The following is a 70,930-nucleotide window of genomic DNA, read 5'->3' as shown; positions in this document are numbered from 1 at the left end:
ACTCTCAGCTCCTGCTCAATGTTTAGATGGGACCTGTACTTGGTCTTCAGTGCAGCAACAGCAGAGAAGCCAGTCTCACAAAGATAAGATGTTGCAAAAGGAAGAAGAATGCCCATGGCCCTCTGCCCTAAGAGTGGATACTGCCTCTCTACACTCAGCCAGAATTCACTCAGTGTCTGTGATGTGAACCTCAGTCTCAATGTGGAGTCAGACGTCATATCAATGAACTGGTCCTCCTCTGCAGAGCTGAAACCAGTTGGAGCTGGTGCATTGAAAGGATCTCTCACCCAGTCATATTGGGAACTGTTTTCAGGGAAGTACTTTTTAAAGAATCCCATCAGTGATGAAATATGCTCCTTAATATATGGAATCACTGAGGTGGCATCATAGTCAGTAGTGTCAACAAATTCATGCAGGTTCTCGAATGAATCAGTATTTCCTTCATCAAGTCGCCTGCCCCACATTGCAAGCTTTCGAGTGAAAGAGCTGATCTTGTCTGTGACCTGAGGGAGGTGTTTATCTTTCCCTTGAAGCTGTAGATTTAGTTCATTTAGCTTTCCAAATATGTCACTCAGGTAGGCCAGTTTTGCCACTACATTTTTCTGTGATGTCATACTTGTGCTCCTGCTCCAAAAACATTCTTATCTGCTCTCTGAGCTCAAAAACTCGGGACAAGACTTTTCCTCATGACAGCCACCTTGCTTCACTGTGAAACAGCACAGCTTGATGTTCAGCTCCCATCTCCTCACAAATAGCAGAGAAGACTCTTGTTTTTAGTGGTCTGGTCTTTATAAAATTGACTACACCTACAATGTCAGTCATAACCTCACTTAATTCAGAGGAAAGGTGCCTTGATGCCAGTACTTCTGTGTATAACACAGTGTGTCCACTCAGCATTAGGTGAGGCCTTCTTGATGAGTGCCCGAAGTCCTTTTCTCATCCCTGCCATGGTCTGTGCACCATCACTGCAAACACCAATGCAGTTCTCCCACTTTAGCCAATTCTCAGTCAGGAAGCAGTCCAGCATTTTGAATAGCTCTTCAGCTGTGGCTCTGTCTCTGACATATTTACAAAAAAGTAGATCCTCACACAGGGAGTTTGTCATGTCAAAACGTACATAAGCGATAAACAAACAGTCTTTGTTGCTATCAGTTGCTTCATCGAACTGTAAGGCAAAACGTTTGTCTTTGAGTTTATCTACCAGCTGTTCTTTAATATCGTTAGCAATGTCATTTATACGTCTGGCGACAGTGTCATTGGACAGAGGGATAGTTTTTATTTTTGCAGCACTTGCGTCATCCAGCATGACAGAGACCATGTCTAATGCTGCAGGCAGTATCAGCTCCTCTGCTATGGAGTGGGGTTTTTTGCACTGAGCAATTTGGTACGCCACCTTATATGATGCTAACAGTGCTCGCTGGTTTACTGAAGTAGCATTCACAAAGCGGGACGATTGTTGACAATATTCGGCACGTTTTCGCTGAAAAAACTCAAGCGGCTTATCAGTGTGATTGGGGTGTAATGTCTTTAAGTGACGCCTTAATTTATTTGGCTTCATGCTGTCCGCTGCCAACATTTTTAGACACAGTAAACATACCGGTCTTTCCTCGTCTCCCACCGTAGTCACAGTGAAGCCAAGCGCGACATACGCTTCGTCATATTTCCTCGTCTTAGCTTTCGGGAGACTTACGTTTGTCTCATTATCTCCGTCTCTCTCCGCCTTTCTTTTCATCCCTGTTAAATATTTTTCCATGGTGTCTCTTAAGGGTTTGTTATCTGCACTTCATATCTCCTGCTCTGTGCTCTTGTTCGGTTAAAAAAAAAAAATACTACGCGGCAAAAAAAAGCGTGTTCCCCGGGGTCACGCGCCCCCCCTGGCATCGCTCCGAGCCCCCCCAGGGGGGCGCGCCCCACTATTTGAGAAGGACTGCTTTAATGAATGGCACTCCTTTAATGAAGTTAGATCAAAGCTGAATCCATGTCTGCAAGATCACATTATGATACACAGCAAAATACACAGGTAGGCTTTGGTACAGTAACACCATCTGCTCTAAAATTCACTGTACATAACTGCATGGTTGGTATGCAGATGCTGCATGGATGTTTTACCCATAAAACTTGAAGAATTATAATTCACCATTGAATGCGGTGGTGTTTTGTCTTACAGTAATGTTATACTACGCTGCTATTATATTTCTATGTATGTATGCAGTTCTGTCCTTGAGCTGTTCTTGTCTACTAATGTGCTGTATTATGTGTCATGTTTTGTGTGGACCCCAGGAAGAGTAGCTGCTGTTTTTGCAACAGCTAATGGGGATCCTAATAAAATACCAAATATACACAGGTTGAAACCAACAAGCTTGTCAGTTCCAATCCCAGTCACACCTTTTGTTTTCCAACTTTATCGAACATTCGTAACTAATCCCATGTCAAATCTACTGCTGTTCTAATCTAACCTTCTGACTGGCGCTGGGATAGGGAGGGTAAGGTCACAGGTGTGGAGTCTCCCTCCTGCTGGGGAGGACTAAACTACTAATCTACCTTCTGACTGTTGATGGGATAGGGTAAGGTCACAGGTTATAATCTTGCTGATGCCCAATCTCAAAACGATTTGTCAGTTTGTCATTGCGGTAAAAACACATTTCACTCATATTGTTAGTCAATGTCTTTTTTATTTTTTATTTACAAATTTGGGAGTAATAGATAACTGAATAACTCTACATGTACACCGGCACAGCAATAAAGAAAATGTAGTCTTTTGAGGAAACCCAAAACGACAAGATACTATTCCCATAGGACTCTGGTCAGATGTAGTGCACTATATGTCCTAGAGAATAGGGTTCCATTTGGGACTACGACTGTAGCTTTATATATACACACATCCTAGTGAATAGGGATCCATTTGGGACTACGACTGATTATAGCTTTATATGTTCTAGTGAATAGGGTTCTATTTCAGACTACGACTGCAGCTTTATATATAAACACATACTACCGTTCAAAAGTTTGGGGTCACTTAGAAATGTCCTTGTTTTTGAAAGAAAAACACATTTTGTCCATTAAAATAACATCAAATTGATCAGAAATACAGTGTTGACATTGTTAATGTTGTAAATGACTATTGTAGCTGGAAACGGCTGATTTTGTATGGAATATCTACATGGGCCCATTATCAGCAGCCATCACTCCTGTGTTCCAATGGCACGTTAGAGCCAGTTTGCGCTGTTCTGTGAAAGGAGTAGTACACAGTGTTGTACGAGATCCTCAGTTTCTTGGCAATTTCTCACATGGAATAGCCTTCATTTCTCAGAACAAGAATAGACTGACGAGTTTCAGAAGAAAGTTTGTTTCTGGCCATTTTGAGCCTGTAATCAAACCCACAAATGCTGATGCTCCAGATTCTCAACTAGTCTAAAGAAGGCCAGTTTTATTGCTTCTTTAATCAGGACAACAGTTTTCAGCTGTGATAACATAATTGCAAAAGGGTTTTCTTATGATCAATTAGCCTTTTAAAATGATAAGCTGGGGTTAGCTAACACAACGTGCCATTGGAACACAGGAGTGATGGTTGCTGATAATGGGCCTCTGTACGCCTTACGTAGATATTCCATTAAAAAAAGAAGGAAAAAAAGCTGTTTCCGGCTACAATAGTCATTTACAACATTAACAATGTCTACACTGTATTTCGGATCAATTTGATGTTATTTTAAAAATGGACAAAAAAAAAATGCTTTTCTTTCAAAAACAAGAACATTTCTAAGTGACCCCAAACTTTTGAACGGTAGTGTTCGTCCTAGTGAACAGGGTGGCATTTGGGACTAAGGCTGCAGATTTGTTTATACCTGGTTCTAATAGAAGTCCACAATCTGATTGTACCCACATTTTCAGACATAAGTCTACACATGGTATTAAAATGTGTCTCTTATCTGTCCGCTGTGTCCACATTGTGACCAGATTTCCTGGTCCCTACCTGAATGCAAGTTATTTGACAGGTAATAATATTTGAAACACATTGATGCTGCCTACCTGAGTTATTTGACACATTGATGCTATAAGTCAAATGGTGACACCTGTCAAGGATTTTAGAGGGTCGGAATAATTATGATGATTAAAAATGGTTCCACTGTCCAGATCCATCTGCACAATGTGTGCCTGAATACCTCCGGGGGTAGGCAGGAAGATCTGATCACAATGTGTCCTTTGATTGTTTACACCAGTCTTAAAATGTGGTCACAATCAGAATGTGGACAAGATCAGGACAAAAGGACGCATGTTAGAACCTGGTATAAAATAGATATTTAGAAACGTCCTAAATGTATAATCAAGTCAACAACATAACAATTCAGCTTGTAAATGCTAGGGGGAGGGGGCGGGAAATCTAACAAATCAGGGTCAACACATTCAAATAATTTCAAGAAATATAGCTTTGAAATTGGCACCATGTTACAACACTCAGCAACGAACAACCCATATTAATAACAATATAGAATAATGATAATGATAATAATAATATAAGCTATTAACCCTTTACACTCATACCCGTATATAGGTTGAAATTAGAACACAATGGCTGTTCAGTAACATGTTATCAATGTGGCCTAATGTACAGAAAATATAAAATCGACAGTAATATTTGGGTTCAGTCTTGTGTCAGGTGAACTGTTGTGTCCTCAACTTTTTTCTTTCAATTGCTACCATGCTGTTCATATTTAATCTGTAAGACATTTCCATTTTACCCAAGGCCTGGTGTGATTGGTTGATGGACAGGTCATTCAACCCCGAGGCCTAGGGTGATTGGTCGCTCGAGGGCTGGAGTATCTCCTACATGTGTTTTCATGTGTTTTACCAGGCACCTATGATAGGAGAACCTCTCACCACATGGATCACACCTATAGGGCTTCTCTCCTGTATGTGTTCTCATGTGTGTAGCCAGAGTATCTGACCTGGGAAACCTCTTCCCACACTGACCACAGCTGTAAGGCTTCTCCCCAGTGTGTGTAAGCTGGTGCTTCTTCAGTGCCCCGGAGCGAGCAAAGCTCTTCCCGCACTCAGAGCAGTGGTAAGGTTTTTCCCCGGTGTGCGAGCGCTGGTGTAGAGTCAGGCTTCCCGATTCGGCAAAACTCTTCCCACACTGGTCACAGACGTATGGTTTCTCTCCTGTGTGTGTCCGCTGGTGTGTTTTGAGCTGAGTCAGGGTGAGGAAGTTCTTGGGACAGTCGGCGCAGTGGTGAGTCTTCTCACCGTTGTGTGTTCTCATGTGTGCATTGTAGATGTCTAGAGAGTAGTAGCCCTTACCACACTGCGGGCAGAGGTGAGACCTCACTTTAGCATGCGTCTGTTGGTGTACTTTCAGGTGGCCCATTTGGGAGAAACTCCTCCTGCACTGGGAGCATTGGTAAGGCTTCTCTCCAGTGTGAGTCCGCTGGTGTGCTTTAAACGTGGCCCTGTGGCTGAACGTCTTCCCACAGTGCGAGCACTGGAAAGGTTTCTCTCCTGTGTGAATCCTCTCGTGGCTTTTCAAGCCTGATTGTTGGCGGAAGCGCTTCCCACACTGGAAGCAGAGGTGAGGTTTCCCTCCGGTGTGGATTCTCTGGTGAGTTCTGAGGTCTGCCGACGAGGTGAAACTCTCCTCACACTGATCGCAGCCATAATTTGTTTCTCCAGTGTGGAACCGCTGGTGTAATTTCAGACTATATTTTGACGAAAATCTTTTCTCACACAGTAAGCAGCTGTAAGGCTTCTCTTCTGTGTGGGTTCGCTTGTGCGATAACAGCTGACTTGAGGTACAAACGCTTATCCCACAGTCTGAACAGCTATTAGGCTTCTCGCCTGTGTGTCTTTGCAGGTGTACTTTAAAATGGCTTGAATAACGAAAACTCTTCCCACATTGATCACAGTTATAAGGTTTCTCTCCTGTATGGATTCTCTGGTGTTTTTTTAGTTCTGATGAAGATTTGCAACTCTTCTCACAGTCAGAGCAGCGGTGATGTTTCATCCCTGTGGGTCTCCATTCATGTTTCTCGAGGTGTTCTGATCTGGAAATACTTTTCTCTGCCTTGTCAGCACCAGGATGTTGTTGAGGCGCCCCAGAGGAACCAGGATAGTCAAGTCTCTTTCCTGTGTCAATGAAACAATTTATAAAACAGTGAATACAGTGTAAGTCTTCATCATAAACTATCAGTCCTAGAGAAATTGAATCACACAGCTGTGTTGTCAAAACAATATTGCTTCCTCCTCCAGACCACATTATTAACACACCAACACACCCCTTAACCCTCCAGACCACATTATTAACACACCCCTTAACCCTCCAGACCACATTATTAACACATCAACACACCCCTTAACCCCCAGACCACATTATTAACACACCCCTTAACCCCCCAGACCACATTATTAACACACCCCTTAACCCCCCAGACCACATTATTAACACACCCCTTAACCCCCAGACCACATTATTAACACACCCCTTAACCCTCCAGACCACATTATTAACACACCCCTTAACCCTCCAGACCACATTATTAACGCACCAACACACCCCTTAACCCTCCATACCACATTATTAACACACCCCTTAACCCCCAGACCACATTATTAACACACCCCTTAACCCCCAGACCACATTATTAACACACCCCTTAACCCCCAGACCACATTATTAACACACCCCTTAACCCTCCAGACCACATTATTAACACACCCCTTAACCCTCCATACCACATTATTAACACACCCCTTAACCCCCAGACCACATTATTAACACACCCCTTAACCCCCCAGACCACATTATTAACACACCCCTTAACCCCCAGACCACATTATTAACACACCCCTTAACCCTCCAGACCACATTATTAACACACCCCTTAACCCTCCAGACCACATTATTAACGCACCAACACACCCCTTAACCCTCCATACCACATTATTAACACACCCCTTAACCCCCAGACCACATTATTAACACACCCCTTAACCCCCAGACCACATTATTAACACACCCCTTAACCCCCAGACCACATTATTAACACACCCCTTAACCCTCCAGACCACATTATTAACACACCCCTTAACCCTCCATACCACATTATTAACACACCCCTTAACCCCCAGACCACATTATTAACACACCCCTTAACCCCCCAGACCACATTATTAACACACCCCTTAACCCCCCAGACCACATTATTAACACACCCCTTAACCCTCCAGACCACATTATTAACACACCCCTTAACCCCCAGACCACATTATTAACACACCCCTTAACCCTCCAGACCACATTATTAACACATCAGCACACCCCTTAACCCCCAGACCACATTATTAACACACCCCTTAACCCCCAGACCACATTATTAACACACCCCTTAACCCCCCAGACCACATTATTAACACACCCCTTAACCCCCCAGACCACATTATTAACACACCCCTTAACCCTCCAGACCACATTATTAACACACCCCTTAACCCCCAGACCACATTATTAACACACCCCTTAACCCCCCAGACCACATTATTAACACACCCCTTAACCCCCAGACCACATTATTAACACACCCCTTAACCCCCAGACCACATTATTAACACACCCCTTAACCCCCAGACCACATTATTAACACATCAACACACCCCTTAACTCTCCAGACCACATTATTAACACATCAACACACCCCTTAACCCTCCAGACCACATTATTAACACACCCCTTAACCCTCCAGACCACATTATTAACACACCCCTTAACCCCCAGACCACATTATTAACACACCCCTTAACCCCCAGACCACATTATTAACACACCCCTTAACCCTCCAGACCACATTATTAACACACCCCTTAACCCCCAGACCACATTATTAACACACCCCTTAACCCCCCAGACCACATTATTAACACATCAACACACCCCTTAACCATCCAGACCACATTATTAACACACCCCTTAACCCCCCAGACCACATTATTAACACACCCCTTAACCCCCCAGACCACATTATTAACACACCCCTTAACCCCCAGACCACATTATTAACACACCCCTTAACCCCCCCAGACCACATTATTAACACACCCCTTAACCCCCCAGACCACATTATTAACACACCCCTTAACCCCCAGACCACATTATTAACACACCCCTTAACCCCCCAGACCACATTATTAACACACCCCTTAACCCCCAGACCACATTATTAACACACCCCTTAACCCCCAGACCACATTATTAACACACCCCTTAACCCCCAGACCACATTATTAACACACCCCTTAACCCCCAGACCACATTATTAACACATCAACACACCCCTTAACCCTCCAGACCACATTATTAACACACCCCTTAACCCTCCAGACCACATTATTAACACACCCCTTAACCCCCAGACCACATTATTAACACACCCCTTAACCCTCCAGACCACATTATTAACACACCCCTTAACCCCCAGACCACATTATTAACACATCAACACACCACTAAATCCCCAGACCACATTATTAACACACCCCTTAACCCTCCAGACCACATTATTAACACACCCCTTAACCCCCAGACCACATTATTAACACACCCCTTAACCCTCCAGACCACATTATTAACACACCCCTTAACCCCCAGACCACATTATTAACACATCAACACACCCCTTAACCCCCAGACCACATTATTAACACACCCCTTAACCCCCCAGACCACATTATTAACACATCAACACACCCCTTAACCCTCCAGACCACATTATTAACACACCCCTTAACCCCCAGACCACATTATTAACACACCCCTTAACCCCCAGACCACATTATTAACACACCCCTTAACCCTCCAGACCACATTATTAACACACCCCTTAACCCCCAGACCACATTATTAACACATCAACACACCCCTTAACCCCCAGACCACATTATTAACACACCCCTTAACCCCCAGACCACATTATTAACACATCAACACACCACTAAAACCTCCTACTTACTTTGATCAGTCAAATCTCCCTCTTTATCTCCTCCTCTCACAGTTCCACTCAGCCCCGTTGTTTTCCTGCAGTCATCCAGCCACACAGACGCCCTCTTCAGACCCCGCAGTAAGGCGCTACCGGGAGAGGCGCAACCCAGGGACTGGAGAGAGGAAGGCGGCAAAGTAGGCTTGTCCTGGAAATCCAAAAAATAGAGACAGAAATAGAGACTAGATGAAGCAGGGAGGAAAACACTCCTGCCTGTAAAGAAGTGGTCACCATGCCGGTACCATCAGGCAAGTAAAAAAAAAAGCACATTATTTCAATTTATGTGTGCCTCGCAAGTAATACAACAACTTATCTATTTTATCATAGCTCAAGTTTTGAAATATAATATGGTCTGAGAAGAACAATATTGGCAGGCCAAACATAGCCAAAATGTTGTGATAATGTATTAAGTCTCCTGCACAGACTACAGAACTGGTTTTATTAGGTTCATGTTGCACAGGCGGACATTTTTCTTGGGCATGTTTAAAAAAATCTGAGCACTAGATCTCCGCTGGCATTTTAGCACTGAACGTGATCTTGACTCAGAAAAGGAAGGTGGGAATTTTGAAATCTCAAGTCTTTCCTTGATTCCTCAATCGGGCTATTCTGCCTCCTCAAAAAGCATTGGAGGAAAAAGTCCAAGAGGAGGAACCTCAGATATTCTCCTCCAATGTATGTAGAGTATAGAAGGAGTCTGAATCAAGAAGAATCCAAAACAGACTGTTGAGAACCAGAAACACTTTCTGACTGGGATGTACTCACACCACTCTCCCTCTGCTCTGGAGTGTGGCTCTCTGGAGATGACTCCGCCTCCAGCCTGTTGCTAGGAAACCAATCCTTGTCCTGCATGTCCCATTCCTCGCCGCAGGTTGTAGCATCGTCTTCATCAGACTGGCTGGGACTCATGGGTGCCACAGTAGATTCTTCATGTATCTTTCTGATGTCATCTTTCAGTCGGAGTAACCAAGACATTCCCTGCTCCTCCGATTTGACTGAATCTGCATTTTCCCACATTTCCTCCATGATTTTACGTCGCAATGAGCGATGGTGCTTTCCTTTAACTTGAGAGACATCTATTCCACAACGTTCACACAGGTAAAGTATATTGTCCTTAGTTAGAGTAAATAAACTCTGTTCAATTTCATCCAACAATGTTTCCTTCTCTCCACTCATGTTGTCCTGCTGTTGGGAACAACAAGAATGCAGTCAATGGCAAGACAGCAGGAAGTCCATACACTTTAGATGACCTGTAGTAGAAGAAGACAGCAGGAAGTCCATACACTTTAGATGACCTGTAGTAGAAGACAGCAGGAAGTCGATACACCTGTAATAGAAGAATGATACATTACAACACAGTATTGACAGTGTAATATGATTATTTCCGACATTTACTAGTGTTCTCTTCTCATCACCTAATGCAACTACTGTAGATCAAGGTGTAGGCTGATCCTAGATCAGCCACAAGAGGCTGCCACTATTTGTGAGATTCAGATGTTTGTTTGGAATTTTTTGATGGCTAGCAAAATGACAAGAAGAAATGCCAAGTTTGTCGACTACACAACGAAGGGACTTGTTTAATACATTTAGATTCTTCATGTCAAGGTAAGTGAGTGTCCAAGGCCCCTTTATGAGAGAGCAGTATTTCCTTAGTCTGTATGTTTATGTAATGTTTTCATTATTAATGTTAGTCTCCTAGTCCACAAGAACCGTTCGCCAGCTAACGTTATCTAGCAGCAACGTTAGCTTCCCTGGCAACGGACCCGCTAGCAGCAACTTTAGCTAGCAGCAACGTTAGCTTCCCTGGCAACGGACCCGCTAGCAGCAACGTTAGCTTCCCTGGCAACGGACCCGCTAGCAGCAACGTTAGCTTCCCTGGCAACGGACCCGCTAGCAGCAACGTTAGCTTCCCTTGCAACAGACCCGCTAGCAGCACAGCGTATGAGAAACATAGAACTGCGCAGGGAAAATGCTTTATTTTGAGCCCTTTCATTGGCAAACCCTTTGGAAACGTGTCATTTTACACAATTCAATTATAAAGGGGGTATTCATGAACTGCCGCCTGCCTACAATAGCGTATTGTGGCATCCTCTCCTGAAAACATTTCCCGGGAACTCAGAGATCTCCGTGGCTCAGTTGGTAGAGCATGGTGCTTGCAACCCGCACGAAAATTGTATCCACTCACTACTGTAAATCGCTCTGGATAAGAGCATTTGCTAAATGACAGAAATGTCAAATGTAAATCCTGAACACCCATCTCCAGTAGTTGCTTTACAAGCGTTGGAGAGATTACGTCAAGACAGGGAGGGGTTGATCTACCAGAGTTATTTAATTAAAAGACGACTGGACAATATATACAATATCAAGATTTTATGGGCATATATAGTACCAGTCAAAAGTTTGGACACACCTACTCAAAGGTTTTTCTTTATTTTTACTATTTTCTACATTGTAGATTAATAGTGAAGACATCAAAACTATGAAATAACACATATGGAATCATGTAGTAACCACCAAAAAAAGTGATAAACAAATCAAAATATTTTTGATTCTTCAAAGTATCCACCCTTTGCTGTAGCGTTAAGATTTCCCTTCGCTGGAACTAAGGGGCCTAGCCCGAACCATGAAAAACAGCCCCAGACCATTGCATTCTCCTGGCATCCGCCAAACCCAGAGTCGTCCGTCGACCTGCCAGATGGTGAAGCGTAATAAATCACTCCAGAGAACGTGTTTCCACTGCTCCAGAGTCCAATTACACCACGCCAGCCGTCGCTTGGCATTGTGATAACACATCATCACCCACAAGCGATAACGCATCATCACCCACAAGCGATAACGCATCATCACCCACAAGCGATAACGCATCATCACCCACAAGCGATAACACATCATCACCCACAAGTGATAGGCTAATATTGTCACATATCAGAATATTCTTGATGTAATGTTGTCTTTACCTATACTAAATAATATGTGTGTGAAATTTGTTTTGATTTAGAATGGACCATTATCGTGAACCTGTCTAGGAACAGGGGCAGCTGGAAAAAATACATGTCATCTATGCACTTAAATAGCGAATGGAGGATGCTTTTCCCTGTGGTTTATTTTCATACCAGCCAGGTGGGCTGTACTCCTGTTGTAAAGAGAAGCAATGTGCTTAATATTAGGAAAGTTTATAAATATAGTAGGCCTAGCCTATAGAAAGCTGATGGGCTATTAAAAAGAGGAGGATCATAATTTATTCATCATCATTTGTCACAATAAAGAAAGTTAGGCAAAAGACAAATCCACCTCTGCCGAACAAATCCTATATCTGCCGTTTCCATTACACATGTCAAATCCTATATCTGCCGTTTCCATTACACATGTCAAATCCTATATCTGCCGTTTCCATTACATGTCGCAATGATTTTGCCTAATCTCTTGCCAATTTAATGACTATGTGGCTATATTTAGGGAGATTTCAGAACCCTCCAGTTGACTTTTATTGGTAAACGGTGCTAGCGACAAATTCAACTACATTTCAGGCTGCCTTTGAAGATTTCTATGGTTTGGATAGCATTTAGGGACTTCTCCCACTCAATTCCGCCGTAAACGAGAGCTGGAGAAGCAGAAAATAACAAATGGGAGGGGGTAGAAAACGCTACGTCAGGGAACGCAGTTGTGCTGCAATAAGGCAAATTGGTTCTGTGACGTCACCACGGCAACGTTAAAACGTCATCTAGCGACTAATCAAGGACACAACAGTCCGGCACAGTTGACACGTTATAATAACCATAAAACACAGAAATGGCTCCAATAGTTTTTCCGCCATTCAGTTTTCACATGGTGAATAAAAATGAAAAGTAATTGTGTGTTGGTGTAGGCTCAACTTGGCATGACGCTTTGATAGCCGTGTAATTATCTTAGTGCAAGGTGAATTTGATCAAAATATTAGCCTCAATTTGCTCTCCAAAAGTAGCAATGCTAATTATTGATAACAGTGACTTTGTCCATTAGAGATTTGTGAGGTTATAAAACGTCACGCCAGGGTAAGACTACACAAAGTAGTTCTGTCTTCCCTGTGGCTCAGTTGGTAGAGCATGGTGTTTGCAACGCCAGCATGGTGTGTGCAACGCCAGGGTTGTGGGTTCGATTCCCACGGGGGCCAGTACCAAAAAAAAGGCCTGAAATGAGATGTATGCATTCACTACTGTAAGTCGCTCTGGATAAGAGTGTCTGCTAAATGACTAAAATGTAAAATCCCAGATGCACAAATTCAGGGTGAAAAAAAGTATTAAACCATTTCCGGGTTTTATGACTATGAGTGCCACAGTATGAGTCATAATACCCAGAAAACCTGGGAAATGGTTCCACTCATTTTTCCCCACAGGGGATTTTAGAACCACTTCAAATAAGGGTTGTGTTTTGTGTAGACTTACCCTGCGTGACGTTTTGATAACAGTGTAAATCTCTCTAGGACAAGGAGACTTATCAATATAGTCGCCTGTATTTACCCCCTAAAAATGTAACGCTAGTTAGCTGCTAATGTGGAAGGAACTATAAATGCCATGATGATCTGGGCGAGCGTGCCGAATTGATGCAAAAGTAATTATATCTGGATTAGCTAATGCTAGCTAAATGTAGTAATTACATTTCTTTAAATTGACAATTCTGTGAAATGTCTTGTGCAAGTTTTAAATTGACACAATACCTGTTAGCACAGGTGTCAGCTAGCTATGACATGAAGTTAGCTTGCAGGGACTTGTAGTCCTGCATATCTACTTTGATACGAATTATTATTTGAAACTAAGAGTAAATAGAGCAGAATATATTGATAAGTCATCTTGTCCTAAAGAGATTTACATGGTTATCAAAATGGTACGCCTACAAGAAACAAAGCCCTTATTTTAAGTGTTTCTAAAAATCCCTTATGGGAAAAGTGAATGGTGGAAAAACGTTCCTTGTTTGACCGCTAGGTTTTATGTGTATTGTGACTCATATGGTGGCACTCTAGCTAATCTTACTTAAAAATAGTTGGCAACACCCATGTCACGTCAATATTGCCGCAACCAAATCAACTGCTTGCGGCATTTCACAACGTCGTTTAAAGGCATCGACATGAAAATAAAACTGTATGGTTGATATGACCCACTCTTCTTTGCAACGGCGCATTATCTGCCTAGCTAACGTGTAAAGCTAAGTTCACCAAGGACTAGTTAGTAACAACAATGTTTGTGTGACAGTCACACTGCAGTGTTTATTTGCGCATCACAAAACTGGAATTGGTATTGTCATATGAAAACTGAAAACCCAGCTACGTCCTCCATAGGTGCACAAAAACATCCGGTTGTAGAACATAAGTTAGCCAACTTACCAGGTACCTTGTAGAAAACAGCTAACGTTATGTAGCTACCAAGCGTCTGCCCACCGTTTTTTTTCCCCCATGTGGAAAAGGTAGATAGCTAGCTACCCATATCTCTTCAGTTTCAGCTAATGATCCTTTACGTCAAAACAAAGTTAACCTGTGGATATTGTATTTTGTTGATTAAGAGGAGAATATATCGCTTGTATGCTACTACACGACCCTGTCAGGTACTATCTTTCGCAGCCACTTCCGCTTTGACTGACGTTGTTACGTTCAGTCACGCAGGCCACAGCAATCGATTATCGACATAACTATTTTGACTAAATGCATGGATGACGCTTCGTGTAACTGTAATCTTACACTTCAGGTAAAACTTGATGCATTTTTATTTGTTCACTGAAAGAAAGGAATTCCAAAGTTCATAAGATATTTGTATTTGATCTTTTTATAAAGTGATATGTATTTACTATAATCATGTATTACATTTTAATTAAAATATGGACTATTAATATAACATTGCTGAAACACTGGCTCCGTTCATGTAAAAGAGCCGGCTCATTTGGCTCGAAAACGGCTCTTCGTTCAAAATACTTAAATCAACCTAGAACCATAAGATAATTTTTTTGCTAATCTCCAATGTAAAGCGCAAAAAGTAGGCTACCATTATGTCAGATCATGAAATGCGCCTTAAAATATATATTTTTTACCTGGCCAAATTATTAGATCTCTTTTTAAAGCACTGCAAAAATCAGCTTGGTGCCCTCTCCCCACTATTTGTTTATTCACCCTCTTTATCTAAATATTTAGTAAATTATCTGCAGATAATTGTTGTTTTGAGCTCCTAAAGCAGTAGCAGCAGCATGCAAACCAGGGAGCCAAATGAACATATCTTTCACCTATGAGATTTGGTTCACGACGTTCATCAATCAATATGTTGCATGCGTCAACCAATGGTTCTGTGCTGGTCATCCACTGGAAGATTGCTGTAGAGTGGAGTCTAGTGTCCAGAAGCGACTTCAACATTCATTTTCTGGATTCAGGTTGATTTAAACATCGGTTTAAAACCGCTTAAGGATCGGACCCTTCTTACCAAACCACATGACTTTTGTTTTGGAGGTGTTCAGAACAAGGTTAAGGGTAGAGAAAGCTTATTGGACACTAAGAAAGCTTTGTTGTAGAGTGTTCAACACAAAATCCGGGGAGGGGCCAGCTGAGTATAAGACTATCATCTGCATATAAATAGATGAGAGAGCATCCTATTGCATGAGCTATGTTGTTGATGTAAATTGAGAAGAGCGTGGGGCCTAGGATTGAGCCTTGGGGTACTCCCTTGGTGACAGGCAGTGGCTGAGATGGCAGATTTTCTGACTTTATACACTACACTCTTTGAGAGAGGTAGTTAGCAAACTAGGTGAAAGACCCCTCAGAGACACCAATACTCCAATACTCCCACAAGAATGGAATGGTCTACCGTATCAAAAGCTTTGGCCAAGTCAATAAAAATAGCAGCACAACATTGCTTAGAATCAAGGGAAATTGAGGACCTTTAAGGTTGCAGTGACACATCCATAACCTGAGCAGAAACCAGATTGCATACCAGGGAGAATACTGTAGACATCAAGAAAGTCAATCAGTTGATTATTGACAAGTTTTCCCAACACTTTTGATAAACAGGGCAAAATAGAAAATTGGCCTATAACAGTTAGGATCAGCTTGATCTCCCCCTTTATATAAAGGACAAACCGTGGCTGCCTTCCAAGCAATGGGAACCTCCCCAGAAAGGAGAGACAGGTTAAAAAGGTTGGAGATAGGCTTGGCGATGATAGGGGCAGCAACCTTAAAGAAGAAAGTGTCTAAACCATCTGATCCAGATGTTTTTTTGGGTTCAAGTTTCAGGAGCCCCTTTAGCTCCTCGGACTCAGTGACTGCCTACAGGGAGAAACTTTGTAGCGGGGCAGGGGAAAAAGGAGAAGCATCGGGGATAGTCGCATTGGAAGGGGTGGGAGATAAGGACATTTTGGACGGGCAAGGAGGCATGGCTGAGTCAAATAGGAATCCTGACTTAATGAAGTGGTGATTAAAGAGCTCAGCCATGTGGTTCTTGTCAGTAACAACCACATCAACATTAAGGGACATGGGCAGCTGATCAGAGATCTTTAACTGTTTTCCAGAACTTCTTGGGGGTTAAACCCACAGTGAGAGAACTGCTCCTTAAAGTAATTAACTTTGGCCTTCCAGATAGCCTGAATGCATTTATTTCTCATTTGCCTGAACGAGAGCCAGCCAGCCTGAATATGCGTGTGCCGAGCCTTTCGCCAAATGCATTTCTTGAGGTGGAGTAACTCTGCAAGATCACGGTCGAACCAGGGGCTGAACCCGTTTTTAATTCTAATTTTCTGTATGGGGACGTGTTTGTTAACAATACCACTGAAAATATAAAAAAAGAAGGTCCAAGCATCTTCGACAGAAAAAAAAAAATAGCAAGCGTCTATGACAAATCAGGACAGGTCGTTTCACTGAGCAGCCATTACAAACACAGGTGGTGGTTTAAGCATGTCCCAGTTTAGGTCATCTAGCAGGACAAATTCAGACTTAGTGTAAGGGGCCAAGAGAGACCTTGGGGCAGGTAGGGTACAGGCTGATGCTGATGGAGGACGATAGCAGCCAGCAACAGTCAACAAAGAGCTATTTGAAAGTTTAATGCTTAAAACCAGCAAATCAAATTGTTTGGGGATAGACTTGATGGAGACAACCGAGCAGTGAAGTTGATCCTTGGTAAAGATTGCCACTCCCCCACCTTTGGAAGATCTGTCTTGACGAAAAAGGTTATAACCAGAAAGGTTATCAGTATTCAAAACACATCTCAGTAATGACCAACACATCTGGATTGGAGCTGTGAACCCACACTTTCAATTGATCCATTGTAGGTAATAAGCTTCTAGTGTTAACGTGCAGAAAAACCAGGCTTTTACGAGAGCAGAAATCCGTGAAGCAGATATCACAGCACAAGTCAGAATTGGGCCTAGCAAAGGTAGATGGGCGAGGGTGTACATGCACATTTCCAGATATCATCAACAGTAATACAATCAAGGCACAGCATAGGACAGGGAGAGCTCTGCAGTGCTGATTTATGACATCTGTATGTGCATCAGATGGCAACAAGATCATATAGTACAGCAATTTCATCAGGTAACATGAATACAAAACCAGCGAGATGTGGTAAGAATAGGATGGGAGGCCAAAAGTCTGTGTAACCAAGAGAGTGAGAGTCCTGAGTGTGGGAACAAACAGCCTGTCCCAGAGTTAGGTAAAGAAAGGTTTTAGACAAAGTATGCAGGAGTAATGAGGCAAAATGCACAAGAAAAAAATTCTATATATAACGACTTGGGGCTAGCTATTGTAAGTTCAGAGTCACTCGCCCCAACAGTGCGCGTGTGGGGGAGGGGGGGGGGGGGTACCTGTACCAGACAGGGGGAGACGGGGTATTCTTGATACGATTTTAAAGGAAACACTTTGTAGTTTGTGGAAATGTGAAATTAACGTAGGAGAATATAACACATTAATTGAACCTTTATTTAACCAGGTAGGCAAGTTGAGAACAAGTTCATTTACAATTGCGACCTGGCCAAGATAAAGCAAAGCAGTTCGACAACATACAAAAACACAGAGTTACACATGGAGTAAAACATACATACAATCAATGATACAGTAGAAAAAAAATAAGACTATATACAATGTGAGCAAATGATGTGAGATAAGGGAGGTAAAGGTCAAAAAGGCCATGGTGGCAAAGTAAATAAAGTATAGCAAGAAAAACACTGGAATGGTAGATTTGTAATTTGAAGAAAGTTCAAAGTTAAAATATAAATAATATAAATAATATGGTGCAAAGGAGCAAAATAAATAAATACAGTAGGGGAAGAGTTAGTAGTTTGGGCTAAATTATAGATGGGCTATGTACAGGTGCAGTGATCTGGGAGCTGCTCTGATAGCTGGTGCTTAAAGCTAGTGAGGGAGATAAGTGTTTACAGTTTCAGAGATTTTTGCAGTTCGTTCCAGTCATTGGCAGCAGAGAACTGGAAGGAGAGACGACCAAAGGAGGAGTTGGCTTTAGGGGTGACCAGAGAGATATACCTTCTGGAGCGCGTGCTACAGGTGGGTGCTGCTATGGTGACCATTGAGCGGAGGTAAGGGGGGACTTTACCTAGCAGGGTCTTGTAGATGACCTGGAGCCAATGTGTTTAGCGACGATTATGAAGCGAAGGCCAGCCAACAAGAGCGTACAGGTCGCAGTGGTGGGTAGTATATGGGGCTTTGGTGACAAAACGGATGGCACTGTGATAGACTGCATCCAGCTTGTTGAGTAGGGTATTGGAGGCTATTTTGTAAATGACATCGCCGAAGTCGAGGATTGGTAGGATGGTCAGTTTTACGAGGGTATGTTTGGCAGCATGAGTGAAGGATGCTTTGTTGCGAAATAGGAAGCCAATTCTAGATTTAACTTTGGATTGGAGATGATTGATGTGAGTCTGGAAGGAGAGTTTACAGTCTAACCAGACACCTAGGTATTTGTAGTTGTCCACAAATTCTAAGTCAGAACCGTCCAGAGAAGTGATGCTGGACAGGCGGGCAGGTGCAGGCAGCGATCGGTTGAAGAGCATGCATTTAGTTTTACTTGTATTTAGGAGCAGTTGGAGACCACGGAAGGAGAGTTGTATGGCATTGAAGCTCGTCTGGAGGGTTGTTAACACAGTGTCCAAAGAAGGGCCAGAAGTATACAGAATGGTGTCGTCTGCGTAGAGGTGGATCAGAGATTCACCAGCAGCAAGAGCGACATCATTGATGTATACAGAGAAAAGAGTTGGCCCAAGAATTGAACCCTGTGGTACCCCCATAGAGACTGCCAGAGGTCCAGACAGCAAGCCCTCCGATTTGACACACTGAACTCTATCAGAGAAGTAGTTGGTGAACCAGGCGACGCAATCGTTTGAGAAAACAAGGCTACTGAGTCTGCCGATGAGGATGTGGTGATTAACAGAGTCAAAAGCTTTGGCCAGGTCAATGAATATGGCAGCACAGTATTGTTTCTTATCGATGGCGGTTACGATGTCGTTTAGGACCTTGAGCGTGGCTGAGGTGCACCCATGACCAGCTCTGAAACCAGATTGCATAGCGGAGAGGGTGCGGTGGGATTCGAAATGGTCGGTAATCTGTTTGTTGACTTGGCTTTCGAAGACCTTAGAAAGGCAGGGTAGGATGGATATAGGTCTGTAGCAATTTGGGTCAAGAGTGTCACCTCCTTTGAAGAGGGGGATGACAGCAGCTGCTTTCCAATCTATGGGAATCTCAGACGACACGAAAGAGAGGTTGAACAGGCTAGTAATAGGGGTTGCAATAATTTCGGCAGATAATTTTAGAAAGAAAGGGTCCAGATTGTCAAGCCCAGCTGATTTGTAGGGGTCCAGATTTTGCAGCTCTTTCAGAACATCAGCTGAATGGATTTGGGAGAAGGAGAAATGGGGGAGGCTTGGGCGATTAGCTGTGGAGGGTGCAGTGCTGTTGAATGCAGTAAGGGTAGTTAGGTGGAAAGCATGGCCAGCCGTAGAAAAATGCTTATTGAAATTCTCAATTATAGTGGGCTTATCGGTGGTGACAGAGTTTCCTATCCTCAGTGCAGTGGACAGTTGGGAGGAGGTGTTCTTATTCTCCATGGACTTTACAATGTCCCAGAACTTTTTAGAGTTTGAGTTGCAGGAAGCAAATTTCTGTTTGAAAAAGCTAGCCTTGGCGTTTCTAACTGCCTGTGTGTATTGGTTTCTAACTTCCCTGAAAAGTTGCATATCGCGGGGGCAGGTCGATGCGAATGCACAACACCACAGGATATTTTTGTGTTGGTTAAGGGCAGTCAGGTCTGGGGAGAACCAAGGGCTATATCTGTTCCTGGTTCTAAATTTCTTGAAAGGGGCATGCTTATTTAAGATGGTGAGGAAGGCATTTAAAAAAAATAACCAGGCATCCTCTACTGACGGGATGAGGTCAATATCCTTCCAGGATACCAGGGCCAGGTCGATTAGAAAGGCTTGCTCGTTGAAATGTTTCGGGGAGCGTTTGACAGTGATGAGTGGAGGTTGTTTGACCGCTGACCCATTACTGGTGCAGGCAATGAGGCAGTGATCGCTGAGATCTTGGTTGAAAACAGCAGAGGTGTATTTAGAGGGCACGTTGGTTAGGATGATATCTATGAGGGTGCCAGTGTTTGTGGCTTTGGGGTTGTACCTGGTGGGTTCAGTAATAATTTGTGTGAGATTGAGGGCATCAAGCTTGGATTGTAGGATGGCTGGGGTGTTAAGCATGTCCCAGTTTAGGTCACCTAGTAGCACGAGCTCTGAAGATAGATGGGGGGGCAATCAGTTCACATATGGTGTCCAGAGCACAGCTAGGGGCCGAGGGGGGTATATAGCAGGCAGCAACGGTGAGAGACTTGTTTTTGGAGAGGTGGATTTTTAAAAGTAGAATTGTTTGGGTACAGACCTGGATAGCAGGACAGAACTCTTTGAACTGCAAGAGAAAGGCCAATATGTGACTTATGACTCTAGGCGCAATTTAGATTTTGGGCACTAGACAACAGCAGTGTATGTGCAAAGTTTTAGACTGATCCAATGAACCATTGCATTTCTGTTAAAAATGTTGTATTAAGTCTGCCCAAATATGCCTAATTGGTTTGATACATTTTCAAGTTCATAAATGTGCACACTCCTCAAATAATAACATGGTATTCTTTCACTGTAATAGCTACTGTAAATTGGACAGTGCCGTTAGATTAGATTAACAAGAATTTATGCTTTCTTTGAAAATGTTTGTTACTTACAACCTCATGCTAATCACATTAGCTCAACCGTCCCACGGGGGGGGGGGGGGGGGGGCTTTGTTTTACTATTGACAGTTACAGCTGATTTCGGGATTGTATATCGATTCGCTCTCCATAAATATGTCATCTGAATTGCTTAAATCAAACTTTGCCAACAGCTCCTGATATCAGTGCATAAAAACTACAATCAGTGTCCTGAATTAGTCTAGTGAGCATGTGCACCCTGCTATATCCTGTCCCGAGCTTGTTTTCCTCCTCAGGTCATAAATACTGCACCCTCAACTTCCAATTCATTTGTTAGTTATACAATCATGTAACTAAGAATTTTTCTGGAAAGAAAGTTGAAAAGGATTTATTGTTTTGTTGAATAGTCATGACTGGTTCGAGCCATCTGTCGTGTTTTATTGCTACTTAACGCAGACCTAAGATCAGTTTAAAGATCCACCGGCGTCATTGACGTAGGGGTTTAGCTGGACGTTTCTGACTGGTCTTGGAACTGTGACAACGGGCAGCCTCTCCCTACTTGACACGATGGGATGTGTAGTGATTTTGCCAACACAGCCACCAGATATGTACACAGTCTTGGACCCTTAACCTTTTTTTTTACAAAACGGATGATTGTATTTGTTGATTGAATCAGACTTCATTAATATAATGAATAATCCAGGAATGTCACAAGTTCATTGAGAAAACAGCAACTCTACAGAGCGCGGCTAAATTACTTCAGGAGACAATCTGCAGAGCTCCTCCTCCTCACAAGGAACACATTTGCCTCAGAGAATCATAAGGGCCGCCATGATGGATTTTCTGCCATTTTGAATTGAGTGAAAAACACTTAAAAAGTTACTCCTCTGCAACCGAATGACCTGATCTGTAGGAAACTTGATAATGGTGTCCCTCTATGGACAAAAGTCTCACAAGGCAATATATTCTAGGCTAGTAATTTAAAACATGGCCACTATTGACCAATAAACGTTCCCAGTGGACGTGGTCAGGCACAAATGCACATTAAAACAATTTGCGGATATTCGTATTGTAACAAAATACTAACCAATATTACTTGAGGGGAACTGTGTCGTACATATCCAGCAGCACTTCGTAGTCTGCCGCCTCCATGCAATGTACACTGTATATGGAATACAAAGTGGGCTATTTTACCCAGTCTACAGAGGGATCCTGTGATGTTTACCCAGAGTCAATACAGGGATCCTGTGATGTTTACCCAGAGTCAATACAGGGATCCTGTGATGTTTACCCAGAGTCAATACAGGGATCCTGTGATGTTTACCCAGAGTCAATACAGGGATCCTGTGATGTTTACCCAGAGTCAATACAGGGATCCTGTGATGTTTACCCAGAGTCAATACAGGGATCCTGTGATGTTTACCCAGAGTCAATACAGGGATCCTGTGATGTTTACCCAGAGTCAATACAGGGATCCTGTGATGTTTACCCAGAGTCAATACAGGGATCCTGTGATGTTTACCCAGAGTCAATACAGGGATCCTGTGATGTTTACCCAGAGTCTACAGAGGGATCATGAGAACGGATTCCTGAGAGAATGGAGGTGTGGAGGTGATTCAGTCCTCCATCTGTTTGACTTCTCTCTCTGCCTGTGGGGATTTTCTCTCCACCTGTGTTGGTTCTCGCTCTGCCTGTGCGGGTTCTCGCTCTGCCTGTGTGGGTTTTCTGATGACTCTTCATGTTTCCTGACTGAGCGAATCTCTTCCCACATATATCACATTTATAACGTTTCTCTCCAGTGTGTGTTCTCTTGTGTACAGTCAGCAGTCCTGACTGAGCGAATCTCTTCCTGCATAGAGTACAGCTGTAGGGTTTCTCTCCAGTGTGCACTCGTTGGTGCATTTTCAATTCTACTGGCTGTATAAAGCTTTTCCCACATTGATCGCAGCGGTAGGGTTTCTCTCCTGTGTGCCTACGCATGTGTACATTCAGGGATCCCATGTGTGTGAAGCTCTTCCCACATCGATCACACAGGAAAAGAGAGTTCTCTCTGGGGTGTACAAGCTGGTGCGTTCGCAACTCTCCTTTGGAAACATATCTCTTCTCACACTGTTCACAAGTGTAAGGTTTCTCTCCGGTGTGTATATGCTTGTGTTTAGTCAGGAATCCCGATGAAGCAAAGCTCTTCCCACATTGATCACAGACATATGGTTTCTCACCTGTGTGTATACGCTTGTGTATATTCAGGTTTCCCGAACTAGCAAAACTCTTTCCACACTGATCACAGACATATTGTTTCTCGCCTGTGTGTATACGCTTGTGTATATTCAGGTCTCCAGAACTAGCAAAACTCTTCCCACATTGATCACAGACATGAATACCCTCCCACATGTGTTTTCTCTGGTGGTGTCTTGCTAGGTCTTCTGAATGAGCAAAACTCCACTCACAGTGCTTACAGCTGTATATAGCACAGCTACGAGGTTTCTCTCCGGTGTGTGTTGGCTTATGTAAAGTCAGTGTTCCTGAGTTAGTAAATCTCTTCCCACATTGATCACAGACATATGGTTTCTCTCCAGTGTGCGTTAGCTTGTGTTCAGTCAGGGAATAAGCTCTCGCAAAACTCTTTTCACATTGATCACAGCGATAAGATTTCTCTCCTGTGTGTGTATGCTGGTGCCGTTTCAACTTCACTGATGTAGGGAAGCTCTTCTCACAGTCTGAGCAGTGGAACGTCACACCAGTGTGTGTTCGCTTGTGTTCAGTCAGGGAACAAGCTTGAGTAAAACTCTTCCCACATTGATCGCAGCTATAAGGTTTCTCTCCAGTGTGTGTTCGCTTGTGTATAGTCAATTGTCCTGAAGTACCGAAACGCTTTCCACATATAGGACAGCCATAGGGTTTCTCTCCTGTGTGTGTTCTCTTGTGTCTAGTCAGTGTTCCTGACATACGGAAACTCTTTCCGCATATAGGACAGACATATGGTCTCTCTCCTGAGTGTACTCTTTGGTGTCGTCGTAGGTTTCCTGACTGAGTGAAACTCTTCTCACATACGTCACAGCTATAAGTTCGCTGGATCACTTTCAACCCTGGAGCCTTCCCAGATGATAAGACCCTCCCACTGAGCAAACGACCATTTGGGTTGTCCCCTGTGAAACAAAGACATGAGTTAAGGTTCCTCACTATGTACCAAAGTACTTAACAATGAACTAGTGTTGAAGTATCTTCCCCATCCAACACAGATGAGCTGCTATACAACACTGAGTAGTTACATTTAGCAAATATGGGTCAATTAATAAATATTGACCAATCAATGAACTGTTACTGAAGCAGATTGTAGACTAATACACACACCATTGTTCTTACTTGAGGACATCGAATCTGAATCTCCATATCCCTTCTCTTCTCCTCCTACTCTCGTAGTTCCACTCAGCCCCAGTGTTTTCCTGCAGTCGACCAGCCGCACAGACAACCTCTTCAAACCCAGTAGTAATGTGCTAGCGGGAGAGGCAGGACCTGGGGACTCGGGGAGAGGGGAGGCAGGTGGGAGAGACATGTCCTGAAAACCACAAAAAGGGATCCAGTATAAATCAGGAAGGAAACACTCTCCTACAGGTCAAGGAATTTAGAATCCTCAAAAGTCTCAGCAGTATTTCCGTGATTCCTCTCATTCTCTGGACCTGAGGTCCACCTTGGACTTTCTCCTCCAATGAATTTATAACAGGAGGTCCAGAGAATGAGAGGAATCAAGGAAATACTGCTGAGACTTTCTGGGAAATACTCACATCCCTCTGCCTCTGCTCTGGGGTGTGGTTCTCTGGAGCTGGCTCCGCCTCCAGCCCGTTGCTAAGAAACCAATCCTTGTCCTGCATGTCCCATTCCTCGCCGCAGGTTGTAGCATCATCATCATCAGACTGGCTGGGACTCATGGGTGCCACAGTAGATTCTTCATGTATCTTTCTGATGTCATCTTTCAGTCGGAGTAACCAAGATATTCCCTGCTCCTCCGATTTGACTGAATCTGCATTTTCCCACATTTCCTCCATGATTTTACGTCGCAATGAGCGATGGTGCTTTCCTTTAACTTGGGAGCCATCTATTCCACAGCATTCACACAGGTAAAGTAAATTATCCTCGGATAGAGGGTGTAAACTCTGTTCGATTTCTTCCAACAATGTTTCCTTCTCGCTACTCATATTGTCCTGCTGGTGGGAACAATGACAATGCAGTCAAGGGCAAGACAGCAGGAAGTCCATACACTTTAGACGACCTGTAGTAGAAGACAGCAGGAAGTCCATACACCTGTAATAGAAGAATGATACATCACAACACAGTATTAATACACAGTATGGCTGGGTATGAGGTTTTCATCTATCAACAGGTATATATGTAGTATACCCACGATTGTGTTGGTTTGTCTTTCAGAAGAGAGCAAATGGTAGGTGCTGCCACAGCTATTGTCCCAGTTTCATTGATTTCAATACAATATTGATGTGAGTGATTAATTTGTGCGCACTATAGATTACATTAGAAAAAGCTAATAAATTTCAGTCTGGAGTGACCGCTTGGTAAATGTTGGTGCGTGAGTAGTTAAGATACTTGTATTTTGTTAAATTGTGTAGTAACAAAATACAACTAATCTGAGCACAAGAGCGACACGTGTTTGTAAGGAGTAATTTGTATGTCTTGGTCTTCAACATATCACGACTCATTTCAGCATATTGACGATGAATTTGGACATTTAAAACTGGTGTTTTGACACTTTGCTATAATTACAGGAAGCAGCAACAGTATAAAATGTCAACTTATTTTTTTCAACAGGATTCTACTTAAATCAGGTTAAAAAAAACTGCAATGATTTATTGACTTTGATGATATTAGTGAAATTGTCATCTTGAGACACCTTCTCCAGAAGAAGAAAATAAAGAAAGTTGTAGGGAGGGCGAACGCACAGGCTGCTGTGTAGCCACTATGACAACTCTTTGTAGAACTCCTGGTTAAAATGGTTCAACTCTCTAAAATGGTTAAACTCTAAAATGGTTACAGTTTCATTCAAGTACACCATCCAAAGTGTGATTAATAACTTCACCATGCTCAAAGGGATATTCAATGTCTGCTTGGGTTAGTCGAGGTAATATGTACATGTAGGTAGGAGTAAAGTGACTAATGCATAGATAATAAAACAGTGAGTAGCAGCAGCACAAAAAAAGGGGGTTAATACAAATAGTCCGGGTGGCCATTTGATGAACTGTTCAGGAGTCTTATGGCTTGGGGGTAGAAGCTGTTCAGGAGTCTTATGGCTTGGGGGTAGAAGCTGTTCAGCAGTCTTATGGCTTGGGGGTAAAAGCTGTTAAGGAGCCTTTTGGACCTAGACTTGGCGCTCCGGTACCGCTTGCCGTGCGGCAACCTCTGTAGCGCATTGCGGTCGGATGCAGGTCTCTGACCTCATCCCTATCGGCTGTCTCATCGTTGTCGGTGATCCGGCCTACCAACGTTGTGCCGTCGGCAAACTTAATGTTGGTGTTGGAGTCGTGCTTGGCCACGCAATCGTGGGTGAACAAGGAGTACAGGAGGGGACTAAGCACGCAACCCTGAGGGTCTACCATGTTGAGGATCAGCGTGGCAGATAGGTTGTTGCTTACCCTTACCACCTGTGGGTGGCCGTCAGGAAGTTCAGGATCCTGTTCCAGAGGAGGTGTTTAGTCCCAAGGTCCTTAGCAATGAGCTTTGAGGGCACTATGGTGTTCAACACTGAGCTGTACGTGTTCCTTTTGTCCAGGAGTGAAAGGGCAGTGTGGAGTGCAATAGAGATTGCGTCATCTGTGGATCTGTTGGGGCAATCCTTTCAAAGCTACAGACGTGAGTGCTACGGGTTGGTAGTCATTTAGGCAGGTTACCTTGGTGTTCTTGGGCACAGGGACTATAGTGGTCTGCTTGAAACGTGGAGGTACAGACTCGGTCAGGGACAGGTTGAAAATGTCAGTGAAGACACTTGCAGGTTTGTCAGCGCATGCTCTGCATACACGTCCTGGTAATTCGTCTGGCCCTGCGGCCTTGTGAATGTTGAACTGTTTAAAGGTCTTACTGATATTGGCTACAGAGAGCGTGATCTCACAGTCATCCGGAACAGCTGGTGCTCTCATGCATGCTTCAGTGTTGCTTGCGCACATAGAAGTCATTTAGCTCGTCTGGTAGGCCCTTGTCACTGGGCAGCTCGCAAATGAGCTTCCCTTTGTAATACGAGTGTTAGAGCCGGTGTAGTAGGATGAAATCTTAGTCCTGTATAGATGCTTTGCCTGTTTGATGGTTTGTCGGAGGGCATAGCGGGATTTCTTATAAGTGTCTGGAATAGTGTCCAGCTCCTTGAAAGCGTCAGCTCTAGCCTTTAGCTCATGCGGTTGTTCCCTGTAATCCATAGCTTCTGGTTGGGATTTGTACGTACAGTCACTATGGGGATGACGTCAACGATGCACTTATTGATGAAGCCAGTGACTGATGTGGTATACTCCTCAATGCCATCAGGTGAATCCCGGAACATATTCCAATCTGTGTTAGCAAAACAGTCCTGTAACTTTGCATATGCGTCATCTGACCACTTCTGTATTGAGCGAGTCACGGGTACTTCCTGCTTTAGTAGGATAGAATTATGGTCAGATCTGCCAAAAGGAGGGCGAGCTTTGTATACGTCTCTGTGTGGAGTAAAGGTGGTCTAGAGTTTTTTCCCCCCTCTGGTTGCACATGTGACATGCTGGTATAAATTAAGTCAAACAGATTTGAGTTTCCCTGCATTAAAGTCCCCGACCACTAGGAGCACCAATTCTGGATGAGGATTTCCTTGTTTGCTTATGGCCTTATACAGCTCATTGAGTGCAGTCTTAGTGCCAGCATCGGTTTGTGGTGGTAAATAGACAGCTACAAAAAAATGTAAATGAAAACTCTTGGTAAACAGTGTCGTCTACAGCTTATCATGAGGTACTCTATCTCAGTCGAGCAAAACCTTGAGACGTTTTTAATATCAGAGATCGCGCACCAGCTGTTATTGACAAATACACAGTCCACCACCCCTCGTCTTACTGGAGGTAGATGGTCTGTCTTGCCGATGCACGGAAAATCCAGCCAACTGTATATTATCCATGTCGTCATTCAGCCACGACTCAGTGAAGCGTAAGATATTACCGTGTTTAATGTCCCGTTGGTAGGATAGTCTCGAACAGAGCGCATCCAGTTTATTCTCCAATGATTGCACGTTCGTCAATAGGACGAATGGTAGAGGCGGTTTACCCACTCGCCGAAGGACTCTCACAAGACACCCGGATCTGTGGCCCCTGTATCGGCGTCTCCTCTTCATGCGAATGAAGGGGATTTGTGCCTGGTCCGGGCGGAACAGTAAGTCCTTTGCGTACGACTCACCTCCAGTTCGAGGTGAGTAATCGCTGTTCTGATAACTATAAGCACTTGTTAGGGTTAAACTGGCTATTTGTATGCATAACCTTTATAATATATCGGGGAAGCTATGCTACAATATTATGTATATAAACTACGGATAAATCAACTGCTGAAGACAGGAAGAACGACACCCGGCGACAGGAAGTGCGTCACTAGGCTGGGACCAGCCTGCATGCCGACGATAGGAGGAGCAAGTATAAACCACGCTCCTCCTCCCTCTGACAGGCCAGCATTGAGCGGGAACTATCTCTGTCAGAGTATAAAAGAGAGAACAATAGAATGTGACGCCCTCTTCTCTGTTTGCCCTGCGAGGTGTCACAGAGAGACCGTATATATACGTACAACACATTTACCATACACGTGTTTGCATTAATTAAAGTACAAATAAATCAGAAGTTACTATGTGCTGACTATTTTGTTCTGATACCAGAAACGAATAGACGCAGCTTTAACACACTTTATGGTCATAAGAGCTGGTGGCAGAAACAATATTCAGAAAATGTGTTAAACAAGCCGGAAGAAAAGACTACAAATGGTTAGTAGCCCATAAACGGAAGCCATCCCCTCCGGCGCCATCATTATATTTTTTTTAGGTAGTAAATTGTATCTTTAGGTTTTCAATATCACGAACTGTTCCTGCGTATTGGTTATGGAGTGATATTAGAACTGTTAATGTGTTATGACATTAGGCTATTTATCAAAATGTCTCGTGAACAGGAAGCAATGACAGCATACTTTTCAACTTACGTTTTATAACGTACTTTTTATCAAGTAAAAACTGCTGAATGATTCCAAAAGCGTGATTTATTTATTTTGATGATATTCAGATATCTCCAAAACGGGTTTGTCTTGCTTATTTTTAGCCAAATTAGGGAACTCTGAGATCTCGACTAATGACGTAATTTCAACATGGACGCAACCAAATCAACTACAAAAATCTTTGGTATTTTGGCAGGAATTCATAACGTCGTTTAAAGGCATTGACTGGAAAATAAAACCGTATGGTTGATTTGAGCTATTCAGATTTTAAAGGGAACAAACAGTATCAGGCTAATATGCGCCGACGAGTAGTTGGGCGGGAACATAACTTCCGGGTGATAGTCGCACTGCCGTGTTTGTTTGCACTTCACAAAACTCTAATTAGTAACATTGTCGTCATAAATAGCTAGACTGCAAACAGTCGTCCTTGAGTGCACTGCAACTGGCCAACTCACCAGATTCCTTGTAGAAAATCCCGGCTAGCTTGCTAACGTATTTTTTCCACGCTAGCTATATCTATTCAGTTAAGGGTAATGGTCCTTTACGACGTCCAAACAAAGTTATCCTGTGGCTGATGTATTTCGGAAATTCAGAGGAGGATACCTTGCTTAATTAAAGGCTAGTACTAGCTCGACTCGTTCAGCTTCCATATTTAGCAGGGTAGCAACTTCCGCTTTGACTGGCGTTGTTGCGTTCACAGGCCAGAGAAATCGAGTATCGATTTAGAAGAATGGGTAGGAAAAATCTACTCTCTATTCTACACTTATACAGTGCCTTCAGAAAGTATTCACACCCTTTGACTTATTTAGTTGTCTTACAGCCTGAATTAAAAATTGATTAAATATATGTTTGTCTCACCCATCTATACACAATACCACATCATGACCAAGTGAAAACATGTTTTTAGCAATTTTAGCTAATTTATTGAAAATTAAATACGGAAATATCAAATTTACATAAGTATTCACACCCCAGAGTCAATGCTTTGTAGAAGCACCTTTGGTGGTGATTACAGCTTTGAGTCGTCTTGGGTATGTGTGTATCAGCTTTGAGTTGTCTGGGTATGTCTATCAGCTTTGCACATTTGGATTTGTGGATTTTCTCCCTTTCTTCCTTGCATATCTTCTCAAGCTTTGTTAAGTTAGATGGGGCACAGCGTGAACAGCAATCTTCAAGTCTTTCCACTGATTTTCAATGGGATTCAAGTCTGGGCTTTGGCTGGGCTACTCAAGGACTTTTACATTCTTGTTCTGAAGCCATTGCAGCATTGCTTTCGCTGTATGCTTGGGTCATTGTCCTGTTGGAATCTCCGCCCCAGCCTAAGGTCGTTTGCACTCTGAAGCAAGTTCTCAACAAGGATTTGCCTGTATTTGGCTCCATTCATTGGCCCTCTATCCTTACCAGTCTCCCAGTCCCTGCTACTGAAAAGCATCCCCATAGCATGATGCTGCCACCACCATGCATCAAGGTATGGATGGTGTTAGATGGGTGATGAGCTATGCCTGGTTTTCTCCAGACATAGCGCTTAAATTCAGGCTAAAGAGTTACATGTTTGTCTCATCAGACCACAGAATATTTTGACTTATGCTCCGAGTCTTTCAAGTGCCTTTTTGCAAACTCCAGGCCTGCTGTCATGTAACTTTTTCATTTTTCTCAGGAGTGGCTTCCATCTTCAGGAGTGGCTTCAATCTGGCCATTCTCAAATAAAGCCCAGATTGGTTGAAGTGCTGTAGAGGCTGTTGTCCTTCTGTCAGGTTCTCCCATCCCAGCAAAGGAATTCTGTAGTTCTGTCAGAGTGGTCATTGGGTTCTCGGTCACCTCCCTACCCACATGGAAACTGGAGATATTTTTTTACATCACTGGTTAGAGGGCAACCTGCAGAAGACAGGGGGACACATCTCAATGTGTTGCGTTTGGATTAAAGTGGGTCGCACATCACGATAAGTGTAACGCTACACTTTTTAGTTCATCACTCCTATCAATATCACCTTGAAATCAAACTAACACTACTGAAAAGCCACACCGAATCTGAGAATAACTTTTACATCACCGGTTAGAAGATAATTGGTTGAAGACAGTCATCTAAATTCTAGAATGTCAGATGGAGATTCTGGAAGGCTGCCTGAAACGGGGGGGGGGGGAAGAAACAAATAAGTTGCTTTGGTATTTAACTTGTTTCATTTGACATGAGATATCAAAACCGACAAGGGTTGGGAAAGTACAGTGCCTTCAGAAAGTATTCAGACCTATTGACTTTTTCCACAATTTATTACGTTACATCCTTATTCGAAAATGGATTAAATAAAAATTTTAAAAATCAGCAATCTACACACAATACCCCATAATGACAAAGCAAAAACAGGTTTTTAGAAATTTTTGCAAACAGAAATATCTTATTTACATAAGTATTCAGACCCTTTGCTATGAGACTCAGAATTGAGCTCAGATGCATCGTGTTTCCATTGATCATCCTTGAGATGTTTTTACAACTTGATTGGAGTCCACCTGTGGTAAATTCAATTGATTGGACATGATTTGGAAAGGCACACACCTGTCTATATAAGGTCCCACAGTTGGCAGTGCAAGTCAGAGCAAAAATCAAGCCATGAGGTCGAAGGAATTGCCCTTCTGCAGAGAAGAATGGGAGAAACTCCCCAAATACAGGTGTGCCAAGCTTGTAGCATCACACCCAAAACTCAATGCTGTGATCGCTGCCAAAGGTGCTTCAACAAAAGTACTGAGTAAAGGGTCTGAATACTTATGTAAATGTGATATTTCCGGTTGTTTTTTTAAAGAAATTAGCAAAAATGTCTAAAAAAACTGGTTTTGCTTTGTCATTATGGGGCATTGTGTGTAGATTGATGAGGAAAAAAACTATTTAATCAATTTTAGAATAAGGCTGTAACATAGCAAAATGTGGAAAAAGTCAAGGGGTCTGAATACTTTCCAAAGGCACTGTATTTGAGTGATAGTTTATTGGTGTATGGCCAGTGACTTTTATACAGTGTCCCACATTATTCATGCCATTTGAGTTTGAAATTGGCAAATTGAAGTCCTGCAACCGCCAAGCGTACCAAAACCAAAGATAATGATCTATTTTATTAAGCAATCGATTGTGTCATCGCGATAACTATAAACTTTTACATTAACAGCACCAATCTGAGGTAAAAATGATGTCTAATTAACCTAAATTCGATGTGATCAAAACGTGAGCTTGCGTAATGTAGTTGAAACGTATGGTGTCCATTTGGATCAAAACATCAAGGAAAGACAGCGCAATATAAAATAATCTAATATGTACAAATAAATCAACATTTCAATTTAGGATGATAGTATTATGTTACCCACTTTACAGAAAACATCTATATCTCACAAGTTTAACCGTTTGCAGAGTTTAAAAAAAATTATTGCTTCTATGCACAATTTAACAGAGCTCCCATAGTGACGGTGCAGCCCGTTAATTAGTCTTTCCCCAATAGGAGATACAACATTATTGTGTGTCTACGTGGATGATGTTTCGTGTAGCTAATCTTACTTTAGGTTTAAAAAAATACATTTTTAGTTGTTCTCAGAAGAATAAGTTGAAAAAAAGAATGCCAAAGTTTATAGGAGCTTCGTATTTATTCTCATTAAAAACAAAAATACAGGGGCATGTATTAACTACAAGCACATATGCGTTCAATTTTAATTAAATTGAATTACAACATGAATTCTACCTATTTTATTACAACATGAAAACTGTACCTATAACATTGGCAAAACATTCTACATTATAACATTATTTTAATTGACAATATGAACCCGTTTTTAAAGTGACTGTCTCTCAGTCATCTTAAGATGAAAGCACTAACAGTAGGTCGTAAAGTAAATATAACCCCACAGAGTGTGAAACCCTCAACATGCCATCAAACCAACACACACAACTTACTCTTCTCTATTTTTACAAATGATTTGCCATTTGTCTTACAAGAAGCTAGAATGACTATGTATTGCTGACGACTGCAGACTCTACACATCAGCACCTACAGCCAGGGAGCTCACGGAGACTCTTAGCAAGGACTGACAGAATCAACTGGACTTAAATACATCTAAAAAGCATTGTATTTGGTTCAAACCATTCTCTTAGACCTAAACCTCAACTGGGGTTGTGCGTGAAGGGTGTGTATCCATTGAACAAGTTGAAGTTATCACGGTCAAGTCATATTGACTAAGTTGTTGTGAAGATGGGGTGAAGTTATCATGGTCAAGTCATATTGACTAAGTCGTTGTTTAGATGGGGTGAAGTTATCATGGTCAAGTCATATTGACTAAGCTGTTGTGAAGATGGGGTGAAGTTATCATGGTCAAGTCATATTGACTAAGTCGTTGTTTAGATGGGGTGAAGTTATCATGGTCAAGTCATATTGACTAAGTTGTTGTGAAGATGGGGAGGGGTGTGTCTGTGTTTTTGACACAAAGATTAACTGTACTAGTTGTCCAGGCTCTGGTCTTGTCCCATCTTGATTACTGTCTGGTAATATGGTGCAGAAAAGAAAGACCTAGCAAACCTGGCTCAAAACAAAGCAGCACACCTTGCCCTTTAACTACACACATATAACTAACATCAACAACATGGATGATAGTCTTTTATGGTTGAGAGTTGAGGAGAAATTGACTACTTCTTGTCTTAAGAAATATTTATGTGATGAAAACACCTAACCACTTGTATAATATATTTGTATACACTTCAGAACAGACAAAGTGCCTTCAGAAAGTATTCAGACCCCTTGATTTATTCCACATTTTGTTACGTTACAGCCTTATTCTAAAATTGATTAAATTGTTTTCATCATCAATCTACACACAATACCCCATAATGACAAAGCAAAAAAACAGAGTTTTTTCCAAATTGTTGCAAATTTATACAAATAAAATAAAAAACTGACATGACATTTACATAAGTATTCAGACCCTTTAATCAGTACTTTGTTGAAGAACCATTGGCAGCGATTATAGCCTTGAGTTTTCTTGGGTATGACGCTAACCTATAGTTGGAGTTTCCCCCATTCTTCTCTGCAGATCCTCTCAAGCTCTGTCAGGTTGGATGCAGAGCGTCGCTGCACAGCTGTTTTCAGGTCTCTCCAGAGATGTTAGATCGGGTTCAAGTCCGGTCTCTGGCTGGGCCACTCAAGGACATTCAGAGACTTGTCCCGAAGCCACTTCTGCGTTGTCTTGGCTGTGTGCTTAGGGTCATTGTCCTGTTGGAAGGTGAACCTTCACCCCAGTCTGAGGTCCTGAGCAGGTTTTCATCAAGGATCTCTCTGTACTTTGCTCCATTCGTCTTTCCCTCGATTCTGACTAGTCTCCCAGTTCCTGCTGCTGAAAAACATCCCCACAGCATGATGCTTGTTTCTCATGGTCTAAGAGTCCTTTAGGTGCCTTTTGGCAAACTCTAAGTGGGCTGTCATGTGCCTTTTACTGAGGAGTGGCTTCCTCCTGGACACTCTGCCATAAAGGCCTGATTGGTGGAGTGCTGCAGAGATGGTTGTCCTTCTAGAAAGTTCTCCCATCTCCACAGAGGAACTGTGGAGCTCTGTCAGTGACCATCGTGTTCTTGGTCACCGCCCTGACCAAGGTCCTTCTCCCCCAGGGTCTGAATACTTCCCGAATACACTGTAGATACCCCACCAGACACACCACTGAGTTTCTTCACAGTACCAAAACCGTGAAAAATGGGGATCCAAAATCCTGTAGCTAATGGGGATCTAATAAACTAAACTCACAGCAGACCACACATCTGTAATGTCTCTCTCCAGTGTGTGTTCGCTGATGCATCTTCAACTGTGAGTTTGTGTGTGTTGTCAGGTAATCTGCTCGAACAAAACTCTTCCCACATTGATCACAGCCCTCTCCCCTGTGTGTTAACATGTGTCTAGTCAGTTGTACTGCCTGACGGAAAACTGTTTCCACATATAGCACAGAGGTATGGTTTCTCTCCTGAGATTTCAAAAAGCCTTATATTGGTATAACTCTTTCCACACAGAGCATTGGAAAGGCTTCTCTCCAGTGTGTGTTAGCTTGTGTAAGCCGTGCGACCCCCGTCTATGGTCCGTGACGTAAATGGGCGAAAGCGGTGATGGAGGAGCGCCCTTCTCAAATGTAACAGTAATCTGCATCGCTCGGTCAAGCCAGCATGGTGCATCGTCCAGAAACATACATATCTTTTCCATAAAATGTATGCTCAAATGAGTTTTCATTGAGAAGGCAGATAAAATGATTTTATCAAAAGCAATCACTTCTTGCTTTTGAAAACAGAATCCTAGTCATTACTCCACAAGCTTAAATATGTCACTTTTGTTTTGAGCCTACTTTGCCATGGGCTTTCCTGGTCCTAAAACGAATGCAATCACCTTTCACCAGATGCAAACACTTCGCACCGGGGCAACCCAGGCGAGATGATCAAATCCCCTCATTGATCAAAGCTTCTATAAGATTTCTCTCCCGTGTGTGTTCTCTTGTGCCTTGTCAGTTGTACAGTTTGACGGAAACTCTTTCCACATATAGCACAAACATAAGGTTTCTCTCCTGTGTGAATTCTCTGGTGTATAGTTAGTGTTCCTAATGTAGTGAAACTCTTCCCACATTGATCACAGACATATGGTTTCTCTCCTGTATGTGTTCGTTTGTGTTCAGTCAGGGAACCAGCTTCAGCAAAACTCTTCTCACATTGATCACAGTTATATGGTTTCTCTCCTGTGTGTGTTCGCTTGTGTATAGTCAGTTGTCCTGACTGACGGAAACTCTTTTCACATACAGCACAGACATATGGTTTCTCTCCTGTGTGTATTCTATGGTGTATAGTCAGTGCTCCTAAGGTAGTGAAACTCTTCCCACATTGATCACAGACATAAGATTTCCTTCCTGTGTGTGTTCGCTTGTGTTCGGTCCTGGAATCAGCTCGAGCAAAACTCTTCCCACATTGATCACAGCGATAAGATTTCTCTCCAGTGTGTATTAGCTTGTGTTTAGTCAGTTGCCCTGGCTGACGAAAACTCTTCCCACATTGATCACAGCCATATGGTTTCTCTCCTGTGTGTATTCTCTGGTGTCTCTTTAGGTCTCCTAAATGTGGGAAACTTTTCTCACATACATCACAGCTATAAGGTCGCTGGATCTCTTTCAATCCTCGAGCCTTCCCAGATGATAAGACCCTCCCACTGAGCGAGCGACCGTTAGGGTTGTCCCCTGTGAAACAAAGACATGAAGTTAAGGTTCCTCATATGTACCAAAGTATTTCACAATGAACTAGTGTTGAAGTATCTTCCCCATCCAACACAGATGAGCTGCTATACAACACTGAATAGTTACGTTCAGCAAATATGGGTCAATTAATAAATATTGACCAATCAATGAAATGTTACAGAAGCAGATTGTCTTCTAATACACACACACCATTGTTCCTACTTGATGACATCGAATCTGAATCTCCCTCTCCATCGTTGTCCTCCACGTTCCATTCTTCGTCGCAGGTTGTAGCATCATCATCATCAGACTGGCTGGGACTCATGGGTGCCACAGTAGATTCTTCATGTATCTTTCTGATGTCATCTTTCAGTCGGAGTAACCAAGACATTCCCTGCTCCTCCGAATTGACTGAATCTGCATTTTCCCACATTTCCTCCATGATTTTACGTCGCAACGAGCGATGGTTCTTTCCTTTAACTTGGGAGCCATCTATTCCACAGCGTTCACACAGGTATCGTAAATTATCCTCTGTTAGAGGATGTAAACTCTGTTCGATTTCTTCCAGCAATGCTTCCTTCTCTCCACTCATGTTGTCCTGCTGGTGGGAACAATGACAATGCAGTCAATGGCAAGACAGCAGGAAGTCCATACACTTTAGATGAACTGTAGTAGAAGACAGCAGGAAGTCCATACACTTTAGATGACCTGTAGTAGAAGAAGACAGCAGGAAGCCCATACACTTTAGATGACCTGTAGTAGAAGAAGACAGCAGGAAGCCCATACACTTTAGATGACCTGTAGTAGAAGACAGCAGGAAGCCCATACACTTTAGATGACCTGTAGTAGAAGACAGCAGGAAGTCCATACACTTTAGATGACCTGTAGTAGAAGACAGCAGGAAGCCCATACACTTTAGATGACCTGTAGTAGAAGACAGCAGGAAGTCCATACACTTTAGATGACCTGTAGTAGAAGAAGACAGCAGGAAGTCCATACACCTGTAGTAGAAGAAGACAGCAGGAACACTTCAGTTGATAAATAACTACTACAGGTTGTCATCTATCAACAGGTATGGAAATATTCCCAAGTTCGTTGTGGTCGGTCTTTTTAGAAGAGGACAAACGGCAGATGTTTCTGCGGCTATTGTCCCATTTTCATTGATTTCGATGTGAGTGATTAATATGCGCGCTATTTATTACAGTAGAACAAACTAATCAATTTCAGTCTGGAGTGACCGCTTGGTAAATATTGGGGCGTGAGCAGTTTTTAAAAGGTAGTATTTTAGCAAAATACAAGTAATCTGAACAAGTGCGATACGTGTGTGTAGAGAGGAATTTCTATGTCTTGGTCTTCAACAAAATCACAATTTATTTCAGCATATTGATGAATTTGGACATTTAAAACCTCTAATTTACGAGACATGGTCTATAGCGTTGGGGATTACGGTCCAATGACTGTAGCCCACCTGCTAACACTTAGCCTGTTGTTTTATGGTACAATCATTTATTTTATTTTGCGTGCTGGGCCCGACATGAACGCTGGGCCCGTAAAAACATGTCAGTCAGGCCAGTGGATCTCGCCAGTCACTCCCATGACAGGGCCAGTAACTTTTCCGCGCATTTTTGCATTCCAGTTCAACATTTTCCTGCTCTGACGCAGTCTACACACATAAATGTCATGCTATTTGTAGCTGAGCAATATGATTGGCTGTTCATTCAAGCACCACCATACTCCCGCGAGTCACAACTTCTGGAGCAGAGTACACGAGTTGATGCCTCCACACAGCACACGCCAGCTGTCTACTGGAGCTCCACATTGATCTGGTACTGGTACTCCCTGTATATAGCTGCTCATTGATCTGGTACTCCCTGTATATAGCTGCACATTGATCTGGTACTGGTACTCCCTGTATATAGCTCCACATTGACCTGGTACTGGTACTCCCTGTATATAGCTCCACATTGACCTGGTACTGGTACTCCCTGTATATAGTTCCACATTGATCTGGTACTCCCTGTATATAGTTCCACATTGATCTGGTACTCCCTGTATATAGCTCCACATTGATCTGGTACTCCCTGTATATAGCTCCACATTGATCTGGTACTGGTACTCCCTGTATATAGCTCCACATTGATTTGGTACTGGTACTCCCTGTATATAGCTCCACATTGATCTGGTACTGGTACTCCCTGTATATAGATGCAGTGATCTGGTACTGGTTCTCCCTGTAGATAGCTCTACATTGATCTGGTACTGGTTCTCCCAGTATACAGCGCAATTCTGTATTTTATTTTATTACTCATGTTACTATTTTATTTTTAAAGTAAAGTCTACACCAGTTGTAATTGCCACGTGACAAATAAAATGTGTTTTGATTGTTCAAATCATACCTATATTGCTCTACTCTTACAGAAATTCTTTAAAGGCCCAGTGCAGAATAAAAATGTTCCTGGGTTTTATCTCATATCATACAACAGTTGATGAAATTAACACTGTAAAATGTGTGAAAAAATGTGATCAGTGTTATTCCCTGACAGTTGCAAATTGAAAATCTAATCTGGCATTAAAAATGTACCAGAGGCCACCAAAATACGATTTGTTTTCACAAAACAAGCTCTAATTCACCCCCCCAAAATGATATTGATGATATTTAGTGAAATCGTGCAGATGAGTTTGGCTTGCTTAACATTAGCGTCTTGGGGCTATCAGTCTCCTGATCTAAAGAAGGGAACTCAGATCTCAACTAATGACGTAATTTCAACATTGCCGCAACCAAATCAATTACAAAGATCTGCTGCTATTTTTGCAGCTATTCAGAACGTAGTTTAAAGGCGGCGACATGAAAATTAAAACTAGGGTTGATTTGAGCTGACCATCTTTTTAAACAGGGCATTATCAGACTAGCTAACGTTCACCGACATAGTTGGGCGGGAACTTTCGGGTAATAGTCAGTCCCCGCCCATTAGGCAGGAATAGGTGGCCGACAAGTGTGGCTAATTGATGAGGGCGGTATTTTCTGAGCTAAACTGAACAAGACGCACCTCCAACAACACATAACAGCTCACATAATTCTGCCCAAAAACAATGACAATTTCTCTCACCCAAGTGGTATATGGGGTATTTAGGTGAGCTCTGAAGTCACCCCATGATGAGCAGTGCCTGTTTTTGTTACACACTACCGGTCAAAAGTTTTAGAACACCTACTCATTCAAGGGTTTTTCTTTATTTTTACTATTTTCTACATTGTAGAATAATAGTGAAGACATCAAAACTATGAAATAACACATATGGAATCATGTAGTAACCAAAAAAAGTGTTAAACAAATCAAAATATATTTGATATTTGAGATTCTTCAAAGTAGCCACCCTTTGCACACTCTTGACATTCTCTCAACCAGCTTCACCTGGATTGCTTTTCCAACAGTCTTGGAGGAGTTCCCACATATGCGGAGCACTTGTTGGCTGCTTTTCCTTCACTCCGCGGTCCGACTCATCCCAAACCATCCTAATTTGGTTGAGGTCGGGGGATTGTGGAGGCCAGGTCATCTGATGCAGCACTCCATCACTCTCCTTCTTGGTCAACTAGCCCTTACACAGCCTGGAGGTGTGTTGGGTCATTATCCTGTTGAAAAACTAAAGATTGTCCCACTAAGCCCGAACCAGATGGGATGGCATATTGCTGCAGAATGCTGTGGTAGCCATGCTGGTTAAGTGTGCGTTGAATTCTAAATCACAAACATTGTCACCAGACAAGCACCCCCACACCTCCTCCTCCATGCTTTACGGTGGGAAATACACATGCAGATCATCTGTTCACCCACACCACGTCTCACAAAGACACTGCGGTTGGAACCAAAAATGTCCAATTTGGACTCCAGACCAAAAGAAAACATTTCCACCGGTCTAATGTCCATTGCTTGTGTTTCTTGGCCCAAGCAAGTCTCTTCTTATTATTGGTGTCCTTTAGTAGTAGTTTCTTTGCAGCAATTCGACAATGAAGGCCTGATTCACACAGTCTCCTCTGAACAGTTGATGTTGAGATGTGTCTGTAACACCGTGACGCATTTGTTTGGGCTGCAATTTCTGAGGCTGGTAACTCTAATGAACTTATCCTCTGCAGCAGAGGTAACTCTGGGTCTTCCTTTCCTGTGGCGGTCCTCTTGAGAGCCAGTTTCATCAAAGTTCTTGAAATTTTCCAGATTGACTGACCTTCATGTCTTAAAGTAATGATGGACAGTCGTTTCTCTTTGCTTATTTGAGCTGTTCTTGCTATAATATGGACTTGTTATTTTACCAACTAGGGCTATCTTCTGTATACCCCCACCTTGTCACAACACAACTGATGGCTCAAACGCATTAAGAAGGAAAGAAATTCCACAAATTAACTTTTAACAAGTCACACCTGTTAATTGAAATGCATTCCAGGTGACTACCTCATGAAGCTGGTTGAGAGAATGCCAAGTGTGTGCAAAGCTGTCATCAAGGAAAAGGGTGGCTATTTGAAGAATCTCAAATATAAAATATATTTTGATTTGTTTAACACTTTTTTGGTTACTACATGATTCCATATGTGTTATTTCATAGTTTTGATGACTTCAGTATTATTCTACAATGTAGAAAATAGTCAAAATAAAGAAAAACCCTGGAATGGATAGGTGTCTCCAAACTTTTGACTGATACTGTATATAGATTGATTTTCTTATTTTCTTTAAAACAGCAATACACAGACAATACAAATGGCCGGACAACATCAGAGGGTCAGAAGGTGTTCTGGTCAGTGGGTGCTCATGCCCCCACTTTCCCCGAGACATCGACAAGGCCCAAAGGGATTTTTCAAGGGACTTGGAACGCCCAGGCGGGCATGGAAGTGAGCGCACCCATAACTACCAGGACCAGCAGACACACCGCTCACAGCATGAATCTACCAGGACCAGCAGACACACTGCTCACAGCATGAATCTACCAGGACCAGCAGACACACTGCTCACAGCATGAATCTACCAGGACCAGCAGACACACTGCTCACCGCATGAATCTACCAGGACCAGCAGACACACTGCTCACAGCATGAATCTACCAGGACCAGCAGACACACTGCTCACAGCATGAAACTACCAGGACCAGCAGACACCGCTCACAGTATGAAACTACCAGGACCAGCAGACAGACCGCTCACAGCATGAATCTACCAGGACCAGCAGACAGACCGCTCACAGCATGAAACAAAAACACAAAACATAAATAGCTAAATGTAAAACATACAATAATCCCATTCCTACCCTCACCCCGATTGGAGGACCTCAATAATCCCACCCTCACACCCGAATGGAGGACCTCAAACATTTATAATGTACATTTGCATTTATAATTTTTCCAACACTCATCAATTCCACCCTTCACACAGCATCAGATCAACCCATCTTTCCCAGGAAATCATCATTCTACCATTTCCTCTCGCAATACATCCTTCCATTCTCCCATGGTGTCTCACTAGGGACTTCAACCCCGCCACCTGCAAACGTCCCCAAAAATCAACATTTAACCCAAGAGCACAATGATATTTCCTGTTGACTGACGGTGGTCCTTCAAGTCTCCCAGCAATATAGTGTGCAGGACCAACCACACCCTGATATTGTTCCTGAACCTGACTCCAGAAACTAGACACCTACTGCACAGTAGGGCTGGGCGATATATCAATTTAACTTGATTTATTCTAATGTATGTTTTTGCGAAAGATTACAAATGCCTGTATTGCAGAATCAAGTTTCTTATTTTTATTTTATGAGCGTTTATGTCCGCTTGTTCTCATCTTGTCTTTTTGGTCCTTCTGTGCTGAGTGCACTTTCTCCATTTACATCAGATATCTGTATATAATGACAAAATGCTCATGTCTCCTCCCTAACAACAGGAGTTGTTGTCCCAAAGTGAAGGCAGGCAACAAGCTTAGGTTCAAAATAAGCACATAGAAACACGTTGGGCTTATTTTGGCGAGAGTGAAACCTCTCTCTTGGCTTCTTTCTCCCAAGTCCCTACCACTCACAAAAACAAAGATGAGAGATCACTTCTTCGTCGCTGACAAGCAGTTTCAACTCGCTATTTGCATTTGAGGTTTGGTCTAACACTCGGTCATATGGACACTGAAACACATGGAGACATTATTTTACTGTAATAGAGGAGACGTTAACCTTTCGAACCAATCCCTGTTCATGTTTCAACTCCTCACATTTCAAGCAGAGCAGACTACTAAAACAGATGCCAAAATGCTCATTTTGTCGCGAGCGCATTACAGTACCACGTACCGCTAGCAGCATTTTAGACAAATAAAGACGGTTCTACTGGCTGTTTAGTCTGTGTTTTATGAACGTGCAATAAGAATAAAACAATTATATAAGGAATTGGCAAATCTTTCTCATTCTGAGAAATAAGGTAGGCCAATGGTTTCAACATGTGAACAAAGTGGACAGGCTAGCATGCTGTTCAAACAGCTGGAAACTGACTGAAAGGTGTGTTTTTATAACAATTCAACTGTTATGCCTTGTTAGCTAGCAAATAGATTCTAAACTTGAAATATAAATATGAGTTGGCTACTCACTAGCACGTGGGCTTGTGCTGGAGAGACTGTTTATGAGACCAGTGTTAATGTTCTAGAATGCCTGCTACATTATTAGTGAATGTGCATTATGCATGGTTCTGGTTAAAGTTGTAACAAAAAGGGCATTTGTATAGACAGACCTGAAAGCCAGATCAGTAATAGCATAAAAAAAGCAGGTAAAACTATTTGTATTAAATTATTAGTGGGTCTTATGGTTGTGGAAGGAATATATTCAGCCTTGGTATAATTTCACAAGCTCTGAATTCATTCAATTATTTCCTAACAGACAGTAGCAAAGAGACACGCTATTGAGCAATACCGCCCAGCCCTAAAGGACAGTAGCAAAGAGACACGCTATTGAGCCATATCACCCAGCCCTAAAGGACAATACCAAAGAGACACGCTATTGAGCCATACCGCCCAGCCCTAAAGGACAATACCAAAGAGACAGGCTTTTGAGCCAGACTGCCCACACCTAAAAGGACAGTAGCAAAGAGACACACTATTGAGCCATACCGCCCAGCCCTAAAGGACAGGACCAAAGAGACACACTATTGAGCCATACCACCCAGCCCTAAAGGACAGGACCAAAGAGACATGCTATTGATTATTTGTCTGCATGGCAGAGTCTGCACCGGTCTGTCTGTTCAATACCCCATATATACTGAGAATTATTTCTGGAGAGAATTTTATATTATAGCTTAAATTTAAAAGAACGAATTGATGCATCTGTTTTGTTTAACAGCTCAAACCCGTTGCCATGGTATTGGGACATCAAAGATCTGTTTTGTGGCTTAGTTGTCAACCCCCTTGACTGTCAGTGAAACTGATACATTTTATGATTTATAATGAGTCATTTTAAGTCATTTATGATTCTTATTGGTGGCAGACAAACTAATTAATTATTTTCGCAAAATATTTAGCTGCTCCGTGCTTCTCCAGGGTGCTGTTGGAGAGATGCACCGCTATGGCGCTCCATCAACGTTCCGTCAAAAAACAAATCTATGACAATGTCGTGAAACAGACACTTTTTACATCATGCATGCACGCTTCTCCGATCAAATAGCCTAAACAAAATTGAGGCAATAAAAAAAGCTTTTCAGTGTGAATGACATTTTAACAAATACTACATCCTAAAAATCAGGCTACCCACACCTGCTGTCCAGGAGTTTCACCCTGCGGGCTAAATCATGATAATCAGTGGTTACAAGTTTATATTCCTTAATGGTTTTTGACGAACTGATCATAGCACAAAAAATACAATAGTCCAGCATTTCCTGCTGTGTAAATACATTGACTCATTGCAAATAGGCTGGCTGATACTCAGAGCTCATACAGCCAAAATGATTAGTCACGGGAATCAGGACTAATAACACAATGGAAATGTCTGTTTTACAAACGGTACCACGCTACACTATTCTAGTTACACTATTCTAGTTTTACGGAGGGCTGCTTTTTTGTTGTTTTCTAGTCTAGGGCGGCAGAACGGTCAGGACCGGGCCTGCACTGCCGTGTTTGTTCACGAACCACTAAACTGGAATTATTGACGATATCGTCATATCTAGACTGTCAACATTCGTCGTTCTTAGGTGCACAAAACATTAATCCGCCTACAGCTGTTGTTGAACAGAAGCTAGCTATTTAACTCACCAAATTCCTTGTAGAAAAGCCAGCTAGCTAGCAAGTTAACGCAGCTAGCAAGTCCCTGTCCTCCTTTTTTTCCACGTGGAAAATGAGGTAGCTAGCTAGCTAGCTTTATCTCGTCAGTTTTGTCTAATGATCCTTTATGACTTTCAAACAAAGTTGTCCTGTGGCTGTTGCATTTTGGAGATTGAAAATAGGATATATTTATAGTAGGCTACAAGTACGAACGTTTCAGCTACTCTGTAGCAAGGTATCAACTTCCGCTTTGACTGGCATTGTTGTTGTTCTTCTTCTTCTACGGTATTATGGCGGTCCGCAAACAAGTGTCAGGTGCATGCCGCCACCTACTGTACGAGTGGTAAACGATAGAAGAAGGAAAAAAATCCATTGTTGGAAAATAAACATTAAAAACCTATCCTACTCCGTCTGTCACAGTCCAATTCAAGTCACATCCTGACAACGGCTCAGCGGCCTGTGAGGACAGAACATTCTGTGACAGGATTTCTTGCAAGGCCTCGGCTGTAAACTCAGTCACAAAAGAGCGTTCTGTATGCACTAACAATGACTAAAATGTTCTCTGATTTCTTCTTTGTTGTGTGCTGCGTAGTTTACGACGAGGCACTAAATGCTACAAAGACCAACTTTTTCACGTGCAATATATCAGTATCCCTTGGTTGCCGAGAAACATTCACTGGTGCAGGCTCTATTACCAACGCGTCTTCAACGCCACTCGCCCCTTCCACTCTTCTCATCGCCTCCAGATAGGAGACACACTGGACATCCCTCACTTTTGCCAACCCTCTGTCTCCTTCCCCCTAACGGGACAATCCGGGAAATGAAGGTGCATGTTCGCCACTTACAGTTGTAGCATTACCTCAGCTGGCATACGATATTCTTCGTCTGCATACACTTGACACGTGACCAAATATTTTTGCATTTACGACACTAGAGGGGTTTGTGCACAAAAGCTTTTACAGGATATTTCACAAATCCTAACTTTACATGAGAAGGGAGAGACTTTTCATCGAAGAACAGTAGTATGGATGAAGTCAATTTCCTTACTCCATCCACCATACCCGTCAGTTGACGTGCACCAATCACTTCACCTGCTTCCTCGGCAGGTAGCTTAGTGGTTAGAGCCTGGTGATTATAGCCTAGTGGTTAGAGCCTGGTGGTTAGAGCCTAGTGGTTAGAGCCTAGTGGTTAGAGCCTAGTGGTTAGAGCCTAGTGGTTAGAGCTTAGTGGTTAGAGCCTGGTGATTATAGCCTAGTGGTTAGAGCCTGGTGGTTAGAGCCTAGTGGTTAGAGCCTAGTGGTTAGAGCCTAGTGGTTAGAGCCTGGTGGTTAGAGCCTAGTGGTTAGAGCCTAGTGGTTAGAGCCTAGTGGTTAGAGCCTAGTGGTTAGAGCCTAGTGGTTAGATCGTTGGACTAGCAACCGAAAAGTTGCAAGATCAAATTCCTGAGCTGACAAGGTAAAAATCTGTTGTTCTGCCCCTGAACAAGGCAGTTAACCCACTGTTCCTAGGCCGTCATTGGACATAAGAATTTGTTCTTAACTGACTTGCCTAGTTAAATAAAGGTTAAACAAAAAAATATAATCTGCACGCGCCACCCTAGAGTTAACCTCCTTGACAGGTGCCCTGCTTTGGAATCTGTACACATTGCATTCAAGTGTCTTTTTGAGGCGCAAAGCACGCTTCTTCTGCCCCAGCAGACACACCCCCAAAAAAATCTGAATTAGCCCCAGGAGGACATTCCCCCGTTGACCTACTAACGCTCTCTTCCAAACCTATCAAAAAGGCTCTGATCTTACATTTAGCCTCACCTCTACCCAGTGGAGCTCGAAGATCTATTGCATCACATTTCAGCGCCCTTTTTTGCCTATTTTATTTGGACACTATTGCATTTGAAAATATTTAATCTGGCAAAGTGTCAAATAAACAATATAGCGGGTTCATAAAAGCCAACTCACTGACCTAAAACAGGAGAAGCCTGTTACCTTTTTAGGAACATCTCTACCAAGAGAACTTAACAAGAACTGTGCTATTAACATAAGTAATGTACATATCTACACCAAACACATTGGTTCACCGATCCACCGGAGCGGACTATACACAGCATACCATAATGTTCTGAATAATGGCCAAGTCTACCTCGCTCCCTATTCCACTGAACCGCTTAGGCGTGACAAACACAAGTCCAACATTTATCGGAAACTGTTAAACTACCTGTTCACTACCCTGCTGCTCTCCGGGGATGTGCAACTTAATCCTGGGCCTAACATCACCGAGCCAGCGATACTCACCGGAGTGGAAAGCAGGGGGTGGCCTCGTCCACAGATCATCGCCGCTGTGGAAGTGGGTGAGTGCTATCGTCCCATGGTTTCTCTCGATTCACCCGGCTCCAGGATAGATTTTAACTCTTCAAACATACCCAAGCCGCTATATGCGATCCCTGACTTTGCTTCTGGTACGCAAGTCGTTTTAATTAGTTCCCCACATCCAGTGCAAGCGGGAGGGATTGTTGGTTCCGCTACCGAACTGCCCCTAATCAAAACGGCCTAAACCCAGCTGTCAGAAAACACAGAAAATTTAACTTTTTTCAATGTGTCAATCACTCTCGAGTCATCTGGGACCCACGGGCTAAGCCCAAGGGACTACTAGGAGGGCACTTGAACATTCGTAGTGTCATTCCAAAAAGTGATCAAATTCAACATCTACTCACAGACTCCAACTTCCTCTGCCTCTCAGAGACATGGCTCCATAAAAACTCTCCATGTGCTGCTTTGATTGTGCCTGGCTACAATGTTTTCAGGAGAGACAGGATTGAAGGAAGAGGAGGGGGTCTGATGATTTACATTAAAGAACATATCCGATGTAAACAAATTGAGTGGTCATGTGATAATGAACTAGAATGTATTGGCCTGAACGTTACACTGTCTCCCCAAATGTCTTTTACCCTTATTGGAATGTATAGACCACCTTCCACCAAAAGTGTGTTTTTTGATCAGTTTAATAACATGCTTAGGGAATGTGATTTTGGGAAGGAGGTCATCTTAATGGGAGATTTTAATATTAATTATGAAGACAAGGCTTGTAGGAAAACCCTCAAACGGATCACTAATACCTTTGACCTTACACAGCTCGTTAAAGGGCCAACCAGGGTGACTTGTTGCTCTAAAACACAGATTGATTTGGTGTTCAGTAATAAACCAGAGAGAGTGACTAAATCATTCAATATGGTTACTGGGCTGTCTGATCATAATTTGACACTTATAGCCAGAAAGTTGTCTAAGATCAGGTTTAAGCTCTCTACTGTTAGAAAGCCGGATCAACTAAGAATACCTAAGAGTGAATTAAACTATTTTGAAAACGCAATTAATGGAATTAACTGGAATGATCTCTTGTCCTATACAGACGTGGAAGCTGATAGTGAGGTTTTTCTATCCACAATCCAGGCTACAATAAATGGTTTCCTAAAGAAAATCAAATCCAAACCTGGCCAAAAGAGCACTCTTCCTTGGCTAAATGGAGAAATTTGGAAATTGATGAAAGAACGAGATTAAGCTCTAAAAACAGCCCTAAAATCCAAATTAGAGCATGACAGACGTAGGTTTACCATGTTGAGAAATAAGGTGATGAAAGAAATCAGACAGGCCAAGGCAAACTTTTTTATTAACATAATTGGTGAGGCAAAGGGAAATTCAAAATTGATCTGGGAGAATCTAAAAAAGTTAACAAGGAAAGACCATAGTAAAACTGCAAAAAGACTAGAAATCATGGTGAATAACAATCTAACACAGGATGCAGTCAAAATAGCAATAGCCTTCAATTCCTACTTTATTGACTCTGTCAAGGTACTGACACAGAACCCCTCCACTGGTTTATTGGGCTCAGTGCTAGTGAATGACGCTCAACCTGTCTTCATCATAAGGGAGGTTTCTGAGTCAAAGGTGAACAAGGTGATTAGCTCACTAAAGAACTCTAAATCCAAAGATGTGTTTGGGCTGGACTCTACCTTTCTTAAAAACTACAAAGAGTCACTCATTGGCCCCATTACTAAGGTCACCAACACATCTATTGGTCTGGGGGTGTTTCCAAGGGTATGGAAGTCAGCCATAATAACGGCCATCTTTAAATCGGGCGACCCTGCTGACGTGAGTAACTACAGGCCCATTAGTATACTACCTGTAGTGTCGAAGGTTGTTGAAAAGTGTGTAGCAGAACAACTGATTTCCCACCTCAACAACAGCCCCTTCACATTACACTCCATGCAGTTTGGCTTCAGAGCGAAACACTCCACAGAAACGGCCAACTGCTTTCTTCTGGAAAATGTGAAGTCCAAGATGGACAAAGGGGGCGTTGTTGGGGCTGTGTTTCTGGACCTAAGGAAGGCTTTCGATACTGTTAACCATGAGATTCTCATCACAAAATTGTCCAAGTTCAACTTTTCCCCCGATGCCTTGAGATGGATGAAATCATACCTTGAAGGCAGAACTCAGTGTGTCAGAGTGAGCAATGAGCTGTCGCCCACTCTTAGCTATGATGTGGGCGTGCCCCAAGGGTCAATACTGGGGCCCCTCTTGTTCAGCCTGTACATTAATGATCTGCCTTCCGTCTGCACTGGGTCTGAAGTTCAAATGTATGCAGATGATACAGTGATATATGTGCATGCAAAGAGCAAACAACAAGCTGCACAAGAACTCACTACTGTAATGGTCCAGGTTACAAAGTGGCTCAGTGACTCGTGTTTGCATCTCAATGTGAAAAAAAACTGTTTGCATGTTCTTCACAAAGAGGGCAACAGATGCTACTGAGCCAGATGTCTATGTGTCAGGGGAGAAGCTCCAGGTGGTATCTGATTTTAAGTACCTTGGCATCATACTTGATTCCAACCTCTCTTTTAAAAAGCATGTGAAAAAGGTAATTCAAATAACCAAATTCAACCTAGCTAATTTCCGATTTATACGAAATTGTTTGACCACAGAGGTAGCAAGACTGTACTTCAAATCGATGATACTCCCCCACTTAACATACTGCTTGACTAGTTGGACCCAAGCTTGCTATACAACATTAAAACCTATTCAGTCTGTCTACAAACAGGCTCTCAAAGTGCTCGATAGGCAGCCCAATAGCCATCATCACTGTTACATCCTCAGAAAGCATGAGCTCCTGAGTTGGGAAAATCTGTTGCAATACACCGACGCATGTCTTGTATTCAAGATCCTAAATGGCCTAGCTCCCCCTCCACTCAGTACTTTTGTTAAACAGAAAATCCAAACATATGGCAGCAGATCCACAAGGTCTGCCATGAGAGGTGACTGTATAGTTCCCTTAAGGAAAAGCACCTTTAGTAAATCCGCTTTCTCTGTGAGAGCGTCCCATGTCTGGAATACACTGCCATCAGACACACATAACTGCACCACATATCACACTTTCACAAAATGCATGAAGACATGGCTAAAGGTCAATCAGATTTGTGAACATAATCCCTAGCTGTGTATTGCCGCTTTCCATGTTGTCTGTTGTCTGTAGCTTGTGAGGTGCGGAAACACTTTGTTTTTATGGATTTTGTCTTGTTGCTTTTTGTTCTATGTTGCTCTGTCTGTATGCTACATCTTGCTTGTCCTATGTTGCTCTGTCTTTATGCTATGTCTTGCTTGTCCTATGTTACTCTGCGTGTGCTCACTGTTCTATGATTGTCTATATTGTAATTGTTTTTAATAACCTGCCCAGGGACTGCGGTTGAAAATTAGCCGGCTGGCTAAAACCGGCACTTTTACTGAAACGTTGATTAATGTGCACTGTCCCTGTAAAAATAAAATAAACTCAAACATGTATAAATTGCATGGGCATTAATGATAAGGATAAATAAAAGGGAGGACTGGGTGGTGGCAGAGCCATATTACTGTACTATCGAGTTGGTCCAATGCAGTTCTGTCTGAACGTTCTGAGAGCTCCACCTTCTCCATAGCTGAATAAAGGCACTGACATGGTAGCCGATCTAAAACCTCAGGGCGGTGGTAGTTGACGATGTCATCTCTAACAGGTATCTAGTCTTCACATAGAATGATGTGGTTCTTTACAACAACGGTGTGATTCACATAGGAAATGTACAAGTATAAAATGCATGAATAATATTAGGTGCGGTACCAAGATTTAACTGTGACTGAACTGAGGAGTCAAAACAATAAAAGGTCACGCACACTCCATGTAACTCAATGATTTTAATGAACCAATGTTTCTGTACACAGTGTCTTAAGTCATCTTAAAGCAGATAAAAGTATATGAGGCTATTTTATTCCATTTTTGACCACACCTCAATTTAAAAAGCCATTTTCTATCGAAAAAAAAAGGTTAGTATTTCATCTATTAAAACTGAATTCAGAATCTGTAGAGCTGGATTCAGGCACAGATGCGGGAAAAGAGGTCAATGGAACGCAGGACGCTGTGACGGCGTCATTGGCTCACATTCAACAAATCTGATCTAACTAAAGTGGATATATTAATCAAATCCGTCATGTGATTTCTGTAACAGGCCCACAAAGTGGTTACTTTAGTCCGATTTAGATATATTTCTCTGTTTCCTCTGCATAACATTTCTGAAGTTGTCCCTTTTCCTGTTTAGAAGAAGTAACTGCTAACTCCTGTTCTTATGAGCTTGTAGCATACACAAATCGCTGATGGCAGTCAAAGTCCTTTTGTTACTATAATGCAGTTGATTGGTGATGATGACATGAACATGTGTTGGGGGTTGACATCCATATAAGCATTATACTCCGATTTTTACCTCAACATATAGTGAGGGGACCATGAGGAGATTCGGGATCTTTCCCCCATGGCATCTTTCTCCCACCTGTGTCCATGGCATTTCTATTGTTTTGGTCGAGTTCCATCCATCTCTTTACCGCATATATATAATAGATAGGTGTCATAATTTCCTCGTGCTAGAGTCGTCCAGCAGCGGAACTTTGGACTTTTCTGAGTTTATAGAGGGTTCTGGAACTGATCCCGGGGAGGGATATGGATCTGGAACTTTGTGCTGTTCAGAATTTATCGAGGGTTCTGTTACTTTGGGCTGTTCAGAGTTTAGAGGGTTCTGTTACTTTGGGCTGTTCAGATTTATTTGAGAGTTCTGGAACTGCTGCTGGGGAGGCAGATCTGTACACACGTCACCTGCTGCGTGTGATTTCTGGTGCACTTTCAATGTTCCTGTTCTAGCAAAGCTCTTTCCACACTCTCCACAGATGTATGGCTTCTCTCCTGTGTGTGTTCGCATGTGATCTTTCAAGTGTTGTGAATGAGCAAATTTCTTCTCACACTGATCGCAGATATGAGGTTTCTCTCCAGTGTGTATTCGCAGGTGTGCTTTGAGTTGTTGTGAATGAGCGAATCTCTTCTCACACTGATCACAGACAAACAGCTTCTCTCCAGTGTGTGTTCTCATGTGTGATTTCAGGTGTTGTGGTTGAGTGAATTTCCTCTCACACTGATCACAGCTAAATGGCGTCTCTCCTGTGTGCGTTCGCAGGTGTTCTTTCAGGTGTTGCGAATGACCAAATTTCTTCCCACATTGATCACAGCCGTAAGGTTTCTCTCCAGTGTGCATTCTCTGGTGAACTTTCAACCTTCCTGATTCACGGAAGCTCTTCCCACACTGGTCACAACAGAAAGGTTTCTCTCCTGTATGAGTCAGCTTATGTTTATTCAGGGTTCCTGACAGAGCAAAACTTTTCCCACATAGGTCACAGCTATAAGGCTTCTCTCCTGTGTGTGTCCTCCGATGGTTAGCCAGGGTATGTGATTCAAAGAAACTCTTCCCACAATCCGCACAGCTATAAGGCTTCTCTCCTGCATGTTGTTTTCGCTTGTGCTTTGCCAGGGATCCCGGATTGACAAAGCTCTGCCCACACTGATCACAGACATACGGTTTCTCTCCTGTGTGCGAACGTTGGTGGCTGGCCAGTAGTCCTAACTGAGAAAAGCTCTTCCCACACTTCTCACAGCTGTAGGGTTTCTCTCCAGTGTGTGTTCGCTGGTGTCGGATCAGATTGAAGGCTACGTTAAAAGTCTTCCCACATACATCACAGCTATGAGGTTTCTCTCCAGTGTGTGTTCTCAGATGAGTTGCCAGGCTTCCTGACTGAGTGAATGTCTTCCCACACTGATTACAGCTGTAAGGATTCTCTCCAGTGTGTGTTCGCTGAGTCACTTCCAACTGTCGAGGCTTCCCAGCTTCATGGCAGTCTGCAGCGTCCCCGTCACCATCAGACTGGCTGGGACTCGAGGACACGCTGCTCGATGCACTGGAGCTCATGGTTACATGTCTACCATCCTCCTGTATACCTCTGATGTCCTCTTTCAGTTGGAGTAACCAAGAATTTGAATCTTCATTTTCCCAGATTTCCTCCATGATTTGACGCCGCAGCGTGCGTTCACTGTTTTCTTTCCCTTTGAACCTATCCTTGGAGCCTATTCCACAACGAACGCACAGGTAACATAAGTTGTCCTTGGTTAGAGTGTATAAACTCTGTTCCAGTCCATCCAACAGCTTGTCCCTCTTTCGACTCATGTTGTCCTGCTCATGTGGCAACAACAGCAATGCAGTCAATGGAAAGACAGCAGGAAGTCCATACACTTTAGATGACCTGTAATAGAAGACAGCAGGAAGTAAATGAACTGTAAAAGACAGCAGGAAGTCCATACACTTTAGATGACCTGTAGTAGAAGAAGGATAGTGTCAAAATATATACATCCAATACTTCGATGCTTACTGATAACACGTTACCAATTGAATATTTCCACAGCATTTCAACTTTTGATGTGAAACCAACATGCTGTTGTAATATCAATTAATGCTTTTTATGTATATTGTATGTTTATATAACATTTATATTTAGGCTATTGATCAACACTTTACACTCTAGCCCGTAAACGGGTTGAAAATGGCAGATTAGGTCACTGATATGGGAAACCATTGGAACACAGTGGCTGTACAGTAACATTGTATACATGTCAGAGCTCAGCGCTGTATGAGATTCAACTGATAAACGCTCTAAAACGTGAGCACCACACAACAACATCTCACCCACATCCCTCCTGATAATTGGGACTTCTGCGCATTGTGTTGTCTGAGTAAGGGGAATGCGGTAGATCAAGAGGACTCGATGTGTTCTGAGATGTTAAGGGTTAGAATAAATACCGCTCTGATGTCATTCATATAAGCATCTTGGAGATGCAGGGTGAAGATGGAGATGCAGGGCTGGGTTACAAACAAGAAAACTACAATTGCTTGCTTCAGTTCCTCAATGGCAAAACTAGGAGAGCTTAAAAAAAAAAAAAACTTAGATGGCTCTTTCGTTGAGTCAAAGTGCATTGAAATGACTTAGTAAGTGTGCACACATTGAAGAGGTGTGTGTCCACTTGGAGACACCAGTTAGTCCTCTTACTGAAACCCTTGTCATTTTGGGGTCTTAGTTGCACCTACCCTAGCCCTTGATCCTGACTCTCAGTTGCATTACACATAAGAGTAATTGGATGAAGGCATCTTCTGTACAGGGGAGTTTTGTTAATAGCCCTGATGTTTGGTCTGAACAGTAACACACAACACTTACGGTAAGGTTTCGGAAGCATAAGGACCTTATCTTTCATATCATTGAGAAATAATAAATAAAATGTTTAAAAAAAAGGTTAAATTGATGCACACCTTTATAGGGTTTGTGTTCCCACACGGCCATATCTCCATGTTACAGCAGCGTGTTTACAGAAAACAGACGGAAGACAGCGTGGACTACATGCTCTAGTTAGCTATATGCATCTCCGAACACCTGTGTGTACACGGGAAGACGGAAGCCACAAACATAACCGGTTAAAACAGTAAGTGTGTATTTTGCATTTGTGAAATTATTTTGATGTGATATGAAAGTCGAGAGACTTGTTTCTAGAACCGTACCGCAATTGAGCATCGATTCACATTTATATGTAGTATTTGGCTTCCAGAGCCAATTCACCCTTTAAAAATAGAAGATGTAAGGTGCTTTAACTATTGAGTAACGTTAGACTCCTTTAGTCCAATACTGAGCTACACCTACCCCTAATTGAGCATGAATATTCTAATTATTTTCCTGAATGTATCCAGAGTATTTTAGGGTGTTATAATGAGAGGACCATAGATGTTATTTATATAATACTATCTACTGTATTCTGTGTAGCTACGTTCTAATCATATATTCTAATATCTAAAAAAAAAAATGTCTGTAGGGAACCATTTTAAGGGAACGCATCTCATTTCGTGACGTAAATTTAATCAAATCGTCTCTAGAACATTACTATATCATACGTGTATAATAAAATAACAAATGTTGAGAAGCTTTGCTTGAATAAGACACAAATAAACCTTCCACTATTCTATAAAGACGCATCCAGTAAAGTCATGTAAATTTACCGCACATATTCATTGAGTTGGCGCTGCCTATTTAACTTAGTTAGCTAACGATAGCATGCTAACTCACCAGCAGTAAAAGGCCAAGACCAACGTTTCCACGGGATGACCGTTACTTTCGTTGACGTTCAGATTGAATTGTCGTTGCTCTTGAGGTCAGTTTGACGATGTACTTTATAAATCGAGTGTATGAAGTATGCCCAGCACAGAACATTTGGTGAAGTATCGCCAGAGTCGGCCGGAAGCGAAGTGACATCCGCTTGGCTATCGCCACTTCTTCTTCTATGATATAATGGCGGTCCGCAAACCAACGTTAAAGGTGCATGCCGCCACCTACTGTTCTGGAGTGGGTGGTCAATCACGGTTTACAACATTTCTAAATCCTTCTACCTAACTCAGTATTTCTGAGAAAATAAAAAAGAGCCTACTAACTTCTAATAGACCCTCCCCTATCCCCCAAATCCCTTCCAACCTCAATGACCCTATACTTCAATCTCTTAAACACACTTTCAACAATATAACAACACATACTCCACCGTTTCATCGACCATACACTCGAGACACAAACCATTCCCATGCTTGCCAAACAGATGTAATGACAAGTTCCAAGTACAATGTCCAAAGTGCAGTCGAGCAAACAACACCTCTTCCTTTGCATCTTGGTCCACAACCTTTCTTTAGAGGGCATATAAATGCCAGCCCTTGGGCTCAGAGTTCCATCTCTTCTGCCACACATCTATCAAAATGGCTCTGATCTTACATTTGTCCTCACTTCTACCCAGTGGAACATTAATATCAATTATATCTTATTTCAAAGCTCTTTTGGCTAACTGGTCTACAATTACATTCCCTTCCACACCCGAATGTCCTGGGACCCAGCAGAGTCTCACTAATACACCCATTCTCTCAATTCTCCATAATAACATTAATACCACCAATAGTAGGTCACTCCTATTAGATTTACCAAATTATAAACTATTCAATACAGACAGAGATCCTGAGCATACATTGTTTTACGCCGTATATGCAAAGGCATCTCACCTGCCTCCACTAGTAAAGCACAGATGTTGATTGTCTGGTAAAATCAACTGATCATGACCTGGGGCTGTATATCCACAGCCTATTTGTCAGAAGGTGAGTGTAGCTGGTGCCACGCCCTGACCGTAGAGAGCCTTTTTATTTCTCTATTTGGTTAGGTCAGGGTGTGATTTGGGTGGGCATTCTACCTTATTGTATTTCTATGTTGGCCTGATATGGTTCCCAATCAGAGGCAGCTGTCTTTCGTTGTCTCTGATTGGGGATCATATTTAGGCAGCTTTTTCCCACTGGGTTTTTGTGGGATCTTGTTTTTGTATAGCTGCTTTGAAGCCTGCAGAACTTTACGTTCGTTTTTGCATTTTGTTGTTTTGACGGTGTTCATTTTAATAAAGGGAAAAAAAATTACAACCACGCTGCACCTTTGTCTCCTTCTTACGACGGACGTAACAGCTGGTGCATGAAGTCAGGCGCAGGAGAGCAAAATGAGTGAGCAACGTATTTTACTCATAATCAAGGCACAAGGTAAGAAATACACTTGACCAAATACAAACGGTAAATATTACGCACGGGTGAATACAGCACCCGGCAAAAAAACAGCCATCATGAACCGACATGAACATAGAAACAATCACGCACAAAAAAACATGGGGGAAACAGAGGGTTAAATACATGAACATGTAATTGGGGAATGAAAACCAGGTGTGTAGAAAACAAAGACAAAACCAATGGGAAATGAAAGGTGGATCAGTGATGGCTAGAAGACCGGCGACGTCGACCGCCGAATGCCGCCCGAACAAGGAGAGGGACTGACTTCGGCGGAAGTTCTGACACTATTAAGGCTGAACACATCTCAAATCGACATCTAAAGAAGACTCAATAGTATCTCTTTTCTTATATACATTAAAACCTGTTAGGGTATAGGGGGCAGTATTTTCACGGCTGGATAAAAAAATGTACCCGATTTAATCTGGTTACTAATCCTACCCAGTAACTACAATATGCATATACTTATTATATATGGATAGAAAACACCCTAAAGTTTCAAAAACTGTTTGAATGGTGTCTGTGAGTATAACAGAACTCATTTGGCAGGCAAAACCCTGAGACAGATTCTGACAGGAAGTGGATACCTGATGTGTTGAATTGACTTTAAGCCTATACCATTGAAAAACAAAGGTGGTGAGGAATGTTTTGGCACTTCCTATTGCTTCCACAAGATGTCCCCAGCCTTTACAAAGTGTTTTGAGTCTTCTACAGTGAGATCTGACCGAATAAGAGCCTTGGAACTGTGATGGCCCATTAGACACCTTGCGCGCGAGTTGATGGTGGGTACTCTCATTCCGAAACGTTTTAAAAGAGAACCCAATGGTCCGCCTTGAATTTTATTCATGTTCTGGTTAAAAAGGCCCTAATGATTTATGCGATACAACGTTTGACATGTTTGAACGAACGTAAATATATTTTTTCCGTTCGTGAAGTGAAGTGAAGTCCGGCTGGCTTAGATCATGTGCTAACAACACGGAGGTTTTTGGACATAAATGATGAGCTTTTTTGAACAAAACTACATTCGTTATGGACCTGGGATTCTTTGGAAGTGACATCTGATGAAGAGAATCAAAGGTAATGGATTATTTACATAGTATTTTCGATTTTAGATCTCTCCAACATGGCGGTTAGTCTGTATCGCAATGCGTATTTTTCTGGGCGCAGTGCTCAGATTATTGCAAAGTGTGATTTCCCAGTAAGGTTAATTTTAAATCTGGCAAGTCCATTGCGTTCAAGAGATGTAAATCTATAATTCTTTGAATGACAATATAATATTTTACCAATGTTTTCTAATATTAATTAATTATTTTGTTGTCATGACTTGACTGCCGGTATTGGAGGGAAACGATTTCCTGAACATCAACGCCATAGTAAAACGCTGTTTTTAGATATAAATATGAACTTGATAGAACTAAAAATGCATGCATTGTCTAACATAATGTCCTAGGAGTGTCATCTGATGGAGATTGTAAAAGGTTAGTGCATAATTTTAGCTGATTTTATGGTTTTGGTGACGCCTGTCTTTGAATCGACAATACATTACACACAGCTATTGTCAATGTACTCTCCTAACATAACCTAACTTTATGCTTTCCCCGTAAAACCTTTTTGAAATCGGACAACGTGGTTAGATTAAGGAGATGTTTATCTTTCAAAGGCTGTAAGTTAGTTGTATGTTTGAGAAATTTGAATTTTTACATTTATTTGGTTTCAAATTTGCCGCTCTTGAAATGCACCTGCTGTTGATAGGGTGCGCCACGGGTGGCACGCTAACGTCCCACATAGCCCCATGAGCATTTCAAATCTCACACCTGTGTTGCTAATAAAATAAAATGTTATTGGTCACATACACATGGTTAGCAGATGTTATTGCGAGTGTAGCAAAATGCTTGTGCTTCTAGTTCTGACAGTGCAGCAATATCTAACAATTCCACAAGAAATACCTAATACAAACAAATCTAAGTAAGGAATAAAAATATATAAATATATGGATGAGCAATGTTAGAGCGGCATAGGCAAGCTGCAATAGATAGTATAGAATACAGTATATACAAATGAGATGAGTAATGCAAGATATGTAAACATTATTAAAGTGGCATTATTAAAATGACTAGTGTTCCGTTTATTAAAGTGGCCAGTGATTTCAAGTCTGTATGTAGGCAGCAGCCTCTCTGTGCTAGTGATGGCTGTTTAACAGTCTGATGACCTTGAGATAGAAGCTGTTTTTCAGTCTCTCTGTCCCAGCTTTGATGCACCTATACTGACCTCGCCTTCTGGATGGTAGCGGGGTGAACAGGCAGTGGCTCAGGTGGTTGTTGTCCTTGATGATCTTTTTGACCTTCCTGTGACATTGGGTGCTGTAGGCGTCCTGGAGGGCAGCCTTGCGGTTTGTGGGCAGTGCAGTTGCCGTACCAGGTGGTGATACAGCCCGACAGGATGCTCTCAATTGTGCGTCTGTAAAAGTTTGTGAGGGTTTTAGGTGACGAGACACATTTCTTCAGCCTCCTGTCTGTGTGGACTGTCTGTGTGGGTGGACCATTTCAATTCGTCAATGATATGTACGCCGAGGAACTTTAACCTTTCTACCTTCTCCACTGCTGTCCTCTGCTATAAACGCTGCTGACAGCACAGGCACTTCGAGTGTTGAGAACGTGAAGAGGGTGATGGTAGTGAAAAACTAAAGTAATAATGTGTCGGAAGTGGAAAGTTGTAATCATGTTTGATGCGACCACAGGGTCTCAACTACACCCTTTTCGATTAACCAATGCCGTTACGAAAGAGATAGGGGAAGTCACATTAGCCCGGTTCGTTGGTAATGGTAGCCTGTTAATATTCTGTGCTGACCATGTTCAGCGAGGGAAGATTCTGAAAATGAAAACTCTCAATGGGAAGAAAATCACAAGTCATGTCCCTGGAGCTTCGGCTAGGCTGAGGTTGTGTGTAACGTTAGCAGTGTGGTTAGAGTTAGGTTTTAAATCTGATTTTAAGAAGAGAATTGTAGAAATATGCGGTGTTTATGACTTTATGGCTGTGGTAACGGCCCATGCTATCTGGAATCCCTGGGACGTCCATACCACACTACAACATTGCAGTTTACATTTAAAATGGTAGTGGTTAGGTTTAAGGCTAGGGACATCCCAAGGATCTCAGATAGCACAAAGCCTGTGGTAACTAGTGACGACTCTCCTTCTGCGGCTCTGGTTGAAAATGCATAACATGGCGCGGCTATGTCACCTACGGTGGTTGCCACACAAACACATCCACCCACCCACACTCATCATCATTGCAGCCAACCTGATAACAAATATGTTAAACCAATGACAGTTTGTGGGTCAACTTTTATTAGTCACAAAAGACATTGACAACATTGCAATAAGGATAATGGCAAATCTGTTGCTAGAGACTGGGTTAGGATTAGGCCTAAACATTTATATAGTTTATTAGTAATTAACATTTAGGGTTAGGATTAGGCCTAAACATTTATACAGTTTATTAGTAATAAACATTTAGGGTTAGGATTAGGCCTAAACATTTATGTAGTTTATTAGTAATAAACATTTATGGTTAGGGTTTGAAATAAACATTTATACCGTTGTGCTGTGCATAAGAACAGCCCTTAGCCGTGGTATATTGGCCATATACCACACCCCCTCGGGCCTTATTGTTTAATTATAGACCTGTTCAATAGCACTACTTCAAAATAACACATTTCAAAACAGTAAATTTCACATTTAGGCAAAAAGGGTTTTCTACTAACTCAGATCTGATTCCAGATCTATTGAAGACTGCCCTCACAGATCACTGTCAAATCACAAAGCTCCAGCACAGAGATTGATGTCCTGATTAGTCAATTAATCATTCAACCATTCAATCAATAAAATAATCATTCAATATAGCCAATGAATGAGCTGGTGGAGCAGCAGAGCCACCGTGGCACTCCCAGCAGCCTGACAGGAAGCTCCTGTGGAGGGAAACAGACGTTGAACAACACCTTAAAAATCAGTTTATAACGCGCGCACACACACACAAACACAAACAAACAAACACACCTCTAGCAGCACGGTCATGTAGGACCTCCACCTCCATTGTGTGATTGGCTTTTCCGATACGGTTCAAAGCCATGAGGGTGTAATTCCCAGCATCCTCTCTGCTCAGGTGTGTGGGCGGGGTCAGCATCTTTCCGTCTCTCAGCCAGGTGACCGATGGGAGGGGATTGCCTCTGACATCACAAGTTAGCCCCTCCCCCTCTCGCACCTGCAGCTTGGCAGAACAGGAGAACTCAGGAGCGACTGGGGGGGAGAGAAAGGATACAAAACTTCAGTGAAACAACCATATTATAATCATCATCATCATCATGACCTCATAATTACATCCCCATCATTTGATCCCTGTCATCTTTACATCCATCATAACCACAGTACTGATCTGTACAGATAGACATTACCAATCAAGTCACGAATCACCAGATGGACTCACAGTGCACGGTGGTGTTGAGGCATTCTGATTCCATTACAGGAGGAGGTTGGGGTCCCTGTGGTCCCAGATCCAACATGGCTGAACAACACAACTGGGCCCTGTCATCAACACTAGTGGGGGAGAACTGCAGGGAAAAGCTCTCATTCACCGGTTCCCTAATGTCATTGTTCAGTTGTTGTGTGTATAACACTGTCTGTTCACCATTGGTAGAGACTTTGAAGAAGGTCACTCTGAGGTGCTCAATAGGAGCGGTGTTCTGGACAACACAATGCAGAGAGTACTGATGTCCCTCAACCACGGGACCAGAGTGGCTTAAATATCTGATGGATACTCTGTCTGGAAGCTCTGTGGAGGAAGGGAAACACACACGCACCATTGAAATGGACAGAGTGTGTTTCTGGTCAGTGTGTTACTAACAGGTTTCTGGTCAGTGTGTTACTAACAGGTTTCTGGTCAGTGTGCTACTAACAGGTTTCTGGTCAGTTACTAACAGGTTTCTGGTCAGTGTGTTACTAACAGGTTTCTGGTCAGTTACTAACAGGTTTCTGGTCAGTGTGTTACTAACAGGTTTCTGGTCAGTGTGTTACTAACAGGTTTCTGGTCAGTGTGTCACTAACAGGTTTCTGGTCAGTTACTAACAGGTTTCTGGTCAGTGTGTCACTGACAGGTTTCTGGTCAGTGTGTTACTAACAGGTTTCTGGTCAGTGTGTTACTAACAGGTTTCTGGTCAGTGTGTTACTAACAGGTTTCTGGTCAGTGTGTCACTAACAGGTTTCTGGTCAGTAACTAACAGGTTTCTGGTTCGTTTGTTACTAACAGGTTTCTGGTCAGTGTGTTACTAACAGGTTTCTGGTCAGTTACTAACAGGTTTCTGGTCAGTTACTAACAGGTTTCTGGTCAGTGTGTTACTAACAGGTTTCTGGTCAGTGTGTTACTAACAGGTTTCTGGTCAGTGTGTTACTAACAGGTTTCTGGTCAGTGTGTTACTAACAGGTTTCTGGTCAGTTACTAACAGGTTTCTGGTCAGTGTGTCACTAACAGGTTTCTGGTCAGTGTGTTACTAACAGGTTTCTGGTCAGTTACTAACAGGTTTCTGGTCAGTGTGTTACTAACAGGTTTCTGGTCAGTGTGTCACTAACAGGTTTCTGGTCAGTTACTAACAGGTTTCTGGTCAGTGTGTTACTAACAGGTTTCTGGTCAGTGTGTCACTAACAGGTTTTCTGGTCAGTTACTAACAGGTTTCTGGTCAGTGTGTCACTAACAGGTTTCTGGTCAGTTACTAACAGGTTTCTGGTCAGTTACTAACAGGTTTCTGGTCAGTTACTAACAGGTTTCTGGTCAGTGTGTTACTAACAGGTTTCTGGTCAGTTACTAACAGGTTTCTGGTCAGTGTGTTACTAACAGGTTTCTGGTCAGTTACTAACAGGTTTCTGGTCAGTGTGTCACTAACAGGTTTCTGGTCAGTTACTAACAGGTTTCTGGTCAGTTACTAACAGGTTTCTGGTCAGTGTGTCACTAACAGGTTTCTGGTCAGTTACTAACAGGTTTCTGGTCAGTTACTAACAGGTTTCTGCGTCAGTTACTAACAGGTTTCTGGTCAGTGGTTTAATAAGGTTTCTGGTCAGTTACTAACAGGTTTCTGGTCAGGTGTTACTAACAGGTTTCCTGGTCAGTGTACTAACAGGTTCTGTTCAGTACTAACAGGTTTCTGGTCAGTTACTAACAGGTTTCTGGTCAGTGTGTACTAACAGGTTTCTGGTCAGTGTGTTACTAACAGGTTTCTGGTCAGTGTGTCACTAACAGGTTTCTGGTCAGTGTGTCACTAACAGGTTTCTGGTCAGTGTGTTACTAACAGGTTTCTGGTCAGTGTGTTACTAACAGGTTTCTGGTCAGTGTGTTACTAACAGGTTTCTGGTCAGTGTGTTACTAACAGGTTTCTGGTCAGTTACTAACAGGTTTCTGGTCAGTGTGTTACTAACAGGTTTCTGGTCAGTTACTAACAGGTTCCTGGTCAGTGTGTCACTAACAGGTTTCTGGTCAGTTACTAACAGGTTTCTGGTCAGTTACTAACAGGTTTCTGGTCAGTTACTAACAGGTTTCTGGTCAGTGTGTTACTAACAGGTTTCTGGTCAGTTACTAACAGGTTTCTGGTCAGTGTGTTACTAACAGGTTTCTGGTCAGTTACTAACAGGTTTCTGGTCAGTGTGTTACTAACAGGTTTCTGGTCAGTGTGTCACTAACAGGTTTCTGGTCAGTGTGTCACTAACAGGTTTCTGGTCAGTGTGTCACTAACAGGTTTCTGGTCAGTGTGTTACTAACAGGTTTCTGGTCAGTGTGTTACTAACAGGTTTCTGGTCAGTGTGTTACTAACAGGTTTCTGGTCAGTGTGTCACTAACAGGTTTCTGGTCAGTGTGTTACTAACAGGTTTCTGGTCAGTTACTAACAGGTTTCTGGTCAGTGTGTCACTAACAGGTTTCTGGTCAGTTACTAACAGGTTTCTGGTCAGTGTGTCACTAACAGGTTTCTGGTCGGTGTTACTAACAGGTTTCTGGTCAGTTACTAACAGGTTTCTGGTCAGTTACTAACAGGTTTCTGGTTAGTGTGTCACTAACAGGTTTCTGGTCAGTGTGTTACTAACAGGTTTCTGGTCAGTGACTAACAGGTTTCTGGTCAGTGTGTTACTAACAGGTTTCTGGTCAGTTACTAACAGGTTTCTGGTCAGTTACTAACTAGTTTCTGGTCAGTTACTAACAGGTTTCTGGTCAGTGATTTACTAACAGGTTTCTGGTCAGTGTGTTACTAACAGGTTTCTGGTCAGTGTGTTACTAACAGGTTTCTGGTCAGTGTGTTACTAACAGGTTTCTGGTCAGTTACTAACAGGTTTCTGGTCAGTGTGTTACTAACAGGTTTCTGGTCAGTTACTAACAGGTTTCTGGTCAGTTACTAACAGGTTTCTGGTCAGTGTGTCACTAACAGGTTTCTGGTCAGTGTGTCAAAAACAGGTTTCTGGTCAGTTACTAACAGGTTTCTGGTCAGTGTGTTACTAACAGGTTTCTGGTCAGTGTTTCACTAACAGGTTTCTGGTCAGTTACTAACAGGTTTCTGGTCAGTGTGTCACTAACAGGTTTCTGGTCAGTTACTAACAGGTTTCTGGTCAGTGTGTTACTAACAGGTTTCTGGTCAGTGTGTCACTAACAGGTTTCTGGTCAGTGTGTCACAAACAGGTTTCTGTCAGTGTGTCACTAACAGGTTTCTGGTCAGGTGGTCACAAACAGGTTTCTGGTCAGTGTGTCACTAACAGGTTTCTGGTCAGTGTGTCACTAACAGGTTTCTGGTCAGTGTGTTACTACAGGTTTCTGGTCAGTGTGTCACTAACAGGTTTCTGGTCAGTTACTAACAGGTTTCTGGTCAGTGTGTTACTAACAGGTTTCTGGTCAGTTACTAACAGGTTTCTGGTCAGTGTGTCACTAACAGTTTTCTGGTCAGTTACTAACAGGTTTCTGGTCAGTGTGTTACTAACAGGTTTCTGGTCAGTTACTAACAGGTTTCTGGTCAGTTACTAACAGGTTTCTGGTTAGTGTGTCACTAACAGGTTTCTGGTCAGTGTGTTACTAACAGGTTTCTGGTCAGTTACTAACAGGTTTCTGGTCAGTGTGTTACTAACAGGTTTCTGGTCAGTTACTAACAGGTTTCTGGTCAGTTACTAACAGGTTTCTGGTCAGTTACTAACAGGTTTCTGGCATTACGAACAGGTTCTGGTCAGTTACTAACAGGTTTCTGGTCAGTGATGTTAACTAACAGGTTTCTGGTCAGTGGTTACTAACAGGTTTCGGGTCAGTGTGTTACTAACAGGTTTCGGGTCAGTGTGTTACTAACAGGTTTCTGGTCAGTGTGTTACTAACAGGTTTCTGGTCAGGTGTGTTACTAACAGGTTTCTGGTCAGTGTGTTACTAACAGGTTTCTGGTCAGTGTGTACTAACAGGTTTTCTGGTCAGTGTGTCAATAACAGGTTTCTGGTCAGTGTGTCATAACAGGTTTCTGGTCATGTGGTTACTAACAGGTTTCTGTCAGTGTGTTACTAACAGGTTTCTGGTCATGTGTTACTAACAGGTTTATTGGTCAGTGTTACTAACAGGTTATTGGTCAGTTACTACAGGTTTCTGGTCAGTTACTAACAGAGTGTTACTAACAGGGTTCTGGTCAGTGTGTTACTAACAGGTTTCTGGTCAGTGTGTTACTAACAGGTTTCTGGTCAGTGTGTTACTAACAGTTTCTGGTCAGTGTGTTTCTAACAGGTTTCTGGTCAGTGATGTTACTAACAGGTTTCTGGTCAGTGTGATTTACTAACAGGTTTCTGGTCAGTGTGTTACTAACAGGTTTCTGGTCAGTGTGTTACTAACAGGTTTCTGGTCAGTTACTAACAGGTTTCTGGTCAGTGTGTTACTAACAGGTTTCTGGTCAGTTACTAACAGGTTTCTGGTCAGTGTGTCACTAACAGGTTTCTGGTCAGTGTGTCAATAACAGGTTTCTGGTCAGTGTGTTACTAACAGGTTTCTGGTCAGTGTGTTACTAACAGGTTTCTGGTCAGTGTGTTACTAACAGGTTTCTGGTCAGTGTGTTACTAACAGGTTTCTGGTCAGTGTGTTACTAACAGGTTTCTGGTCAGTTACTAACAGGTTTCTGGTCAGTTACTAACAGGTTTCTGGTCAGTGTGTCACTAACAGGTTTCTGGTCAGTGTGTCACTAACAGGTTTCTGGTCAGTTACTAACAGGTTTCTGGTCAGTTACTAAAATGTTTCTGGTCAGTTACTAACAGGTTTCTGGTCAGCGTGTCACTAACAGGTTTCTGGTCAGTGTGTTACTAACAGGTTTCTGGTCAGTTACTAACCTGTTTCTGGTCAGTGTGTTACTAACAGGTTTCTGGTCAGTGTGTCACTAACAGGTTTCTGGTCAGTGTGTCACTAACAGGTTTCTGGTCAGTGTGTCACTAACAGGTTTCTGGTCAGTGTGTTACTAACAGGTTTCTGGTCAGTGTGTTACTAACAGGTTTCTGGTCAGTGTGTTACTAACAGGTTTCTGGTCAGTGTGTCACTAACAGGTTTCTGGTCAGTTACTAACAGGTTTCTGGTCAGTGTGTTACTAACAGGTTTCTGGTCAGTTACTAACAGGTTTCTGGTCAGTGTGTCACTAACAGGTTTCTGGTCAGTTACTAACAGGTTTCTGGTCAGTGTGTCACTAACAGGTTCTGGTCGGTGTTACTAACAGGTTTCTGGTCAGTGTGTTACTAACAGGTTTCTGGTCAGTTACTAACAGGTTTCTGGTCAGTTACTAACAGGTTTCTGGTTAGTGTGTCACTAACAGGTTTCTGGTCAGTGTGTTACTAACAGGTTTCTGGTCAGTGACTAACAGGTTTCTGGTCAGTGTGTTACTAACAGGTTTCTGGTCAGTTACTAACAGGTTTCTGGTCAGTTACTAACTAGTTTCTGGTCAGTTACTAACAGGTTTCTGGTCAGTGATTTACTAACAGGTTTCTGGTCAGTGTGTTACTAACAGGTTTCTGGTCAGTGTGTTACTAACAGGTTTCTGGTCAGTGTGTTACTAACAGGTTTCTGGTCAGTTACTAACAGGTTTCTGGTCAGTTACTAACAGGTTTCTGGTCAGTGTGTTACTAACAGGTTTCTGGTCAGTTACTAACAGGTTTCTGGTCAGTGTGTCACTAACAGGTTTCTGGTCAGTGTGTCAAAAACAGGTTTCTGGTCAGTTACTAACAGGTTTCTGGTCAGTGTGTTACTAACAGGTTTCTGGTCAGTGTGTCACTAACAGGTTTCTGGTCAGTTACTAACAGGTTTCTGGTCAGTGTGTCACTAACAGGTTTCTGGTCAGTTACTAACAGGTTTCTGGTCAGTGTGTTACTAACAGGTTTCTGGTCAGTGTGTCACTAACAGGTTTCTGGTCAGTGTGTCACAAACAGGTTTCTGGTCAGTGTGTCACTAACAGGTTTCTGGTCAGTGTGTCACTAACAGGTTTCTGGTCAGTGTGTCACTAACAGGTTTCTGGTCAGTGTGTTACTAACAGGTTTCTGGTCAGTGTGTCACTAACAGGTTTCTGGTCAGTTACTAACAGGTTTCTGGTCAGTGTGTTACTAACAGGTTGGTCCAGTTCACTAAACAGGTTTCTGGTCAGTGTGTCACTAACAGTTTCCTGGTCAGTTACTAACAGGTTTCTGGTCATGTGGCACTAACAAGGTTTCTGGTCAGTGGTGTTACTAACAGGGTTCTGGTCAGTTTACTAACAGGTTTCTGGTTAGTGTGTCACTAACAGGTTTCTGGTCAGTGTGTTACTAACAGGTTTCTCGTCAGTTACTAACACGTTTCTGGTCAGTGTGTTACTAACAGGTTTCTGGTCAGTTACTAACAGGTTTCTGGTCAGTTACTAACAGGTTTCTGGTCAGTTACTAACAGGTTTCTGGACAGTGATTTACTAACAGGTTTCTGGTCAGTGTGTTACTAACAGGTTTCTGGTCAGTGTGTTACTAACAGGTTTCGGGTCAGTGTGTTACTAACAGGTTTCGGGTCAGTGTGTTACTAACAGGTTTCTGGTCAGTGTTACTAACAGGTTTCTGGTCAGTGTGTTACTAACAGTTTCTGGTCAGTGTGTTACTAACAGGTTTCTGGTCAGTGTGTTACTAACAGGTTTCTGGTCAGTTACTAACAGGTTTCTGGTCAGTGTGTCACTAACAGGTTTCTGGTCAGTGTGTCAATAACAGGTTTCTGGTCAGTGTGTTACTAACAGGTTTCTGGTCAGTGTGTTACTAACAGGTTTCTGGTTAGTGTGTTACTAACAGGTTTCTGGTCAGTTACTAACAGGTTTCTGGTCAGTTACTAACAGGTTTCTGGTCAGTTACTAACAGGTTTCTGGTCAGTGTGTTACTAACAGGTTTCTGGTCAGTGTGTTACTAACAGGTTTCTGGTCAGTGTGTTACTAACAGGTTTCTGGTCAGTGTGTTACTAACAGGTTTCTGGTCAGTGTGTTACTAACAGGTTTCTGGTCAGTGATTTACTAACAGGTTTCTGGTCAGTGTGTTACTAACAGGTTTCTGGTCAGTGTGTTACTAACAGGTTTCTGGTCAGTGTGTTACTAACAGGTTTCTGGTCAGTTACTAACAGGTTTCTGGTTAGTGTGTCACTAACAGGTTTCTGGTCAGTGTGTTACTAACAGGTTTCTGGTCAGTTACTAACAGGTTTCTGGTCAGTGTGTTACTAACAGGTTTCTGGTCAGTTACTAACAGGTTTCTGGTCAGTTACTAACAGGGTTTCTGGTCAGTTACTAACAGGTTTCTGGTCAGTGATTTACTAACAGGTTTCTGGTCAGTGTGTTACTAACAGGTTTCTGGTCAGTGTGTTACTAACAGGTTTCGGGTCAGTGTGTTACTAACAGGTTTCTGGTCAGTGTGTTACTAACAGGTTTCTGGTCAGTTACTAACAGGTTTCTGGTCAGTGTGTTACTAACAGGTTGCTGGTCAGTTACTAACAGTTTCTGGTCAGTTACTAACGGTTTCTGGTCAGTGTGTCACTTAACAGGTTTCTGGTCAGTGTGTCAATAACAGGTTTCTGGTCAGTGTGTTACTAACAGGTTTCTGGTCAGTGTGTTACTAACAGGTTTCTGGTCAGTGTGTTACTAACAGGTTTCTGGTCAGTTACTAACAGGTTTCTGGTCAGTTACTAACAGGTTTCTGGTCAGTTACTAACAGGTTTCTGGTCAGTGTGTTACTAACAGGTTTCTGGTCAGTGTGTTACTAACAGGTTTCTGGTCAGTGTGTTACTAACAGGTTTCTGGTCAGTGTGTTACTAACAGGTTTCTGGTCAGTGTGTTACTAACAGGTTTCTGGTCAGTGATTTACTAACAGGTTTCTGGTCAGTGTGTTACTAACAGGTTTCTGGTCAGTGTGTTACTAACAGGTTTCTGGTCAGTGTGTTACTAACAGGTTTCTGGTCAGTTACTAACAGGTTTCTGGTCAGTGTGTTACTAACAGGTTTCTGGTCAGTTACTAACAGGTTTCTGGTCAGTGTGTCACTAACAGGTTTCTGGTCAGTGTTCATAACAGGTTTGGTCAGTGTGTTACTAACAGTTTCTGGTCGTGTTTACTAACAGGTTTCTGGTCATGTGTTTACTAAGGTTTTCTGGTCAGTGTGTTTACTACAGGTTTCTGGTCAGTGTTTACTAACAGGTTTCTGGTCAGTTACTAACAGGTTTCTGGTCAGTTACTAACAGTTTCTGGTCAGTGTGTCACTAACAGGTTTCTGGTCAGTGTGTCACTAACAGGTTTCTGGTCAGTTACTAACAGGTTTCTGGTCAGTTACTAAAATGTTTCTGGTCAGTTACTAACAGGTTTCTGGTCAGCGTGTCACTAACAGGTTTCTGGTCGTGTGTTACTAACAGGTTTCTGGTCAGTTACTAACCTGTTTCTGGTCAGTGTGTTACTACAGGTTTCTGGTCAGTGTGTCACTAACAGGTTTCTGGTCAGTGTTCACTAACAGGTTTTCTGGTCAGTGTGTCACTAACAGGTTTCTGGTCAGTGTGTTACTAACAGGTTTTCTGGTCAGTGTGTTCTAACAGGTTTCTGGTCAGTGTGTTACCAACAGTTCTGGTCAGTGTGTCACTAACAGGTTTTTGGTCAGTTACTAACAGGTTTCTGGTCAGTGTGTTACTAACAGGTTTCTGGTCAGTTACTAACAGGTTTCTGGTCAGTGTGTCACTACAGGTTTCTGGTCAGTTACTAACATTTTCTGGTCAGTGTGTCCCTACAGGTTTCTGGTCGGTGTTACTAACAGGTTTCTGGTCAGTGTGTTACTAACAGGTTTCTGGTCAGTTACTAACAGGTTTCTGGTCAGTTACTAACAGGTTTCTGGTCAGTGTGTCACTAACAGGTTTCTGGTCAGTGTGTTACTAACAGGTTTCTGGTCAGTGACTACAGGTTTCTGGTCAGTTGTGGTTACTAACAGGTTTCTGGTCAGTACTAACAGGTTTCTGGTCAGTTACTAACTAGTTCTGGTCAGTTACTAACAGGTTTCTGGTCAGTGATTTACTAACAGGTTTCTGGTCAGTGTGTTACTAACAGTTCTGGTCAGTGTTTCTAACAGGTTTCTGGTCAGTGTGTTACTAACAGGTTTCTGGTCAGTTACTAACAGGTTTCTGGTCAGTGTGTTACTAACAGGTTTCTGGTCAGTGTGTTACTAACAGGTTTCTGGTCAGTGTGTTACTAACAGGTTTCTGGTCAGTTACTAACAGGTTTCTGGTCAGTTACTAACAGGTTTCTGGTCAGTGTGTTTACTAACAGGTTTCTGTCATTACTAACAGTTTCTGGTCAGTGTGTCACTAACAGGTTTCTGGTCAGTGTGTCAAAAACAGGTTTCTGGTCAGTTACTAACAGGTTTCTGGTCAGTGTGTTACTAACAGGTTTCTGGTCAGTGTGTCACTAACAGGTTTCTGGTCAGTTACTAACAGGTTTCTGGTCAGTGTGTCACTAACAGGTTTCTGGTCAGTTACTAAGGTTTCTGGTCAGTGTGTTAC

At 42.5% G+C, this 70,930-nt stretch overlaps 5 protein-coding genes across 13 annotated transcripts in view; all 5 read right to left on the bottom strand.

The window, feature by feature from the left end:
• Window positions 1-4,682: 4,682 nt before the first annotated feature.
• Window positions 4,683-14,650, bottom strand: LOC115177646 (zinc finger protein 883). Its single transcript, XM_029738581.1, has 5 exons — window positions 14,374-14,650; window positions 10,268-10,344; window positions 9,783-10,199; window positions 8,994-9,168; window positions 4,683-6,117 (listed from the first exon to the last, which is right to left on the bottom strand). The coding sequence occupies exons 3-5, from the start codon at window positions 10,191-10,193 to the stop codon at window positions 4,769-4,771; spliced, it is 1,935 nt and encodes a 644-aa protein (XP_029594441.1). The 5' UTR covers window positions 10,194-10,199; window positions 10,268-10,344; window positions 14,374-14,650; the 3' UTR covers window positions 4,683-4,768.
• A 6,918-nt stretch (window positions 14,651-21,568) lies between these two features.
• On the bottom strand, window positions 21,569-30,041 carry LOC115177636 (zinc finger protein 345-like). 2 transcript variants are annotated; one of them, XM_029738568.1, is made up of 4 exons: window positions 29,854-30,041; window positions 24,979-25,495; window positions 24,548-24,752; window positions 21,569-24,342 (listed from the first exon to the last, which is right to left on the bottom strand). In XM_029738568.1, exons 2-4 carry the CDS (start codon window positions 25,387-25,389, stop codon window positions 22,748-22,750), a joined length of 2,211 nt encoding a protein of 736 aa, XP_029594428.1. In that variant the 5' UTR covers window positions 25,390-25,495; window positions 29,854-30,041; the 3' UTR covers window positions 21,569-22,747. The 2 variants fall into 2 exon arrangements, with proteins under 2 accessions (XP_029594428.1, XP_029594429.1); XM_029738569.1 differs by having other exon boundaries at window positions 24,560-24,752.
• Window positions 30,042-35,627: 5,586 nt separating this feature from the next.
• LOC115177664 (zinc finger protein 239-like) lies at window positions 35,628-45,137 on the bottom strand. Of its 7 annotated transcripts, none has more exons than XM_029738608.1 (4): window positions 44,868-45,137; window positions 37,316-37,620; window positions 36,830-37,217; window positions 35,628-36,622 (listed from the first exon to the last, which is right to left on the bottom strand). In XM_029738608.1, exons 3-4 carry the CDS (start codon window positions 37,209-37,211, stop codon window positions 35,847-35,849), a joined length of 1,158 nt encoding a protein of 385 aa, XP_029594468.1. In that variant the 5' UTR covers window positions 37,212-37,217; window positions 37,316-37,620; window positions 44,868-45,137; the 3' UTR covers window positions 35,628-35,846. The 7 variants fall into 7 exon arrangements, with proteins under 7 accessions (XP_029594468.1, XP_029594467.1, XP_029594466.1 ...); XM_029738607.1 differs by having other exon boundaries at window positions 36,830-37,220; window positions 37,328-37,620; XM_029738606.1 differs by having other exon boundaries at window positions 37,328-37,620.
• A 5,933-nt stretch (window positions 45,138-51,070) lies between these two features.
• On the bottom strand, window positions 51,071-55,797 carry LOC115177652 (zinc finger protein OZF). 2 transcript variants are annotated; one of them, XM_029738590.1, is made up of 3 exons: window positions 55,370-55,797; window positions 54,565-54,685; window positions 51,071-53,506 (listed from the first exon to the last, which is right to left on the bottom strand). In XM_029738590.1, exon 3 carries the CDS (start codon window positions 53,428-53,430, stop codon window positions 51,961-51,963), a length of 1,470 nt encoding a protein of 489 aa, XP_029594450.1. In that variant the 5' UTR covers window positions 53,431-53,506; window positions 54,565-54,685; window positions 55,370-55,797; the 3' UTR covers window positions 51,071-51,960. The 2 variants fall into 2 exon arrangements, with proteins under 2 accessions (XP_029594450.1, XP_029594451.1); XM_029738591.1 differs by lacking the exon at window positions 54,565-54,685 and having other exon boundaries at window positions 51,071-51,930; window positions 51,965-53,506.
• Window positions 55,798-60,201: 4,404 nt separating this feature from the next.
• Window positions 60,202-70,930, bottom strand: part of LOC115177684 (vascular cell adhesion protein 1) — a 28,323-nt gene continuing 17,594 nt past the window's right edge. The window contains exons 3-5 of the mRNA XM_029738633.1: window positions 61,360-61,704; window positions 60,933-61,172; window positions 60,202-60,844 (exon numbers count right to left, since the gene is read on the bottom strand). Of these exons, the coding sequence (XP_029594493.1) occupies window positions 60,771-60,844; window positions 60,933-61,172; window positions 61,360-61,704 (659 nt within the window). The 3' untranslated portion in view covers window positions 60,202-60,770. The remainder of the gene's footprint in view (window positions 60,845-60,932; window positions 61,173-61,359; window positions 61,705-70,930) is intronic.

Source organism: Salmo trutta, chromosome 38, assembly GCF_901001165.1.
Source record: "Salmo trutta chromosome 38, fSalTru1.1, whole genome shotgun sequence".
NCBI classification, from domain to species: Eukaryota; Metazoa; Chordata; class Actinopteri; order Salmoniformes; family Salmonidae; genus Salmo; species Salmo trutta.
This window is presented reverse-complemented; position numbering and strand designations above follow the sequence as displayed.

What these genes read in the sequence shown, in the direction of transcription:
- LOC115177646 (XM_029738581.1), bottom strand. Translation starts at nt 10,193, where the DNA reads ATGAGTGGAGAGAAGGAAACATTGTTGGATGAAATTGAACAGAGTTTA. An exon ending in CAGAGCAGAGGGAGAGTGGT is followed by an intron (nt 9,169 to 9,782) that starts GTGAGTACATCC and finishes TTGGATTTCCAG; the next exon opens with GACAAGCCTACTTTGCCGCC. An exon ending in GGGAGATTTGACTGATCAAA is followed by an intron (nt 6,118 to 8,993) that starts GTAAGTAGGAGG and finishes TCATTGACACAG; the next exon opens with GAAAGAGACTTGACTATCCT.
- LOC115177636 (XM_029738568.1), bottom strand. Translation starts at nt 25,389, where the DNA reads ATGAGTAGCGAGAAGGAAACATTGTTGGAAGAAATCGAACAGAGTTTA. An exon ending in CAGAGCAGAGGCAGAGGGAT is followed by an intron (nt 24,753 to 24,978) that starts GTGAGTATTTCC and finishes TGTGGTTTTCAG; the next exon opens with GACATGTCTCTCCCACCTGC. An exon ending in GTCCTCAAGTAAGAACAATG is followed by an intron (nt 24,343 to 24,547) that starts GTGTGTGTATTA and finishes TTTGTTTCACAG; the next exon opens with GGGACAACCCAAATGGTCGT.
- LOC115177664 (XM_029738608.1), bottom strand. Translation starts at nt 37,211, where the DNA reads ATGAGTGGAGAGAAGGAAGCATTGCTGGAAGAAATCGAACAGAGTTTA. An exon ending in GTCATCAAGTAGGAACAATG is followed by an intron (nt 36,623 to 36,829) that starts GTGTGTGTGTAT and finishes TTTGTTTCACAG; the next exon opens with GGGACAACCCTAACGGTCGC.
- LOC115177652 (XM_029738590.1), bottom strand. Translation starts at nt 53,430, where the DNA reads ATGAGTCGAAAGAGGGACAAGCTGTTGGATGGACTGGAACAGAGTTTA.